Here is a 72,089-nt window from a genome sequence, read left to right as displayed (position 1 = left end):
TTGAGGCTTATTTCATTTCAGATGTGTTGGTTGGAAACCACAGTGAATTGTAATGCTGTGGGGTGCACTTGGTCAGGTATTGACCATCCAAAGAATGACTGAGCAGCAAATAATGGGAAGAATTAAAAAAAAAAAAGGTTGGTGAGTTGACCTTCCTCTCTTTCTCCTCGTCCCCCCATCCCTTTTGAGCAGCGAGGGAAACCCTAGGCAATGGGAGAGGGGGTTGAAATTGACCTAGTGATGCCAAAGGGTTAATAGTTACAGTGAAGTCGCCCAGGGATGAGGACGACATTTGAACAGTAGCTTTTCAAAACATACATCTATCACCTTCCCTTTCTGCCCAACAACAGCCCCCAGCCCCTTGGCAAATACTGAGCCTTTGCTTGTGCAGGAAAATAACAAGCTTACAAAACCAAAGACTCATTTTTAATTGCTTTGGCAGCATGACTGGTTAGTTTAACTAATTGCGGTAACTTTGTAGTAACATCTGGTGTGCTGTTTACATCCTGAGTGAAATGGACTTCCTTCCATTAGGGTCTGAATAAAAGAATACAGCTAACAATCACCAAAGGACACACATGCGTGCACACACACGCAATCTGTCTGGTAAAGCTGAGCCCTTGGTTGTCTACTTCTACTAAAACCATCTTGCAAAATATATCTGTTTACAACAATATTGTTCAGAGCAAATACCTCACATTCATGTAACGTCCAGGTGGCACGCCTGAACACAAGGATGCTCGAAAACGAAAATGCTAGGGTTTCATAGCAAGGGTGGCTCCATATTGCACAGTATAAGGACACTGCACAGACTAAACTCTGCTGAAGGTATCAGACCAGATTCAGATCTTGGAGCAATGCCAATGATGGCCACTGCTCCAGTTTTACACCGGTACCCCGAGAGCAGAATCTGGCCTACTTGCAGCGTTTGTGGTGAATGGCATGTGGCAGCAGGGTCTTCCCGATTCTTCCATTGTAATCAAGACATGAAAGTAATGCTGATGTGCAAGAATGCAGCCATGTTGCTATAGAAACACAGATTCACACTCTGTTGCATGAATGTAGGAGGAGGGGTTGCATTTAATGTCCCTGTTTCTTTCTTTGATTAAGGCAAGGAGGATGGTGGAGATAAAGAGAAAAGAAAAGTCAAACCCTCTATCCCCTCCAATAAATTGGACCAGTGGTTCTCAACCAGGGGTACATGTATCCCTGGGGGTACACAAAGGTCTTCCAGAGGGTAGAATCATAGAATATCAGGGTTGGAAGAGACCTCAGGAGGTCATCTAGTCCAACCCCCTGCTCAAAGCAGGACCAATCCCCAACTAAATCATCCCAGCCAGGGCTTTGTCAAGCCTGACCTTAAAAACTTCTAAGGATGCAGATTCCACCACCTCCCTACGTAACCCATTCCGGTGCTTCACCACCCTCTTAGTGAAATAGTGTTTCCTAATATCCAACCTAGACCTCCCCCACTGCAACTTGGGACCATTACTCCTTGTTCTGTCATCCGCTGCCACTGAGAACAGTCTAGACCCACCCTCTTTGGAACCCACCCTCAGGTAGTTGAAGGCTGCTCTCAAATCCCCCCTCACTCTTCTCTTCTGCAGACTAAACAATCCCAGTTCCCTCAGCATCTCCTTGTAAGTCATGTGCCCCAGCCCTCTAATCATTTTTGTTGCCCTCCGCTGGACTATCTCCAAGTTGTCCACATCCCCTCTGTAGCAGGGGGACCAAAACTGGACGCAGTACTCTAGATGTGGACCTGAATTGCAGCAGAACTTGGGCTTTGACCCACGCCCTTCGCAGGGGCCTAGGACTGGGTCCTCAGTGCTTGCTGACACAGACTGATTTGTGTGTGAACAGAAGGGGGAATTGGGGTCAAGCCTGAGTCAGAGCCCAAACCTTAGTCTGAAATGTAGACATACCCCCAGAGCCCTTTTTGCTCCCACAGAGCACCAGCCTAGCCCCTTTCAAGATTCTGCCTTTCATTACTAAAGTTCAGCACCCTACATCCATTTTGATTTTAGGCACCTAAAAAGGTAGCCTCATATGCAAAGAGCCTGAGCTTGGTTTCCACTGACTTATAGAATCATAGAATCATAGAATATCAGGGTTGGAAGGGACCCCAGAAGGTCATCTAGTCCAACCCCGTGCTCAAAGCAGGACCAATTCCCAGTTAAATCATCCCAGCCAGGGCTTTGTCAAGCCTGACCTTAAAAACCTCTAAGGAAGGAGATTCTACCACCTCCCTAGGTAACGCATTCCAGTGTTTCACCACCCTCTTAGTGAAAAAGTTTTTCCTAATATCCAATCTAAACCTCCCCCACTGCAACTTGAGACCATTACTCCTCGTTCTGTCATCTGCTACCATTGAGAACAGTCTAGAGCCATCCTCTTTGGAACCCCCTTTCAGGTAGTTGAAAGCAGCTATCAAATCCCTCCTCATTCTTCTCTTCTGCAGGCTAAACAATCCCAGCTCCCTCAGCCTCTCCTCATAACTCATGTGTTCCAGTCCCCTAATCATTTTTGTTGCCCTTCGCTGGACTCTCTCCAATTTATCCACATCCTTCTTGAAGTGTGGGGCCCAAAACTGGACACAGTACTCCAGATGAGGCCTCACCAATGTCGAATAGAGGGGAACGATCACGTCCCTCGATCTGCTCGCTATGCCCCTACTTATACATCCCAAAATGCCATTGGCCTTCTTGGCAACAAGGGCACACTGCTGACTCATATCCAGCTTCTCGTCCACTGTCACCCCTAGGTCCTTTTCTGCAGAACTGCTGCCTAGCCATTCGGTCCCTAGTCTGTAGCTGTGCATTGGGTTCTTCCGTCCTAAGTGCAGGACCCTGCACTTATCCTTATTGAACCTCATCAGATTCCTTTTGGCCCAATCTTCCAATTGGTCTAGGTCCTTCTGTATCCTATCCCTCCCCTCCAGCGTATCTACCACTCCTCCCAGTTTAGTATCATCCGCAAATTTGCTGAGAGTGCAATCCACACCATCCTCCAGATCATTTATGAAGATATTGAATAAAACCGGCCCCAGGACCGACCCTTGGGGCACTCCACTTGATACCGGCTGCCAACTAGACATGGAGCCATTGATCACTACCCGTTGAGCCCGACAATTTAGCCAGCTTTCTACCCACCTTATAGTGCATTCATCCAGCCCATACTTCCTTAACTTGCTGACAAGAATACTATGGGAGACCGTGTCAAAAGCTTTGCTAAAGTCAAGAAACAATACATCCACTGCTTTCTCTTCATCCACAGAACCAGTAATCTCATCATAAAAGGCGATTAGATTAGTCAGGCATGACCTTCCCTTGGTGAATCCATGCTGGCTGTTCCTGATCACTTTCCTCTCATGCAAGTGCTTCAGGATTGATTCTTTGAGGACCTGCTCCATGATTTTTCCAGGGACTGAGGTGAGGCTGACTGGCCTGTAGTTCCCAGGATCTTCCTTCTTCCCTTTTTTAAAGATTGGCACTACATTAGCCTTTTTCCAGTCATCCGGGACTTCCCCGGTTCGCCACGAGTTTTCAAAGATAATGGCCAGTGGCTCTGCAATCACAGCCGCCAATTCCTTCAGCACTCTCGGATGCAACTCGTCCGGCCCCATGGACTTGTGCACGTCCAGCTTTTCTAAATAGTCCCTAACCGCCTCTATCTCCACAGAGGGCTGGCCATCTCTTCCGCATTTTGTGATGCCCAGCGCAGCAGTCTGGGAGCTGACCTTGTTAGTGAAAACAGAGGCAAAAAAAGCATTGAGTACATTAGCTTTTTCCACATCCTCTGTCACTAGATTGCCTCCCTCATTCAGTAAGGGGCCCACACATTCCTTGGCTTTCTTCTTGTTGCCAACATACCTGAAGAAACCCTTCTTGTTACTCTTGACATCTCTGGCTAGCTGCAGCTCCAGGTGCGATTTGGCCCTCCTGATAACATTCCTACATGCCCGAGCAATATTTTTATACTCTTCCCTGGTCATATGTCCAACCTTCCACTTCTTGTAAGCTTCTTTTTTATGTTTAAGATCCGCTAGGATTTCACCATTAAGCCAAGTTGGTCGCCTGCCATATTTACTATTCTTTCGACTCATCGGGATGGTTTGTCCCTGTAACCTCAACAGGGATTCCTTGAAATACAGCCAGCTCTCCTGGACTCCTTTCCCCTTCAAGTTAGTCCCCCAGGGGATCCTGGCCATCCGTTCCCTGAGGGAGTCGAAGTCTGCTTTCCTGAAGTCCAGGGTCCGTATCCTGCTGCTTACCTTTGTTCCCTGCGTCAGGATCCTGAACTTCAAAGGGTGTTGCAAGCATTCAGCACAGCACCGCTGGAAATAGGCCTCTGAATTAGGTTCCTATGAAGGTTTCCAGAATGTAACTTGAACCACCCAGATTTGCCCGCGCTGGTCAGCAGATAGACCAGCTTCCATTACAGTCAGACACTGACCCATTAATACTTTACAGCTGTCTGTATCCACAAGCAGCTGGGACCCCGGTGTGCAAGGTGGGATGTACAATGTTCGGTCCTGCCACCTCACAAAACCTTGTTAACTTTTCCTGAGTTGTGGTTTTCCATTGCCCGGTCACCTCTGGCATATCTCTAGTGACTATTCAAAGAAATAGCTAAGCACCAGTATATATCTGGAATGCCTGGACTGTCATCCCACCCGTCAGAACCTGCACAGCAATAGCCCTGTGGCAATGCACTTGGTTACATAAGAGCATGGGTAGGAGGAAAGGGCATGACTTGCACCCAAGTGTATTCATAGAATATCAAGGACCTCAGGAGGTCATCTAGTCCAACCCTCTGCTCAAAGCAGGACCAATCCCCAGTTTTTGCCCTGATCCCTAAATGGCCCCCTCAAGGATTGAACTCACAACCCTGGGTTTAGCAGGCTGATGCTCAAACCACTGAGCTACCCCTCCCTTAACAGTCCTCTACGTTTGACCTTAGCCATGTTATCCCAACGCCCAGCTTAGCAGGAGTACATCCAGAAGCTGGGAGCGTGAGCCGGAGAAGCAAGGAAAGCAGAATTTTCCCAGCATGGTGCAATTAGCGAAACCCCAGTACTCAGCTCTGCCACTTGGTCTGATTCATTGGGGGTTAGATTGGGCCACGTAGGCAGAGCCTGCGCTATATTGTATTACTGTGAATGAATCTGACAAACCTGAAGGTACAAATTTCCACCCTTATCCTCATCCTCATGCATAACACTGTGCACGTGCGTAGTCCCGCTGACGTCAGCGGGAGTCAAGTTAAACATGTGGGTGAGCATTTGCAGGACCAGCTCCTAAACTAAGTCTACCGAGAAATAAATGTGCGGTGAGTCAGACAAGGGAAGCAGATTTGAATAAAATGGAAGATGTGGCTCAGAAAACACATCATCAGATTCTAAAGGCAGAACAAGCTACCCCAGCACCCAATATCATGCTTACCATCCGAGAGTTAGGTAGTTAAAATGTCCAGTCTAATGGTCACGCGAAGAATTTGCTATATATTGGGGCAGGGAGCCTAACTGAAGGCTGCTATTTAGCTCAGAGCCCACTTCCTGACCTGTCTCACAGGATCTCTCTGTGCTTTCTTGATTCTGATTGTGAAACACATGACTCCCAGCCGTGGCTTTGGATAGCAAAGACCCACACTGTACCGAAGGAAATGAAAAGCAGTATCATAGATCTTGTGATGTATCCATTTGACACACTGTTGATCTAATTCTCCTTTTAAAAGGGAAGAGCTAGGATCCAGGGGGGCTCCTGTGATCTTTTTTGTGATATCTTTGTTGTGTAAACAAAAAAAGACTCAGCATTTACCCCGTCGTTCTCCACATCAGCCACCCACCCCCAACCCCCTGGCCTGCTGCCCGCCACCTGGCCCTGTGTACCCGCTCGCCCCCTCCTTCACCCACCCCTGCCCCCAAATCCCAGCCTCTGCTCGTCCTGAGAGCTGGTTATGCAGCCGGTCTTCAACCTCTTCCTGCCGGTGGACACACAGTGACCTAACGCCCGACAGTCACGGTAACAGCTCCCTTCTGAAAGCGGGAGTGATTTGCAGAAGGGCCGAGCACACACACCTGCAGCTGCCATCAATGGGAGCTGCGAATGCTCAGCTCTTCTAAAAAACCCAGGAGCCCCCATTACTGGACATTCTGCAAACGGGTTGGTTTTGGGGGTTTTTTTGGAGGGGGGGTGAGACACTCTGTATGCCTCAGTATCCCATCTTGAAAGTGGGGATACAAGCACTCTGCTGTCTCATGGAAAACATTTCTGAGGTGCTCAGATTCCAGTGGATAAGAACCCTAGAGAAGTCCATGAGGACACAGTTCTGTACTGAGTGCAGAGTTTGGATGCTGTGCAGAAAAATATTATTATATTAATATTGGGCAGAGCGTAGAGGTGCCTATCAGGACTCCCTTTGTGCTAGGAATGGTACAAATCATAACAAAGGTAGCCTCTGCCCCAGGGAGCTCAGATGTAGGAATGAGAGAAGATATAATAGGTGGATAACCAGACAAACAGGGCTGGGTTGAGAGACAAGGAAACAGTGAAGCTGGGTATTATTTTGCATAAATAGCTTCAATGTTCAGCGTATTCCTGGGTGGCCACCAACATAGCCCATGGCAGATGGTAAGAAAGTCTGGAACCGTACACCAAAAGATAAGGAAACAAGAAACACTGGGTAACTTCCTCATCCAGCAGGCACTGTCCATCCTGTGCCCTGAAGGAGGCAGGGCTCCTGTGGAAAAAATAGAATGTGACCATAGAATTACAGACTGCAAATGCATACACACAAGGGGAAAAAATCCTGGTATACCCTAACTTTGGAGTGCTCGCCTTTGCAGCCCCGACGCTCTTTTAATGTAGTTTCTTTTGTATGTAATACACATTGTTCACAGTTCTTTTCATCCTCTAATCCTGGTTCCAACAAAGCCAATGGTCTCCAGTGACGTCAATTTTGTCCTTCAGTGAGCAGTCCGTTTTCTGGGTCTTCAATAAACTGTAGGACAGGAACGATCGTTACTCTTACGGGCAGCACAGCTGCATGCCCTAAGTATTCCCTACAGTGACTGGGAGAGGGAAGTGTTCCTTCCAAGTAGTCTAATAAATTAGGGGTGTGTCATGCGTGGCCTTTGCCCGTCGATGTGAAGAATGTAGGTAGCCTCCATTTACCCATGGTGCATCGGTCACTTCTCCCTCCATTACCAAGAGCAGCACTGGTTTTACTGCACACCTTTCCTCATCTCTCTTCCAGCCCTTTGGCCTTTCCATTAGTTTCACTTTTTTATTTTTAAGGTTTAATTGACAACCATTTAAATTCTCTCTCTGAAAATACCAGCTTGAAGGCATCTCATTTGCAAGGGTGTTCATCCCAGTACACAGAAATGAATATGGAGAGGACAACTGGTGGCCCCGGAGAGAGCACAAGGCTGCAATTCACTTGAGGGACTCTTATGATCCTAACCACCAAGGGCAAGCATGAGCTCTTGATGAGTATTAGCAGAGCCCTGAGGGGGAATTCAGTACTGTGTCTATTTCAAGGCTTTTAGTTATGGTACATAATTTTCACATTCCCTTCTTAACCCTTAGCTGAGGAGAGAACATCTCACTTTTAGAAGTTGAAAAACTATAACAATTTCATTCTCCAGCCTTCACAGAGAAGAGATGGAAGTGCTGTCGATTGACACACCAAACTAAACAGGGTACAGCGCTCAGAAATGGCCTGCCTGGAGCACCCCGGGGCCAGACTAGGTAACCCATCTCTAATCCCTGCACTGCCTTGTGGGTGAAACCCCAGCACAGGCTTACTCACTGGCAACAGCAACAGCTCTTCAGTGATAGTAGGGATGGTACAGTGCAGGGTCAGTTTTCTCCCTGGCATAATTTCTAGAGAAACAAATGAGGAATCCTGGGGTGTGTCTGCACTACGAAATTAGGTCGAATTTATAGAAGTCGATTTTTTAGAAAGCGATTTTATACAGTCAATCGTGTGTGTCCCCACTAAGAGCATTAAGTCGGTGGAGTGCGTCCACAGTACCGAGGCTAGTGTCGACTTTTGGAGCGTTGCACTGTGGGTGGCTATCCCACAGTTCCTGCAGTCTCCGCCGGCCATTGGAATTCTGGGTTAAGCTCCCAATGCCTGATGGGGCAAAAACATTGTCGCAGGTGGTTTTGGGTTCATGTTGTCAGTCACCCCTCCCTCCGTGAAAGCAACGGTAGACAATCATTTCGCGCCTTTTTTCCGTGCGGGCCCCATACTGCTTTCAGCAGATGGTGCAGTGGGTCTGCAAACCGTCGTCATCAAACGACCTCTTCCGCTGCCACTCTGCTCTCCTGCTCTTGTCTAGATAGCGAATTTCTCCATGTTGTCTCTCATGAGCTCCCGCTTCCACTCTGGTCTCCTGCTCTCATGAATCCACCTTGCAGGTCGTCATCCACCCCTTCCACTGCCACTCTGCTCTCCTGCTTGCCTGGTGGTCTCGCAGGGCCACTTCCGCTGCAACTCTGCTCGGCTCCTCTTGTCTCGCCATAACACGCCAAGCGTGCAGCCCGCTCAGCTGTTGTGTCCCGGCAGCAGACAGTGCAGTAGATCTGCAAACCATCGTCACTGAACGACCGCTTCTGCTGCCACTCTGCTCTCCTGCAGACGCCACAGAGCAGACGCCGCGCAAGCATGGAGCCCGCTCAGATCACTGCGGCAGTTAACCCCTCGCACGTTATCCTGCAGTATACGCAGAACCAGAACCTGTAAAAGCAGGCGAGGAGGCGACGGCAGTGCAGTGACGAGACTGATGAGGACATGGACACAGACTTCTCTGAAAGCATGGGCCCCGGCAATTTGGCCATCCTGGTGGCAATGGGGCAGGCTCATGCCGTGGAACGCCGATTCTGGGCCCGGGAAACAAGCACAGATTGGTGGGACCGCATAGTGTTGCAGGTCTGGGATGATTCCCAGTGGCTGCGAAACTTCCACATGCGCAAGGGCACTTTCATGGAACTTTGTGACTTGCTTTCCCCTGCCCTGAAGTGCAAGAATACCAAGATGAGAGGAGCCTTCACAGTTCACAAGCGAGTGGCGATAGCCCTGTGGAAGCTTGCAACGCCAGACAGCTACCGGTCAGTCGGGAATCAGTTTGGAGTGGGCAAATCTACTGTGGGGGCTGCTGTGATCCAAGTAGCCAATGCAATCACTGGAGGAGAGGAGGGAAGGACAAGGCTACACTGCACTTCAAAACTTAGAATCATAGAATCATAGAATATCAGGGTTGGAAGGGACCTCAGGAGGTCATCTAGTCCAACCCCCTTCTCAAAGCAGGACCAATCCCCAATTAAATCATCCCAGCCAGGGCTTTGTCAAGCCTGACCTTAAAAACTTCTAAGGAAGGAGATTCCACCACCTCCCTAGGTAACGCATTCCAGTGTTTCACCACCCTCCTAATGAAAATGTTTTTCCTAATATCCAACCTAAACCTCCCCCACTGCAACTTGAGACCATTACTCCTTGTCCTGTCCTCTTCTACCACTGAGAATAGTCTAGAACCATCCTCTCTGGAACCACCTCTCAGGTAGTTGAAAGCAGCTATCAAATCCCCCCTCATTCTTCTCTTCTGCAGACTAAACAATCCCAGTTCCCTCAGCATCTCCTCATAAGTCATGTGTTCCAGACCCTTAATAATTTTTGTTGCCCTTTGCTGGACTCTTTCCAATTTATCCACATCCTTCTTGTAGTGTGGGGCCCAAAAGTGGACACAGTACTCCAGATGAGGCCTCACCAATGTCGAATAGAGGGGGACGATCACGTCCCTCGATCTGCTGGCAATGCCCCTATTTATACATCCCAAAATGCCATTGGCCTTCTTGGCAACAAGGGCACACTGCTGACTCATATCCAGCTTCTCGTCCACTGTCACCCCTAGGTCCTTTTCCGCAGAACTGCTGCCTAGCCATTCGGTCCCTAGTCTGTAGCTGTGCATTGGGTTCTTCCGTCCTAAGTGCAGGACCCTGCACTTATTGAACCTCATCAGATTTCTTTTGGCCCAATCCTCCAATTTGTCTAGGTCCCTCTGTATCCTATCCCTGCCCTCCAGCGTATCTACCACTTATTGAATGCCAGCCTTCTGTTGCTTGGGCAGTCCGCTGGGGTGGAGTAGTTGGGTGCCTGGAGCCCCCCCTCCGTGTTCTTGGGCGTCTGGGTGAGGAGGCCATGGAACTTGGGGGGAGGGCGGTTGATTACACAGGGGCTGCAGTGGCGGTTTGTGCCTTTCTTGCACCTCAACCATACGCCAGAGCATATGAGTTTGATCCTCCAGTAGCCTCAGCATTGCATCCTGCCTCCTTTCATCATGCTGCTGCCCCCTGTCCTGTTGCTCCAGCCATCTATCCTCTCGCGCGTCCCTCCTGTCCTCGTGTTCATTTTGTGTTTTCCTGGACTCTGCCATTGTCTGCCTCCACACATTCTGCTGGGGCTCTTTCAGTTTGGGTGGACTGCATGAGCTCAGAGAACATTTTATCGCGAGTGCGGTTTTTTTGCCTTCTTATCTGCACTAGCCTCTGGGACAGAGATGCTAGTCGCAGCATTGAAACATTGGCAGCTGTGGGAGGAAAAAAAGGGAGATTAAAATAGAAAAAAAGACCAACTGGCCATTTAAAAGGAGGGGCTGATGTTTTTGGGTTAACGTGCAGCACAAACCCAACTAACCGCCCTCCCCCCACACACACTCAGTTCTCTGGGATGATCGCTTCACCCCTAACAGTGGGGATGATTTCTTTTCAGCCCCAGACAAACAGCCCAGCAGGAACAGTCACCTCTGAGTGTCCCCTGAATAAAATTCCCCTATTTCAACCAGGTGACCATGAATGATATCTCTCTCCTTAACACAGATAGATAACACAGAGAGATAAAGAACAGATGTTGCTTGAATGCCAGCAAACACCGGGACTACTCGCTGCCATGCTTTCTTATGCAATGATTTCAGACTCTGTGCTACTGGCCTGCCATGGTAAAGTCTCCTACCAATAAGGCTTCCCTCCCCAGAATCCTTTTGCAAAGGCTTTGGGATTACCTCCAGGATAGCTTCACTGAGAAGTCCCTGGAGGATTTCCGCTCCATTCCCAGACACGTTAACAGACTTTTCCAGTAGCTGTACTGGCTGCGAATGCATCCCAAGTCTTCAGGGCGAAGTTATCATTAATCACGCTTGCTTTTAAACCGTGTATTGTATTTACAAAGGTACACTCACCAGAGGCGCCTTCTCCACCTTCAAGGTCCGGGAGCCCGGGTTGGGAGGGTACTGTCTCCAGGGTGATAAACAGTTCCTGGCTGTCGGGGAGAACAGTTTCTCCATTTGCCTGGTGTGCGCTATCTTCAGCATCCCCCTCATCATCATCTTCCTCTTCCCCAAAATCCTCATCCCTGTTGTGCGAGATTCCGCCCTTGCAGAAGTCCACGTACAGGGGTGGGGCTGTGGTAGGGGCACCCCCTAGAATGGCATGCAGCTCATCCTAGAAGCGGCATGTCTGGGGCTCTGACCCCGAGTGGGCGTTTGCCTCTTGGGTTTTTTGGTAGGCTTGCCTCAGCTCCTTTAGTTTCACGCGGCACTGCTGTGGGTCCCTGTGATAGCCTCTGTCCTTCATGCCCTTGGAGATTTTTTCAAATATTTTGGCATTTTGTCTTTTGGAACAGAGTTCTGATAGCATGGATTAGTCTCCCCATACAGCGATCAGATCCCGTACCTCTCGTTTGGTCCATGCTGGAGCTCTTTTGCGATTCTGGGACTCCATGGTCACCTCTGCTGATGAGATCTGCATAGTCACCTGTGCTGATCAGCTTGCCAAACTGGCCAGACAGGAAATGAAATTCAAAAGTTCACGGGGCTTTTCCTGTCTACCTGGCCAGTGCATCCGAGTTCAGAGTGTGTCCAGAGCGGTCACAATGGAGCACTGTGGGATAGCTCCCAGAGGCCAATACCATCGAATTGCGTCCACACTAACCCAAATTTGAGCCCGGGATGTCGATTTCAGTATTAATCCCCTCGTCGGGGAGGAGTACAGAAATCGATTTGAAGAGCCAATTAAGTCGACAAAAATGGCTTTGTTGTGTGGACGGGTGCAGGGTTAAATCGATCTAACGCTGCTAAATCCGACCTAAACTCATGGTCTAGACCAGGGCCTGGTGTTTGTGTTGAGGAAATCGATCCTAAGACTCATGTCAGTTAGGTGGATAGCAAAGCCATTATGTACACTAACAACATTCATTCCCTCTCTGTACTTGGAGTGCTGTCTTCTGTGCTTTTGTTAACTGACTTGAACTAGAAAAGAACAGCTCAGCAGTGCAGCTCAACAACTCCAGTGGGAAAGCACTTCCCTGACACCAGGGTCAGCTGTCCGCCACCACCACATTGACAGCAGGGCAAGGTAGGTGTGAAATGCTGCCATTTGTACCCTGGGTACACAGGTGCAAACTCTGGTTAAGTAGATCAGACTAGTAGAGGGAAGTCACCGATTCCGGAGGTTATATGGCGTCCCGGGTGAACATGATTGTGACATGCCCCAGGGTGGCATGTCTGAACTGTGGAATTTCTGTGCCCCCTTTTAACTCTCCTGCCCAGGCTGTCTGCTACACTGCTATGCCAGTGAACAACAAGCCCCTCCAGGCTCTGTTCATTCAGCCGCCAGTGTGCAGAGACACACCCAGGTAAATTGCATGAAGACTCTCCCAAGCCACTCATGAACTGCATACAAGGAGACACCCACAAATTCCCCCAGCCCCAGCCTTGCACCCCAGAAATGTGCGTCTTAATCTGCTCAAGACCTTCTTGATCAATGCAAGCTCATTAATTAATTTGCCACTTCTTCAATGGGTAGTGGACATGCCCCAGCCTCTATAACAGTGGTCCTCAATGTGCAGCCCATGGGCCACTTGTGGCTCAATCAGCACACAGCTTTGGCCCATTTGACATCCTCAGGGCCTTACTAGTTGTCAAGGCTGAATCCCCACTCTGTCACTCTGAGTGCAGAAGTGGGGTCCACAAGGTTTTAAAAAATTAATACTTGCCATTCCAGGCTTGTATTACACTCCCAAGGTTACAGCTTTTCTCTGACTGAGGTTGGGTGAATGCTGCCACCACCCAAATGCCAAAAAAACCCCAACCTTTGAACCCAGGAAGGTGCACTTGGGAATTCCTCCCTGTGGGGTACCCTCAAGTCCTTTCACTCCCCCTCTGGGGAAGAGCTGAGAAAGAAAACAAAGGAAATTAGCTGTGCTACCAGCTAATCAAAGAACATGCACAAAACTCTTAGGACACCAAAAATCCAATCCTGTTCTTAAAAAAATGCAAATGAACTTAGGCTTTTTGCTAGATCTTAAAAGAAACAATTACAAAAATTAAGCATCCTAAATAGCTTTCTTGGGGGTTCAGGTTAAAGGTTACAAGCAATCAAAAGCATCAGAGGTTAGCACAGAGGAGATCCACAAGCCAAAATAAAAAATAAACCTGATTGTGTCTAACTAAACATTCCCTATCCAAATAATTTCTTCTAGGTATGGAAGATGAATTTTCATACCTGGTTCAAGCCTTACACAGCATTGCTGCTCCTTCTCTGCAGCCCAGAGAACAATACACAAAGGGAAAGTTTCTTTCCCAATTTTAAAAAGTTCTACCTTCCCATTGGCTCTTTTGGTCAGGTGCCCACACCTTTTCTTTTACCTGTGGGCTTGTTAACCCTTTACAGGTAAAGCAAGCAGAGAACAGACCAAGAGGGATTTACAGCTAACTAGCTGGCTGGGTGTCCATATAAGGGAGCTACTCCCCTGCCCTTCATGGATCACACTAGTAGTTTTGGATGCGGCCCACAATGGTAAATAGGTTGAGAACCACTGCTCTATTATCTAAGCAGGTCCAACCAAGCACTTTAGACAAACTCACTGGTTTAGCTTAAACATCAAAATAAGCTGAGAAAGATCGATTTTAAGTGGTTAAGTAGTATTGGCTTAGAAGATTAGACAGAATCATAGAATCAGAGTTGGAAGGGACCTCAGGAGGTCATCTAGTCCAACCCCCTGCTCAAAGTAGGACCGATCCCCAACTAAATCATCCCAGCCAGGGCTTTATCAAGCCTGATCTTAAAAACTTCTAGGGAAGGAGATTCCACCACCTCCCTAGGTAACGCATTCCAGTGTTTCACCACCCTCCTAGTGAAAAAGTTTGTCCTAATATCCAACCTAAATTTCCCCCACTGCAACTTGAGACCATTACTACTTGTCCTGTCATCTGCTACCACTGAGAACAGTCTAGAGCCATCCTCTTTGGAACCCCCTTTCAGGTAGTTGAAAGCAGCTATCAAATCCCCCCTCATTCTTCTCTTCTGAAGACTAAACAATCCCAGCTCCCTCAGCCTCTCCTCATAAGTTATGTGTTCCAGTCCCCTAATCACTTTTGTTGCCCTCCGCTGGACATTTTCCAATTTTTCCACATCCTTCTTGTAGTGTGGAGCCCAAAACTGGACACAGTACTCCAGATGAGGCCTCATCAGTGTCGAATAGAGGGGAACGATCACATCCCTCGATCTGCTGGCAATGCCCCTATTTATACAGCCCAAAATGCCATTGGTCTTCTTGGCAAAAAGGGCACACTGTTGACTGATATCCAACTTCTTGTCCACTGTAACCACTAGGTCCTTTTCTGCCGAACTGCTGCCAAGCCATTCAGTCCCTAGTCTGTAGCGGTGCATTGGATTCTTCCATCCTAAGTGCAGGACTCTGCACTTGTCCTTGTTGAACCTCATCAGACTTCTTTTGGCCCAATCCTCCAGTTTGTCTAGGTCCCTCTGTATCCTATCCCTACCCTCCAGTGTATCTACCACTCCTCCCAGTTTAGTGTCATCTGCAAACTTGCTGAGGGTGCAATGCACACCATCCTCCAGATCATTTATGAAGATATTGAACAAAACCGGCCCCAGGACCGACCCCTGGGGCACTCCACTTGATACCGGCTGCCAACTAGACATGGAGCCATTGATCACTACCCGTTGAGCCCGACAATCTAGCCAGCTTTCTATCCACCTTATAGTCCATTCATCCAGCCCATACTTCTTTAACTTGCTGGCAAGAATACTGCGGGAGACCGTGTCAAAAGCTTTGCTAAAGTCAAGGAACAACACGTCCACTGCTTCCCCTTCATCCACAGAGCCAGTTATCTCGTCACAGAAGGCAATTAGATTAGTCAGGCATGACTTGCCCTTGGTGAATCTACGCTGACTGTTCCTGATCACTTTCCTCTCCTCTAAGTGCTTCAGAATTGATTAGTTGAGGACCTGCTCCATGATTTTTCCAGGGACTGAGGTGAGGCTGACTGGCCTGTAGTTCCCAGGATCCTCCTCCTTCCCTTTTTTAAAGATGGGCACTACATTAGCCTTTTTCCAGTCATCTGGGACTTCCCCTGATCGCCAGGAGTTTTCAAAGATAATGGCCAATGGCTCTGCAATCACATCCGCCAACTCCTTTAGCACTCTCGGATGCAACGCATCCAGCCCCATGGACTTGTGCTCGTCCAGCTTTTCTAAATAGTCCCGAACCACTTCTTTCTCCACAAAGAGGGCTGGTCACCTCCTCCTCATGCTGTGCTGCCCAGTGCAGTAGTCTGGGAGCTGACCTTGTTCGTGAAGACAGAGGCAAAAAAAGCATTGAGTACATTAGCTTTTTCCACATCCTCTGTCACGAGGTTGCCTCCCTCATTCAGTAAGGGGCCCACACTTTCCTTGACTTTCTTCTTGTTGCTAACATACCTGAAGAAACCCTTCTTGTTACTCTTAACATCTCTTGCTGTTTGTCACTTTGTCACTTGGTGACAAAAGGAAATAAAATAGCAAAACCACAATCTAAATCCTAAACTTTGCCAGGCTAATTATTTTAAAAGCAAGAGGATTTGTCTCACCCAAAACTTCACAGCAGTGCATGCTAACTTCCAGTTAGGTCCAGCACCTCCCAAAGTCTCAATGGAGATCTCTTTGCGTTCCAGATGATCTTGCTTCCTTGTGTAGAGATGCGGGGCAGAGGCAGGCAAAGGGAGGATGGCACTGTCCCTTGTGTATACTTTTCTCCAGGTGCTGGAAAAATCTTTGCTCTGTCGTGGGGTTAGGCAGCCTCCATAGGATATTGGCCAAACTTACTGACCCTCCGAGCCGCAGACGATAATCTTTGGAAGTTCGAGAGCCGGGCGTGACTGCTGGGGCTTGGGGCCTCGACCTTGCAGCAAGGTGATGGGGCTACAGTCTTCTGCCCTGCAGAGACGGGGGTCTTGGGGCACCTGCCTGGTCTTGGGGCTTCAGTTTATTCTCTATGCCAGTTCAGCCCTTAGCCTCTCTGTTGAGATAGCAGCTGCTATGATGATGTGAGCAGCTGTCCATTAGGAACTGAACTGAGACTCAGCTCACATTCAGCATCACAAACCATCAGGCCATCATGGCTTCCAGTCTCTGCTGCTCTGCCTGGCTGGGACTTAGAGGTGACAGGCTCTGTGCCATCTAACCACAGGCCATACAGCAATCATACAGTATAGCAAAGGGCTGCTCCGACAGAACCCTGACTCCCCTTCCTCCCCCTCGCCCTGGGCACACAGAGAAAATGGAGCGACTGGGGGATCAATCATCGATTTTAGCAATGTAATTGAAATGTTCAGCATGCCCAGGCCGCGATCAGTCAGATGTTCTGATTCCCCTGCTACATTTAATTGGCTTGGAGTGCTGTGAACGGTACTCTTCTTGCAGTTTTATTTCCTAGTTTGGACAAAGCAGCTTCTCAGGAAGCTGCCATGTCTCAAGGGCAGTCGCCTCTGGAACCAGCACAGTGCCTGGGTCCACCAGGGTCCTCGGTGCCCAGGGAGAGGACTCTGGGAGAACCAAATCAGCTGGAGCTGAGACACTGCCATACTGACCCACCACAATCCAGCTCCCTTCTGGTGCTGATGACCCACCAGATCCATGGCGTCCGCGTCTCTTCGGCACCAAACAAGAGCCAAGGGAGCACCTGTATTTACTCTGCGGCTGCTGCTTCCAGGTTCTCCCTGTCCTTGGATACCTCAGGCACGTGGGCTGTTTGAAACCAGGCCTCTGACCGTAGTTTCTTTGGTGCCATCAGGCGTGTCAGTCTGGGGTCTCTGGAAGAGCTGACCGAACAGAAGAGTTCTGCGGCCACGGCTGATTCATAGGGGCATGCCGTGTTCCCGGCAGCAGGCAAGCCTTGAGCCCGCTGTTGGAGCCCTGTGGGCTCAGTGGGAAAGCTGCACAAAGCAGGCCTGGAGCAACTGCTCATCCAGGGAGTGTATTAAAGTGCAGCTGTTCCCTGGGATGGCAGTGACTGGCCTCTGGCTCACCGTCTGCCATTCTTGGGTAGATGAACAAACTAATGTGATAGACGGGGCTGGAAATGTCCGGAACCCTAACAACTCACTCTCCTCTCTTTTATTACTATTGCTAAAGCAATATCTACAATTGCTTCCTTGTAAGGCTGAGACAGCTGAAGACAAAGGGAAGAGGAACCGAAGGATGACAGGTCATTCAGACCCAGAAATCAGAAAGGAAGGGGGTGGCTTTGGGACCTTCCTATCTGACCTCACACCAAACTTCTAACGAGTGCGTGGCCCTGGCACCCACTGATTTCCTTAGGGTTCCTCCTCGCTGTTCCTCGAGACAAGTGGGGGGATTGGTAATAATCATATTCCACAGAGAACCCCGAATTCTGCTCTGTCTGAAGATGTGTTTAGTGTACAGGAGATGGCTACACACAGGGCCAGATTGTCAAGAGATCCCAGCTCCCAGTCGGGCCCCATTGTTCTCAATGGAGACTTCTGAGAGCTGAGCACTTTTGAAAAATCTGGGCCATATCCTTAGGGCCAGATTCGAATCCCTTCACTCCAGCTAGTAGCACTGCCCTCTGTCATGAGTCACACTGAAATCAACAGGAGTCTTTGGAAGTAAGGTACCAAATATGAGAAAGGATGTAGAATCGGGTTCTTAACGATTTAAGTTCTTTTTAAGGGTTTTTAAACTGTGTCTGTTTGGGTATTTCATTGAATCTGTCTGCAGACAGACATCTTAGGGCAACTTTCAAACTTCAGCCCTTTCCATTTTGCTGGCTTCAGACTGCTGTTTGCAGCTTTTTACCAGTGACACTGTTCTAGGTCTAAGGGCTGTGCTGTATTGGCAAATTTACAGGTCTGATTTTTAGCTCCATGTCTTTTGAACATTAACTTGACTCAATTTTACCTTTGAGGCTTCAGCTCTCATAAAGGGAACACCTGTCCAGATGCTCCTCTCTCTCCCAATTTCTTGCGCCTGAGGCTCCAGAGAGGAAGCAGGATCTGAGATCCAAGGCATTTGTGGTTTCACGTCCACTGAAGGCGAAGCTTCCTCCGCACAATATGACGCTTGTATCCAGGAGATGCGCTCATTTGGGGCATGATCCTACTCCCATTGAAGTCAATGGAAAGACTCCCATGGGAACTTTTGTAAATGATTTGATCATGTGCTAAGCAGCTGAATTCCGATAATTTCTCTTTCCTTCTGATGTGGTGTGTCCAGTTTCACTGGTGCTCAATGGAAAACACACTGCATTGCCAGTTTTCCAGGATATCAATTGCCCTTCAGCTTGATATACTTACCTGAACTGGATGTTTATCCCGCATTAAGAAGAGAATTCATTTCTAGCACTGTTGGGCATATACACTGAAATTGCTCTAAAACGGTTTGAAAGGAAACTGAAGAGACTTTTCCCCTGTTTCTAGAGGGCTTAGAAGAAAGTGGGAGGGATAGCTCAGTGGTTTGAGCACTGGCCTGCTAAACCCAGGGTTGTGAGTTCAATCTTTGAGGCGGCCATTTAGGGATTGGGGCAAAAATTGGGGATTGGTCCTGCTTTGAGCAGGGGGTTGGACTAGATGACCTCCTGAGGTCCCTTCCAGCTCTAATATTCTATGATTCTAAAGTGCATTTGGTGGGAGAAAAGTGAATACCGGCACAAGGAGGCAGCAGTGGTATAAGCACTGGAAAGAAAAAGAAAATTCCAATGCGCTGTTCTACCCCTGGTTCCTACCCCTGTCTCCTGGAAGTGTTATTTGGCTGGCAAATAATAATACCCTGTCCTGGTAGCTGTGGTGCCAGGAGTGGTCAGTAAGGAATGGGGCAAACTACTGTGGGCCTGAGCCCACCAAAATGCTGTCCCTTCCTCTACCATAAATCCTTCAGGTCTGTTGACCTGAAGCTCCATGCGTCCCAGCCACCACCTCCTCCCTACACTCCCTTGAGTCATGTTGTGACTTCAACTGAAGAGGTGAAAAATCAACAAAAACCCAGGGGCATCTTCCCTGCCTGAGCCCAGCACCATCACCAGCTGGCCAGCCAGCCAATGTTAGCTGTGTGCCACCATGCCAGGTGCTGCTCACCCGCTAGCTAGCTATGGCATCAGAGCCCAGTCCTGTGGGAGGGCTACAGGGATCCTGCCTTCAGTCTCCCTTGGAAGCCAAATAAAACCAGTCAATCTCCCTCTCAGCCTGTCTCAGCCTGTGGCTTTTCTCTCTCTGGTGCTAGGGCAAAAGATTAATGCTGCCTGGATTCCCTGCGGCCTTCCCCAGTCCCTGGGGAAAATGGGATTCCAAGATACAGACCTCTTCCATTCCTTGTAGCGCTGTGCGAGCCATTGCAGGTGTAACTCCTTGGTCAATATGTGCCCCATCCCTAGAGAATGGGGGTCTCTTGTAGCCCCACCTTGGCTGACACATGAGAGGTTGAACCAGGGATATCCAAAGCAAAAAACATGAACTACTTTGAGCTACAACTACCTGGCTGGAGAGAGCAACAGACTCATACCCTGTGTGGACTGGGCACGGGGGGAGCTGTACCACACTCTGACCCCTGGGTATATGGGCACGGGGGGAGCTGTACTATACTCTGATCCCTGGGGTATATGGGCACAGGGGGAGCTGTACCACACTCTGATCCCTGGGGTATATGGGCACAGTAGGACCTAGCTACAATTTGTCGGGAAAGAGTCAACACAAATTGGGGAAAGGGAAATCATGTCTCACCAATCTATTAGAATTCTTTGAGGGAGTCAACAGGCATGTGGACAAGGGGGATCCAGTGGATATAGTGTACTTGGACTTTCAGAAAGCCTTTGACAAGGTCCCTCACCAAAGGCTCTTAAGTAAAGTAAGCCATCATGGGATAAGAGGGAAGGTCTCTCATGGATCGGTAACTGGCTCTGTGGATGAGGGGAAAGCGGTGGACGTGATATACCTTGACTTTAGCAAAGCTTTTGATACGGTCTCCCACATATTCTTGCCAGCAAGTTACAAAAGTATTGGTTGCATGAATGGACTATAAGATGGACAGAAAGCTGGCTAGATCATTAGGCTCAATGGGTAGTGATCAATGGTTCGATGTCTCGCTGGCAGCCGGTATCAAGCAGAGTGCTCCAGGGGTCGGTTTGGGGGCCGGTTTTGTTCAAAATCTTCATTAATGATCTGGAGGATGGGATGGATTGCACCCTCAGCAACTTTGCGGATGACACTAAGCTGGAGATTGGACCAGATGACTAGATGACCTCCTGAGGTCCCTTCCAACCTTAATCTTCTATGATTCTATGTCTTTACCCTCATATCAATGTCCTCAGGTCTCTCAATGGTCACAAATATAAGGATTCCTCACCCACTGTTGTTATGAGAACTGTAGTAATTAGGTTAAATTGTTACAGAATACCATAAAATAACAGTAATGGGCCTAATGTACCCCCTAGATTGCTGCAAGAAGGGTCTCCTCACCATGGAAGCCAACCCCTCAATAATCTGACTGGGACCTGGTTTCAAATGCTGCACAGCTATGCCCATATTACTTGGGCTCTGGCTAAAGGGCCACTGGAAGTCTTTTTACTACCTGGCAGGACCTGAGTTCCTGATTCCCTGTGTCAGCTGATGACATCCCAGACAGGTAAAGCAGAGTAGGGCTTTCGAACACATCCTGCACATTGAGGTCCCCAGCCATTGTGCCTGGGAAAGCACTGCAGAGCTTGGCCCTAAGCATTTAGGACACTGCCAGCTGCTATGGGGCGTGGCAGGTCAGTAGACAAGGATGTGGCTTTCCCTTCATGTTTTAAAGTCCCTTTAAAGTTGTTATGTTCCGGCTGGGAATTCACTGGAGAGTCTGTGTTACCCCCGTTGCTCGGCAGACACGGATCATTCTGGATAAAGAATTCTCTTGCGATGGAAGCACGTGGTTTGGAGTTTGGCACTGAAGAAGTTACATGCAGTTCCAGCTTTCATAGTTTTTGTGGGCTCCCCATTCCATCCCCTAAACAAACACCTTTTTTGAAAGGTCTTTAAAAGGCTTTTGTGCCCCTCATTCATTGCCTTTTAGACATGCAGGTACCCGGCACAGTTAATGACTAGATAGTCTTATTTGCACTCACAATCAATTAGGAGGGTAAAGTTTTAGGTGCATTTGCGGCCAGAAAATTGCACTAGAAAAAAATTGAGGCCCCTTTTCAAAGAACAGGTCTATACTACACTGATATGGACAAGACACAACATGTATCCCAGACAAAAATCACACTGATGGAGTTAAAGCTGACAGCTCATCTCAGGGACTTAACAGTAAAGAAACATTACAGGGATGTTGGAATTGTTCTCAAGCCAAACATGTTAGTGTTTGTGGCCTCAGCTTAGATTACACTGACCCTGAAAGAGGCATTAGACCTTTTTCATGTTTTTCACTAAGACGGGAGACCACAGTGCATTATGGGAGATGTACTTTAGCCAGGGAGTGGAGCCTGCTCTAGTCAATGCAGACCCTTCTGTCCCTATCTGTCCGTCTCCAGTCCCCTTCTACTTCTCTTCCCCCATACCTCCTCTCTCTCATTGCCTACCCTTGTCCTCCCCCTGCTCCTCCCCTCTCTGCATTCAAGCCAGGCTGTTCTTCCTCCTCCTCCTCCTCTGTGCTGCCTGGACACCAGCCAGAGGAACAGTGAGAGCACAGAAGCTAGTGCCAGAGTGGCCTCCAGAAGCCAATAGGGCCATTTTGTAAGTAAAATGCTGCTCAGACCCTGCAGCCCTGGGCAATCACGATGTCCCTTAGGTTCCTGAGATGTGCTCTCAGCCTTAACTGCACCTCAGTGTGTTTTTTTGTCTGGGATACACATATAAGCATTGGGCCTACTTCCCTTTCCGGTCAAAAATGATGCTAAACTTTCACAGGTCTCTATTGAGCATGTGCAAAGTGAGATTTTCAGAGGTTCATAACTTGGTCAAGTTTGGGCAGATTTTCACAAGGATGGCAAAAGGCACCGCCCTGCCACCAGGTTGACTCCCCGGCCGAATGCCATTGCTTCATAGGTTATAAAGTCAAGGGACCATTCAGATTATCTAGGCTGACCTTCTGCTTTGCACAGCCCATAGGACTTCTCCAGAGACTTGATTTAAAACTTGCTAGTGATGGAGAATCCACCACCACCCTTGGTAAATTGTTCCAGTGGTTAATTAGCCTATTACGTATATTTCTAGTCCAAATCTGTCTAGCTTCAGCTTCCAGCCTTTGGATCTTGTTATACTTTTGCCCCCTATTTGGTTTGCTCTCTCCAGGCTTTTCATAGAATCATAGAATAGAATATCAGGGTTGGAAGGGACCTCAGGAGGTCATCTAGTCCAACCTTCTGCTCAAAGCAGGACCGATCCAATTAAATCATAGGTCTATATGCTCCATTGTGTCTTCCACCTTTTTCTGCCCCTTCTCTTCCCGTCCCTGCCTCCCAAAGACTTTGCAGAATATAGTACAACCCATATATACTGTTCTAAATGCTGACACACCTTTGCTGTGCCCCCTGCCCCCCCCAAAAAGATTTTTCTGAATGATACACTAATATTTTTGCTGAACGTTTTTAAAAAAAACCACCCAGAGACAGACACTCAGCATGGGAAATTTCAGGCTGAATAGTTAAGCTTGGCAAAGTCCTAGGGCCCAGAATCTCAAAGGTATTTAGGCACCTAACTCCCACTGAAGTCAGTTACTGCAAATGAGATTTTATAATGGGAAGTGTTGAGTAATCTTAACCATAGGCATTGCTACCGGTTACACCCATAATAATACGGCAAACCAAACTGTTACCAACCCTGTTAGCGATACACTCTCTAGAGAGGCTGTCTTGTCGGCCTGTCTGTCCTGAGGGTAACATTGACACTGTTTGGAAGCACACTCAAATATTTTCCCGTCCTGGTGGCTACATCCACAGGAATATAGTAGGTTGGTAGTATGAATGCTCCGTAATGTCTCTCCCCGCTTTTCTCTGGGTCTGTTCTTTCTGAAACCAACTGTGTGTTGCAGATGCTCATGGCCAGATCCCCAGCACCTCAAGGTGTGGCCCTCTGATTTGAAAAGCCTATTCTTAACATTAATTTTCATTTAAAGTGTTCTCTAACGTGCCACGTAGTTCCTAAGTATCAAAGAGAGTTCAATATCCTTTGATAGTATTGAAAGGAGACCTCGTTAAGCAGGACTTACAATGAACACATACACGAGACCATTTAAAAAAAATATATGAATGAGTTTTTTCAGTTTATTTTTAACTGTCATCCAACTTGGGCCCTGTTAGTCACCTTGATGTGAGGGAAGGTAGGGCTGTGTGTTCATATGTACATTTCTTGGGCCAGTTTCTGATCTCAGCTATACCACTGTAAATCCAGAGTAACGCCTTTCACTGCCTATGAGTTATTCTGGCTTTGCACTGGAGTGAGAGGAAAATTTCCCCTGCATGTGTTTTCAAAGCACAAATGACATAAGAAGAAAAAGGGGAGTTGTTTACGCTAGAATGTGTATTTTCTGTGATCTGCATCTATCCTCCCATCTCATGACACCACAGCTTGTGAGGCAAGTCAGGCCAACAACATCCCTGTATGTGTAATTGATTCTGCAGTTCACTGAGATGAACATATAATTGCTCTTGTTGTTGCCATCTGTGGGTTAATTACAACTGACCGAGAACATTTCCCCATGTGCACAGAGGAACTTGGGATTCTGTGGTATAGAACGGTCAGTGTCACAAGGGTTTGTTGCTAAGCAGAAATACAGTCAATCACAAGAGAGGAAATATATGGATGCGTGTGCCCTCTCCCTACCTCCCTGGAGTGCAGTGCTCATCAGTAATGAACACAGAGCAATAGAGCAGTGTTGTATTAGAGTGAACCTTCATAAGCAATCTAGGGACTTCAGCTAATACAGGATGTGTTCCATGTAAATCCGCAGCACCGTCTGGCTCGTTGCACTTCTGGATTCCCCACCCATAACTGCAGTGTCACGTTGCAGCAGGCAGGGAGTGACCCACTGGGTTATTTGCCATGGCTAAAGCCCAAAGAAAAATAAATGAGCTACAAACTCAGGGGTTTGATGTCAAAGGCGTTAGCGATCATTAGTGAGTATAACTGCAGCTCCCTTCTGCAGCGGAGGAAGTAGGAGGAGGCCTACAGAGAGATTATAGGCAGGTCAAGGAAATCTTCAATCGATCCATAGTCTGGAGATAGCAAAGATGCGGCAGGTAAAATGCAAACTTGTTTGTATTCATCTGACAATGATTCCAGCAGTGTTCTGAAGAAAGGGGGTTTCTGTTGTGCATGGAGAAGTACAACATCCTGCACCACAGATGGGTTATCTGTCTCCCCAGAGCAGGAACTTAGATTCAAAGCCTCACAGAGGCCCAGAGCAAGCTCTGCAGCAAGCAAGCAGGTTTCTGTGGCACTGGGGTGGGGCAGCTGGGAATTCTGAGGCAGCTTCCCTTTAAAATGGTGGTATCTAAGGAGTTGAACAGAAAGTGAGTATGAGGTGAGGAAGAGCTCTGTGTGGCTTGATCACTTGTCTCCTTCATGAACCGAAGGCAGTCCAATGAAAGATATTACCTCACCCACCTTGCATCACAATCGGGACAATGTTCCCGAGATTGATTTAAATTCCACTTCTTTCACACGGCCCTTGTGCTTTCTGCGTTCAAGTTGCTACAGAATGTTGTACTGAGAATGCACAGCTGCAGTGTTGACGCTGTTGAGATTTGGGGGCAAAGGGAGAAGCTGGCATTTCTGGCAGCTGTCAAGGTGACATCTAGGGGTTTGGGCAGCCAAGAAAGCATAGGAGGGGGTCTGAAGTTGCAGAATAAGCATGTTGGTTGGGCATTTCTGCTAAAAAGACAGGCCCTGAAACAGTTAATAAGATTGTCACATGCACTGTCATTTGTAGGTTTCATAGTTAACAACCCATTGAGAATTCTGGGCAGTTTGCCTGGCTGACAGCCAGCCCTTGCATTGGCCAGGGTGCAGAGGAATGTCTCCCCAATCTGCCTTCTTCTCCGGAATCTCAGCTCTCATATTTCTTCCAGAAGCCAGTTTGTAGCCATATGGCTTATGAGGAAAGCCTTGAAAACCTGACCTAATACAACAATGGCTGCCTGAATCTGAAGATAGCCTGGAACAATAGCTCTGGTGTGGGACCTGCCCATCCATCAAAATGGGTGCTCACTCAGTTGCCTTATGATGACACTTTAAGAGGAAATATTGAAGATCTACACAGTCTGCTGTGAGTAGCTGTTCATTTTCACATCTCTGCGAGAGCACTGCCATGTTGTTTTCTTCAAACAAGGACCCCAGTTGGGCATTTGAGCCCAAATGAAGAGCCTGGCAAAGCCATGGATGTATTTGAGCCCAAACAAGGAGGAGCCATGCCAAGGAGCTAGAGGAGCCTAGCTGGAATGAATGATCATATATTGCACATCTGCACAATCTACCAAATCAGCAACTCCAGTGGGCAGAGCTTATTCTGTGGATGGCTTGGAGGAGTACCCCTAACTCCCAATTCACAGTCTTCTTACAGCTAATTTTTCAGGCTGTCTGCAGACTTGGGAAGATGACAACGTTTCTGTTCACATTCTGATTACATTTCAGAGATGGTGATGACAAATTTTTTGTTGCAGTTAGGGATGTAAAATGTTAACCAGTTAACCGATAAGCATTCGTCTTACCGGTTAACCTGCTTTAATCATTATCCAACCCCAGCGGCCCCGCACCAGTCGGAGCAGCCCCATCCGTGCCGGCCAGAGCAGCCTCAACTCCAGCCCCAGGCACACCAGCCCCTGCCAGAGCAGCCCCAACCCAGCCACGCCGGCCCCTGCCAGAGCAGCCCCAGGCCCAGCCACGCCGGCCCCTGCCAGAGCAGCCCCAGGCCCAGCCACGCCGGCCCCTGTCAGAGCAGCCCCAACCCAGCCATGCTGGCCCCTGCCAGAGCAGCCCCAGGCCCAGCCACGCCGGCCCCTGCCAGAGCAGCCCCAGGCCCAGCCACGCCGGCCCCTGCCAGAGCAGCCCCAGGCCCAGCCACGCCGGCCCCTGCCAGAGCAGCCCCAGGCCCAGCCACGCCGGCCCCTGCCAGAGCAGCCCCAGGCCCAGCCACGCCGGCCCCTGCCAGAGCAGCCCCAGGCCCAGCCACGCCGGCCCCTGCCAGAGCAGCCCCAACCCAGCCACACCAGCCCCTGCCAGAGCAGCCCCAACCCAGCCACGGCGGCCCCTGCCAGAGCAGCCCCAGGCCCAGCCACGCCGGCCCCTGCCAGAGCAGCCCCAACCCAGCCATGCCGGCCCCTGCCAGAGCAGCCCCAGGCCCAGCCACGCCGGCCCCTGCCAGAGCAGCCCCAGGCCCAGCCACGCCGGCCCCTGCCAGAGCAGCCCCAGGCCCAGCCACGCCGGCCCCTGCCAGAGCAGCCCCAACCCAGCCACACCAGCCCCTGCCAGAGCAGCCCCAACCCAGCCACGCCGGCCCCTGCCAGAGCAGCCCCAGGCCCAGCCCCCGCTGCGCTGGCAAGCCCTTTAATTGGTTAACCATTTAAACAAAATATTTTAATAGTTTAAACTGTTAACTTTTTAAATGATATTTATATCCCTAGTTGCAGTGACGAGGGCTAGAAATTTTTTTAGTGAAACCTGAGGATCTGGAGCACAATTCTAAGGCAAGAGGTGGATTCCAAAAAAAAAAAAAAAATCCACAGTGTGGAATTGCAGACGACACGGTTAAATTTAAAAGTCTGATCAATATTGAGCATCTTTGTTAAATGATTATTTATCACAGGCTTCTGGAGGAACTGAGTCTGCTGCAGAGACTACTATATTTTGGAGTAAAATTCACTTAACATGAGGTAGGTTGAACCATAAAATCCCACCTTTCTTTTGCTCCCTGGAATCTTGCTGGACTTTTGGACCTCAACCCCCAGGTAGTGGAGCACAGTCACTAGCGTCCCTGTCACGGCTTGACAAGTCAGGGCAGAGCGGGCTGAAAGATGGAGAAAACGATTTTGTGAAAAATTTTCAGTTTTTCCTCCTCTGGGTTCAAAATGGACCCTTTTTTCCCCAGTTATTTTCTTCAGTGTATAATTGGGGGTGGGTTGTTCTTTTTCTCTTATTTTTCACTGTTCCCATTCCCCTTTGTCCCTTTCCGTCTTTTCTTTCCCCCTCACCTTTGGTGTTTTTTTTAGCAGGGGAATGTTTATTTGTTTCAAATAAACTGTTTTATTTGAATTTATTAAAATGTGGGAATATTTCTACTTGTCTTAGGCTTGTTTTTAGAAAAGTAACTTTTTGAGCCAAAATTAAACCTGACAATGTCCCTTTCATACTGAGGTAACACTGTTTTTCAAAGGAGATGAGCAAAAAAAGATCTGGATTTGAATTGTGCCAGCTTATGTTGCTTTGAAAGTAGTAAAACTAAACCTGAACAAGGCCCTCGTATTCTGGAATACCAGTACCCGCATGCGGAATTATACCGGTATAACTATCGTGGTAGCATGATAATGATAAAGGCGTGGTTAATGGGTGTTTAACCTGTCAAAAGGAAAGAACAGAGAGGAACCATTATTTTTTCTTCACTGGCAGGGTCCGTTCTCGTAAGAACAATGGGTCGGATTTGGGTCAGTCTCTCCTAACAATACTTCCCACACAAGCACTACGTTAGGGAGTGTGTTTGAACTTTTCTCTTTTGCTTCCTGATTAAAAAAAGCAAGTCGTCCTTGTCACAGGGCTCCTTCTGAAAGTAATTTTTTTTATTAATACCTTTATTTAGCAAAAGCAAAATCCTTATGCTGCACTAGCCAAAGGACCTCCCCTGGGCACGTGAAATACATTTCCCCAAAGTGCATCAGAAAGATGGATTGATCGGTTCCGTCAGTGGGATGTTAGTCAGTGCACCGAAAAGGTTTGTTACAGCGGTAAAAGGAACAAACGGAGGGAGGGAGGGATCATCTGTTTTTTTATTGCTAATTTACGCAATGGCTCTACTGCAGCAGTCAATTACTAAAATAAAAATATGTCTGGAGATAAAACCCACTGTCTTGCGGAACCATATATAAAAGAACTGTGTGAAATAAAGAAGGACAGTATTTCACAGGGAGGTGAAATGTTTCCATTTGGACTTCTCCTCATCATTTGGCCCAGCTAATCATTCCTTTCAGAGACAGCAGTTTACACTGGCATATTGAAATAAAGGGATCTTCTTTCAAAGACCTGCAAAGATTTTCTCTAGTGTGGCAAACAGTTATTAGGACACTGGGGACAGGGATAGCACTAGGATCCGTTTCCAATGGCCACAAAAATCAACCCTATCTTTCACCTGCAGCAAACAGAAATATTTGCTGACCTAGGGCTGGCTCCTGTTCCCACTGGAGTCAGTGGCAAAAGTCCCATTGACTTCACAGGGAACAGGACTGGGTTCTAAATTTGCACAGGTATCAGACTCTTGTAAGTGCCCGCCAACTCTTAGCATGGTTGGAATGGAGCAGCCCAATGTTCAATTAAGTTTTTGTGACTGCTGTAACAAGAGTCATAGATAACTATTGCTTTCCATCTATCGATCTATCTATATATCCACCCATTCACATATCTATCCATCCATGACCCAGGAATCTCTCAGTGCCAGCTGGCAAAGGGCACAGAAGAGGTTCATGGGGTTATGGGAATCTCCTTAGTCTGGTATGTGCGTACTAGTTCACCAAAGCATATTGTGTGAGGTCTTAAATAAAAGCCGGCATCATCAACATACTTGCGAAACACACATCTGGATGTTGTGCAAGGAGTTATGTATATACACTGAAAATTATAAGGTCTGTGTCTAGACCAGCAAAGATGAAAACCAGGTTTCCTGTCAGACAAGAAATGTGTATCTAGATGGCTGTTTACATGTCAGTATTAAGTGTTGTATACTTTGCAATGGGTGTGCTATCAGCAGTCTGAACTGAATGCCAATGAAGGATTGTAAAAACTGTAAAGGGAGAAAAGTATCAGGAACAAGCAAACAGCAGAGAGGCGGGGACTGGGGGAGAACTCTGTCTCGAAGTGCACATCAAAGGTTTGCTATATAATATTTGGGAGACAAAGAAGATACCCTGCCGTACTTCACCTAGGAAGTAAACAGACAGCGACTTTATGTCATGAAAGAGGGGTCTCAACCATACTTGGTTGAAAACGCTGGAGAGAACTGTGGGTGAGATAAACTTCTTTAGAAAGGAGGTTAAACTGTGAGTTAGGTTCGTTCTTGAGAAAGCATGCCATGATATTGTTTTACCTGTCACCATGTATTTCCAATAGCTTTTACTCACCATCCCTGGAATCTCTGTTCTTTGATAATAAATTTATTCTTGTTTTCACTATCAATATATCTCAGTGCTGTGATATTGTGCACAGTGCTGGTCCTGAGCTCAATCTTACAAGCCAGTGTGTGCCGTTCCTTTCTGTTCCACTGCAAGGAGCTCTCCAAGGACTCGGAGGTTGGTGAGTCTCCTTTGCTACCCATACTGAGAAAGTGAGGCCTGCGGAGGCCTGGTGGGCAGGGCTTGTGCTGCCAGAGGCTGGTGGTTTTAGGGAACTGATCCACAGCAGGCCCAGACGAGGCTCCCTCACACTCAGGGCAGGTGGTGAGGTGCCTCACAACCCTGGGAGCGTCATAGTATTTACCAGTCTAAAGATCTCCATAGCGTATAGGCATATCTAATCTAATCTAATCTAATCTAATCTAATCTAATCTATCTAGTCCATTTTTGGGCTCTTTGCTGCTACCCCCTCTGTAGTATCTGAACGTGTTCTCTGTAAAATCAATAGCAACAGCAAAGACCCTTGGACTTTGTGGAGTTTCAGCAATCTCTCTCTTTTTGGGGTGAAATTGCTGCATGCCTTTGACTTTTTTTGGTTTGATTAATTTACTTTTTATGGTGAGATGATTTGATTTAGATTTTGTTCATGTTTTCCAGTTGGGATTATGTGGTTAGAAGGCGATTAGAAGGGGTTAGAAGTGTTGTAAGATTGTTTTTCTTGTTGAAAGTCCTTTCACTAGTGGTGTGTGAAAATAAGGGTGTCTGTTGTCCCCAAGTTGTAGGGTCAATAAAGTAGTTGTTGTAATGTGCTGCAAATGGCTTCCTGTGTGCAACTCTCAGCCAGACTCTACTTCGGTGTTTGCTTTGTCGTACTTCGAGTCACAGTCTACAATATAGAAGCACTGACAACTCTCATTAATTTATCGCAAGTAATGTGATTCTGGGCCCTGCTGCAGGCTGCCTCACAATAACACTGAAAGGTGAGCCTTCATGTGATTTTTGGGGAGGAAAATAGGTTTGAGCACACAACATCCTCTAGCCTAGTTAAAGGTGTGCTAAACTGCAAGTCTCTGCACTGTGAGTTCCAGTCGTAGCCTCTTCTTCTGACTGTTGTTAATGTTCCTGTGCCCTTCAGAGCCCTTATTATCAGCTAAGTTTTCATGCTGGGTGAGGCTGCTGATAATTCTCATTCACCTGTTTCGCTGAAACACTACGTCAGAGTTTGCACCTTAGCACCTCTGAGAAAGCTGGGACTAGAACGCCTGCCTCCAGCGTGACAGCGACTGTGACTCTCAGCCACTGTGACACACTTTTGACAGGCACTCCTCATATTAGGGCTTGGCCACACTGGCAAGGCACGTAGAGCGCTCTGACTCCGCGGCTACAGCGCTCCTGGTACTCCACCTCGGCGAGTGGAATAGCGCTCGCTGTGCCCCCGCTGGAGTGCCGAGTCGCCAGTTTGGACGCCCTGGTCCTATAGTGCGCTCTGATCGGCCTCCAGAAGTGTCCCACAATGCCTGTGCTAGCCACTCTGGTCGTCACTTTGAACTCTACTGCCCTGCCCTGAGGTGATCAACCATCAGACCCGCCCTTTAAATTCTCTGGGAATTTTGAAATTCCCCTTCCTGTTTGCTCAGCCAGGCGTGGAGTGCTCTCAGTGAATCTTTCCAGGTGACCATGCCTCCACACGCCAGGCGATCCCCAGTATGGAGCAGTGGCGAGGTGCTGGACCTCACCGGTGTTTGGGAGGAGGAAGCTGTCCAGTCCCAGCTGCGCTCCAGCCATAGGAATTACGATACCTTCGGGCAGATATCAAGGGGCATGATGGAAAGGGGCATGACCGGGACACCCTGCAGTGCAGGGTTAAAGTGAAGGAGCTGCGGAATGCCTACCGCAAAGCCCGCGAGGCAAACAGCCGCTCCAGTGCTGCCCCCATGACCTGCCGTTTCTACAAAGAGCTGGATGTGATACTTGGGGCCAACCCCACCTCCACTCCGAGTATCACCATGGACACTTCAGAGCCCAGTTCAACAAGGCAGGAGGAGGAGAAGCAAAGCGGGAGTGAGGGTGCTGAGGCGGAGGAAGACACCCCGGAATCCCTAGATGCATGCGGCCAGAAGCTGCTCTCAAGCCAGGAGGAAAGTAGCCAGTCACGGCGGCCGGTGCTTGGGGAAGGACAAACACCAGAGGAGGTTCCTGGTAAGCGGCTTTTATTTTGGGAAGAAAGTTATTCAGTGCAGGCTGTTGGGGCGAGGAGGGTTAGGGCTGCATGCATGCCTAGATGCGGAATAGGGCGTTGATGTGCTCCCTCACATCGTGGTAATTGGCCTCAGCAATCTCTCTTCAAAGGTCTCATCCAGAACTTGGGCAATGCGCTTGTGTGGGTTTCTCAGAAGAGCCACTGTGTTCCTTGTCCCAGTAAGGCTAACTTGTCCGCGCCACTGTGCCGTGAGGGGTGGGGGGACCATTGCTGCACACAGGCAAGCTGCATATGGGCCAGGGCAGAATCTGCATTGCAGTAGAAGACTCTCCCTTGCTTCCCAGGTCACCCTCAGCAGTGAGATATCTTCCAGGATGAACTCCTGTAGAAAATGTGGGGACAATGTTCAGTATAGGGGCCCCCTGCCGCTGTTGGCTCTCCCCAAGGCACAGAAACCCAGAGGACAGTACAGCTGTGAAACAATCAGTCACGCTTGACCCTGTGCTTACTCCCCATTTTGGGGCTCCTGTGGGTTATGTGTGCTCGTTTTGGGATGGGCAAATTATGCTATTGTGTAGACTGTGCTTGCCCTTAAGTACAGGGGAATATTGCTCTGTCTGGTGTGAACAATGCTGCCTCTGTTAAGTGTTGCATTTTGCCTTTACAGATGCAACCTTGAGATCTCAACCGTCCATGTTATCACTGGCCGAAAGACTCCAAAGAACCAGAAAGAGGCCACGTAGAAGCAAGGAAGACGTTGCATGAAGTAATGCAGCATTCAAGTAATGAAAATCAAAAAGTGCAGGAGTGCTGGGACAGTGAAAGGAGGATCCGCCAGCAGAATGAGGAGCTCCGGCACAAAAGCGCGGTGCTCCGGCAGCAAAGCACGGATCGACTGATGAGCATAACAGAGCGCCAAGCGGACTAGATCCAGGTGCTCGTAGCCATGTAGGCGGAACACTACCGTGCCTGACCCCCCTCCTGCAGCCCTTGTCCCAAACCCTTTCCCTTGTGGCCCCATGTCACCTCCAACCCACTTTCCCCAACATCTGGGTTCTTACCTCCACCAGCTGCCTCCAACACCTGTAGCTTCACCACCCAGCCCTGCACACTATGACCCTTACCCTCTGCACTCAACTCCCATCACCATGCAGTATAGCCATCCTGAAGTGCAGCACTCATTGCACAGCACTCCAGACAGGAAGGCTGAGTATGACAACAGGACATACACAAATCTGTGATTGTACCGTTCCCCACCCCTCCCCCTTGCCCTTTCTGATTCCCAAGCAGTTTTGTTTCTTTTCAATAAATGGATCTTTTGGCTTTGAAAACATTCTTTATTATTGCATAAAGTAAAAGACACCTTAGCCCAGGAAAGAAACAGGCACTGCAAGTCAGCATAGCAAACACAGATTCCTACTAACATTGGAACCACTGCACTTCACTCCCGTGCAGGGCACCAGACATTACTGGTGGCTTTCAGCCTCAAATTGCTCCCTCAAGGCATCCCTAATCCTTGCAGCCCCACACTGGCCCCCAATAGCCCTGCTCTCTGGCTGTTCAAATTCAGCCTCCAGGTGTTGAACCTCCAAGTTCCATGCCTGAGCGAAGCGTTCACCCTTCCCTTCACGAATGTTATGGAGGGTACAGCACGCAGCTATAACAGTGGGGATGCTGTCATTGGCCAGGTCCAGCTTCCCATACAGAGAGCACCAGCTGGCCTTTAAATGGCCAAAAGCACACTCCACAGTCATTCTGCACCGGCTCAGCCTGTTGTTGAACCACTTCTTGCTGCTGTCAAGGCTTCCTGTGTAGGGTTTCTTGATCCACGGCATTAAAGGGTAAGCGGGGTCTCCAAGGATCACAGTGGGCATTTCGACTTCCCCTATGTTGATCTTCTGGTCTGGGACAAAAGTCCTGGCTTGCAGCTTCCTGAACAGGCCAGCGTTCCGGAAGATGCTTGCGTCATGCACCTTTCCGGGCCAGCCTGCGTTAATGTCAATGAAACACCCATGGTGATCCACGAGCGCCTGGAGAACCATAGAGAAATACCCCTTCCTATTAACATACTCGGAGGCTAGGTGGGCTGGTTCCAGAATTGCAATATGCGTGCCATCTATCGCCCCGCCACAGTTAGGGAAACACATTTGTGCAAAGCCAGCCACAGTGTCATGCACGTTACCCAGAGTCATGGTTCTTCTAAGCAGGATGCGATTAATGGCCATGCAAACTTGCATCAACACGATTCCAACAGTCGACTTCCCCACTCCAAACTGGTTAGTCTGTCTGAAGTTGCCAGCTTCCAGATTGCAATAGCCACCCGCTTCTCCACCATCAGGGCAGCTCCCAATCTCGTGTCCTTGCGCCGCAGGGTTGGGGTGAGCTCATCACACAGTCCCATGAAAGTGGCTTTTCTCATCCGAAAGTTCTGCAGTCACTGCTCGTCATCCCAGACGTGCATGACGATGTGATCCCACCACTCAGTGCTTGTTTCCCGAGCCCAAAAGCAGCATTCCACGGTGGTGAGCATGTCCGTGAATGCCACAAGCAAACTCGTGTCATATACGTTACTCGAGTCGATATCATTGTCGGAGTCCTCACTGTCACTTTGGATCATAAGGAGTAACTCGACTGCCAAACGTGACGTGCTGGCTCGACCCATCAGCATACTCCTCAGCAGTTCGGGCTCTATTCCCGCAGACCGAGCGGGAAGACAGAGCACGCAGTACAAAAAACGTTGCAAGATGATGCCAAATGTGGGCGGAAGCACAGGGATTGCTGGGATGCAAATCGATGCATCACGGGGCATTGGGACAGGACACAGAACGCCCCGCACTCCTCGGCCTCTTCCCACTAGCCACAGCGCCAGAATGGGAAGAGGTGTTCTGTGGGACAGCTGCCCATAATGCACCGCTCCCAATGCCGCTGCAAGTGCTGCAAATGTGGCCATGCCAGTGTGCTTGCAGCTGACAGTGTGAAAAAGACTGCAGCGCTTTCCCTACTGCGCTCTGCAAAGGCTGGGTTAACTCACAGCGCTCCACATCTGCAAGTGTAGCCATGCCCTCAGATAAATGTATCATTCCCAAGGTGAACATTAGCACCTGTAAGGGGCTGGACACCTTGGAGCGTTGCTAATGAGCTACAGAACCTTTCCACAGCAGGTCAGCAGCCTGAATCCTGCCCAGCTCTGCAGGGGTTAAAAGTCTGTTCCCATCTAATGGATGTTTGGTGAACCCTATCGGTGAGATGAGTTTTGTGGGTTTTTCACGCAACGCCCGTATCACAAACCCACCAACACACCGTGCTCTTGGCTGTAGGGTCTTCCACCAATGACTGTCTCTTATTATGCATTTGTATTGTCTGGCACAATTGGGCTGCGAGGCTGTTGGTACTTTAATGAGAGAGCTCCTGCAGTAGGGGATAAAATTGCCTCATTTGTGAGAGGTGGCAACAGCATAATTGTCAGAGGCACATGCTCAGGCTGGTCGGGGGGGATTGAAAAGTCACACAGGAGACCTCAAACCCTATTTCATTTTTTTTAAATCTGATGCTTTTTTGGGTCTGACTCATGATCTTTTTCCCTTCAGGGTGGATGATGCTGGAGAAGGCTGCTGTCGGTTTTCTTTTGGGTCTGTTTCATTCCTCCTGATCACCCGCTCTTGTATGGGAAACACTTTCAGAATGAAGACAGAGTCCCTTCTGGTGCAAATTTTTCTAAACTCTTAGATGGTATCAATCATTCATGGTACAGTCCTGCTGCTGTTTCCCTTTAGTTCCTTCCTGGTTAATTTATGAAACCTTTGTCTGGGAAACAATTGTCTCCATAAACATTTTTGGCCCCAGACTTTGTAGGTCAGAGATTCTTTAGTAGACATAAACAACTCAGAAAACATTCTGGAGGGCTCAAATGCAGACATTTCCTATTAACAATCGAATGAACCACATCTGTAAATGGTAACTAATCAATATATTCATTCTACAAACACCATTAAGGGATGGAAAGCATTGCTCAGGACCTAACCTCAGAAGCACAAAGAGAGGTGAAAGATCTGAGGCTAGAGCTGTAAATACTGGGAGTTAAGTGGACTGTAAATAATTCTGTGGCCTTTACCAAGCAATGACATAGTGATGGTGGGAGAGATCAGCAGTTGGCTAGAGTATATATGTAGTAGCCAAGGTAAGGAGCGTAGCATAGACATATGCCACAAATTGCATGTGCTTAGTAAATAAAAAAAATAAAATAAAAAAAAAAATAAAAAAATAAAAAAAATATAATTAGTGACAGCCTCAGAGTATAGACGTGCCAAACAATGCTGTCCAGGATGAGAGGACCCGATTTCTCAGTTCAGATGGAAAACAAGCCTCTCTAGGCAATTTGTTCCAGTGTTTAACTACCCTGACAGTTAGGAAGTTTTTCCTAATGTCCAACCTAAACCTCCCTTGCTGCAATTTAAGCCCATTGCTTCTTGTCCTATCCTCAGAGGTTAAGAACAAAATTTTTTCTCCCTCCTCCTTATAACAACCTTTTATGTACTTGAAAACTGTTATCATGTCCCCTCAGTGTTTTCCAGACTAAACACACAATTTTTTTTCAATCTTTCCTCATAGGTCATGTTTTCTAGAATTTTAATCATTGTTGTCACTCTACTCTGGACTTTCTCCAGTTTGTCCACATCTTTCCTGGAATGTGGTGCCCAGAACTGGACACAAAACTCCAGTTGAGGCCTAATCAACACAAAGTAGAGTGGAAGAATTGCTTCTTATGTCTTGCTTACAACACTTCTTCTGATACAGCCAACAATGATGTTAGCTCTTTTTGCAACAGTGGTACACGGTTGACTCATATTTAGCTTGTGATCCACTATGACCCCCAGATCCATTTCCAGAGTACTCTTTCCTAGGCAGTCATTTCCCATTTGTATGTGTACAGTTTATTGTTACTTCCTAAGCACTTGCAAGCCCCTTCCAGCTTGGTATCACTCACAAACATTCTCTATGTCATTATCTAAATCATTGATGAAGATATTGAACAGAACCAGACCCAGAACTGATCCCTGTGATACCCCATTTGATATGCCCCTCCAGCTTGACTGTGAATCACTTAGCCGTGGTCTACACTATGAGTCGAATTTAGCAGTGTGATCTCTCACACCAAACTGGCAGGCCCTCAATATAAGAGGCAAACTGCGACCTTGTACCGAAAGCACATGTACTATGTCATGTTAACAGCTTGGTTCACTGTGAAAGAGTCTACCCATTGTTTTCTAAAATATGTCTTTTTAAATACTACTCTCCCTTTTTTTCCTCCTGCAGCTGCAAATCTTTCAACACTCCCCCTATCATCTCTGTCCCAGAGGCTAGCGCAGATAAGAAGGTGAAAAAAACACACTCACGATTAAATGTTCTCTGAGCTCATGCAGTCTTCCCGCACTGAAAGACCTCAGCAGAATGTGTGGAGGCAAACAATGGCAGAGTGCAGGAAAGCAGAAAATGAACGCGAGGACAGGAGGGACGAACAAGATGAGAGGTTGCAGGAGCAAGAGGAGAGGTGGCGGCAGTGTGATGAGAGGAGGCAGGATGCAATGCTGAGGCTACTGGGGGATCAAACTGATATGCTCCGGTGTCTGTTGGAGCTGCAGGAAAGGCAGCAGGAGCACAGACCGCTGCTGCAGCCCCTGTGTAAACCACCTACCCTCCTCCCCAAGTTCCATAGCCTCCTCACCCAGATGCCCAAGAACGCGGAAGGGGGGGGGGGCGGGGCGGGGCTCCAGGCACCCAACCGCTCCACCCCAGAGGACTGCCCAAGCAACAGAAGGCTGGCATTCAATAAGTTTTGAAGTGCAGTGTGGCCTTGTCCTTCCCTTCTCCCCTCATCCACCACCCCACCCGGTGCTTCATAGAATCATAGAATATCAGGGTTGGAAGGGACCTCAGTAGGTCATCTAGTCCAACCCCCTGCTCAAAAGCAGGACCCATCCCCAGTTAAATCATCCCAGCCAGGGCTTTGTCAAGCCTGACCTTAAAAACTTCTAAGGAAGGAGATTCCACCACCTCCCTAGGCAACGCATTCCAGTGTTTCACCACCCTCCTAGTGAAAAAATTTTTCCTAATATCCAACCTAAACCTCCCCCACTGCAACTTGAGACCATTACTCCTTGTCCTGTCCTCTTCCACCACTGAGAATAGCCTAGAACCATCCTCTCTGGAACCACCTCTCAGGTAGTTGAAAGCAGCTATCAAATCCCCCCTCATTCTTCTCTTCCGCAGACTAAACAATCCCAGTTCCCTCAGCCTCTCCTCATAAGTCATGTGTTCCAGACCCCTAATAATTTTTGTTGCCCTTCGCTGGACTCTTTCCAATTTATCCACATCCTTCTTGTAGTGTGGGGCCCAAAACTGGACACAGTACTCCAGATGAGGCCTCACCAATGTCAAATAGAGGGGGACGATCACGTCCCTCGATCTGCTCGCTATGCCCCTACTTATACATCCCAAAATCCCAAAATGCTTCCCTCTTCCCCCTCCCCTCCCGAGCTACTTTGGCAGTTATTCCCCTATTTGTGTGATGAATTAATAAAGAATGCATGATTTTGAAACAACAATGACTTTATTGCCTCTGCAAGCGGTGATCAAAGGGAGGAGGGCAGCTGGCTTTCAGGGAAGTAGAGTGAACCAAGGGGGAGGGTTTTTTATCAAGGAGAAAGAAAACAAAACTGTCACACTGTAGCCTGGCCAGTCATGAAACTGGTTTTCAAAGCTTCTCTGATGTGCACTGCGCCCTGCTGTGCTCTTCTAATTGCCCTGGTGTCTGGCTGCACGTAATCAGCGGCCAGGCGATTTGCCTCAACCTCCCACCCCACCATAAACGTTTCCCCCTTACTCTCACAAGAGATTGTGGAGCACACAGCAACCAGCAATAACAATGGGAATATTGGTTTTGCTTAGGTCTAACTGAGTCAGTAAACTGCACCAGCACGCTTTTAAACGTCCAAATGCACATTCTACCACCATTCTGCACTTGCTCAGCCTATAGCTGAACAGCTCCTGACTACTGTCTAGGGTGCCTGTGTATGGCTTCATGAGCCATGGCATTAAGGGGTAGGCTGGGTCCCCAAGGATAACTATAGGCATTTCGACATCCCCAACAGTTATTTTCTGGTCTGGGAAGTAAGTCCCTTCCTGCAGCTGTTCAAACAGATCGGAGTTCCTGAAGATGCTAGTGTCATGTATCTTTCCCAGCCATCCCATGTTGATGTCGGTGAAATATCCCTTGGGTGATCCACCAGTGCTTGCAGCACCATTGAAAAGTACCCCTTGCGGTTTATGTGCCAAGGTGGTCCTATCCCAAGATAGGGATATCGGTTCTGTCTATCGCCCCACCAGTCAGGAAATCCCATTGCAGCAAAGCCATCCACTATGACCTGCACATTTCCCAGAGTCACTATCCTTGATAGCAGCAGCTCAGTGATTGTGTTGGCTACTTGGATCACAGCAGCCCCCACAGTAGATTTGCCCACTCCAAACTGATTCCCGACTGACCGGTAGCTGTCTGGCATTGCAAGCTTCCACAGGGCTATCGCCACTCGCTTGTGAACTGTGAGGGCTGCTCTCTCTTGGTATTCTTGTGCCTCAGGGCAGGGGAAAGTGAGTCACAAAGTTCCATGAAAGTGCCCTTACACGTGTGGAAGTTTCGCAGCCACTGGGAATCGTCGCAGACCTGCAACACTATGCGGTCCCACCACTCTGTGCTTGTTTCCTGGGCCCAGAATCGGCGTTCCATGGCAGAAGCCTGCCCCATTGCCACCAGGATGTCCAAATTGCCGGGGCCCGTGCTTTGAGAGAAGTCTGTGTCCATGTCCTCATCACTCTCGTCACTGCGCTGCCGTCGCATCCTCTCCTGCTTTTGCAGGTTCTGGTTCTGCACATACTGCAGGATAATGCGCGAGGGGTTTACAATGCTCATAACTGCTGCGGTGATCTGAGTGGGCTCCATGCCTGCCGTGGTATGGCGTCTGCAGGAAAGCAGAGTTGCAGCGAAAGCCGCGGCTGACGATGGATGCCACGAGAATAGATATTTATAGAGAACGACGAGAGGACCTGCGAGGTGGATTCATGAAAGCAGGAGAGCAGAGTGGCAGAGGAAGCGGTGGAGCATGACAGTTAGCACTGTGCACATTTCCTGAGGAAGAACACAAGTAGAATCATAGAATCATAGAATATCAGGGTTGGAAGGGACCCCAGAAGGTCATCTAGTCCAACCCCCTGCTCAAAGCAGGACCAATTCCCAGTTAAATCATCCCAGCCAGGGCTTTGTCAAGCCTGACCTTAAAAACCTCTAAGGAAGGAGATTCTACCACCTCCCTAGGTAACGCATTCCAGTGTTTCACCACCCTCTTAGTGAAAAAGTTTTTCCTAATATCCAATCTAAACCTCCCCCACTGCAAGTACCCGGGAGCTCATGAGAGACAACATGGAGAAATTCGCTATCGAGACAAGAGCAGGAGAGCAGAGTGGCAGTGGAAGTGGTCGTTTGATGACGACAGTTTGCAGACCTATTGCACTGTTTGCTGAAAGCAGTATGGTGCCCACATGGAAAAAAGGCGCGAAACGATTGTCTGCCGTTGCTTTCACGGAGGTAGGGGTGACTGACGACATGAACCCAAAACCACCCGTGACAATGTTTTTGCCCCATCAGGCATTAGGAGCTTAAGCCAGAATTCCAATGGGCGACAGAGACTGCGGGAACTGTGGGATAGCTACCCACAGTGCAACGCTCTGTAAATCAACGCTAGCCACTCCGTTGACTTAATGCGCTTAGTGGGGACATATGTAATTGACTGTATAAATCAATTTCTAAAATCGATAGATTTGTAGTGTAGACATATCCTTATAACTACTCTCTTGGAACAGTTTTCCAACCAGTTCTGCACCCACCTTATAGTAGCTCCATCTAGGTTGTATTTGCCTAGTTTGTGTATGAGAAGGTCATATGAGACAGTATCAGAAGCCATACTAAAGTCATGGTATACCACATCTGCTCCTTCTCCCCTACCCACAAGGCTTGTTTTGACACGATTTGTTCTTGACAAATCCATGCTGACTGTTATCACCTTATGATCTTCTAGATGTTTGCAAATTGATTGCTTGATTATTTGCTCCATTATCTATCTGGGTACTGAAGATAAACTGACTGGCCTGTAATTACTGGGTTGTCCCTATTCCCCTTTTTATAGATGGACACTATATTTGCCCTTTTCCAGTCCCCTGGAATCTCTCCCGTCTTCCATGAGTTTGCAAAGATAATTGTGCATAGCTCAGATATCTCCTCAGTCAGCTCCTTGAGTATTCATCAGGCCCTGCTGACGTGAAGACCTCTATCCTTTCACCGTGAAGGCAATCACTGTGGGTGGAACTGAGAGACTTTAACAGCCTTGCAAGGGAGTCTGAGTGACCGCTGCACCATGATGTACCTGTTATGTGACTGGATAGAGGAGTTCAGTAACTGGCTGCTTTCTTATTAACTAAGTCCACGTAGGGTATGTCTTCACTGCAAAGTTAACCAGGGTGACAAGGCCCAGGCTGGCCTCGCCCAGCTGTGAGCAGCCACACTCGAGTTACTGTCCGCACTGGGGCAGCACTTGGACAGCTGGGGCCAGACCCATGGTTCTTTGTGCTGCAACAAGCTGGGGCACTTTGAGATCCTTTCCCAGAGAACTATGGGATAATTTTTCTGTTACTGTGGAACATGGGTTGAGGGGGATTGTGGGAAGGCATTGGAGGACGATCGGTGGTTCAGCCTGCATCCTCCCTGCAAAGTGGGCACATTTCCAGCCCAAGTACGAGCCTCACTCGGGCTTTAGCATCTATCCTGGGATGAACCAGCTAACCTGGGAGTGAAACACCATGCCACTCAGGTGCGGGGCCAGCCTTGGGGCTGGGTGGCCCAGGCGGTGGCCCAAGATGACCCGCCAAAGAGGGCACCATGTGCAGGGTTTGCCTGAGTCCCAGCTGGGTGCCAGCTGGGCTGACGGAGGCAGACAGGCAGGTGAGCAGCAGCGTCTGGAGAGGGCAGCGGGACCCAAGCTGCAGGGAGGCAGCTGGACGGCCAGCCAGGTGACTCCTCCAGAGCAAGGGTGCCCGTCCGCCTCCTGCTCCTGTTCATTCCCCCAACACCGCTTGGGGCCGGGAGTGTCCTGTCTGCTGTGCAGAGTCGGGGGAGGGGAGGCTGATGTTGGGGTGTTCCCCTCCCCCGACCCGTGTACCTGGTCTCCGCTGAGCTGGGGTGATGTGGGGGGGGGGGATTGGTCTGTGCTGCTGTCTCTCTGAGTCCAGAGCAGGACTCAAACTGCAGGCTCCTGACCTGGAGTGGTTTCTTAAAGAGACAGCGCGCTCTCACACTCCTTCAGGCACACCCCCCCCCACAGTCTCTCTCTCACACACAGAGTCTCTGACACACCCCAATACACACGCTGTCGCTCACACACTCCACCAAGCACCAACACACATTGTCTCTCACAGACACACAATCTCTCACACACTCACTGTCTCGCACCTGTGCACACACACAGTCTATGACACACACAGACACACACTCATGCTCTCTCTCTCTCTCTCTCTCACACACACAGCCCACCCAACACACACACCAGAGCTCCCTGCAGCCAGGTCACTTCCCCACCTGGGTAGGGCTGGGAGACACCCAGAGCTGCTGCTCTCTGCCCAGGTGGGGAAAGGGACCTGGCTGCGGGGAGCCCTGATGTTGCTCCTTGTTCCCCACTCCCAGCCCCCTAGGGGGGAATGGAGGAGCAATGGTCTGGGTGGGGGGAGTGAGTAGCAAAGCCAGATACTCCAGTGCATCCAGGTCAGGTTCCCCATGTGGGCGCAGGAGAGGGATGCAGGGATTAGAGGTGCAGGGGGTGGGGGTTAGGGGTTGGGGCACAGGAGGGGAGTGCAGGTCTTAGGGGCAAAGGGAGGCAGTGGAGCGCAGGGGTTAGGGGTGTAGGGAGGGTAGGGAGCCCATGGGGGCCAGGGGCAGCAAAATACAAGTTTGCCCAGGATGCCATTTTCCCTAAGGCCATCCCTGCTCAGGTGAGAGGGTTTTGTGTGTGGGCAGGAGGGGGGATTAGGGGCAACACTTGGGTAAAAACTCAGGGGAAGTGTGAAGAGAAGACAGAGCCTTACGGGCAAATGAGGATCTAAGGAGGCCATGCAGGCAATCATAGAACCCTCGAACCCCAGGGTCAGACGGTCCTGCCAGGGTCGCTGAGTCTAACCCCCTGCCAAGGCGCAGGGTTTGTTGTGGCTAAAATCACCTCCTATGATGCACTGAACCCACCTTGTGTGGGGGCGAGGGCTGCAGGGAGAGAATTATCCACTTACTTCCTCGCACTTGGCTCACCCGGCACTCAGACTGGGCAGCTGGGGGAGAATCTCCCCCCTGAAGGATGGTAAGTTACGAAGAGCCTTTGGGCCAATGTGATCGCTGTCAAATGTCAAAAGCAGTGATTCGCTGTGTGGGTTTCCCCCAGCAGCAAATGGGTTAAAAACCAACCCGAGGCAATGGAAGGAGAAAGGTACCGTAGGTGGAACTGGAAGCAGCTTTTGAATATGCTCCGCCTTTGGATTTCCACCCTGCAGCACTGACCCCTGCCCATGTCAGGGTCTGAGCTCTGCTCTCCACCCCAAGCAGCCTTACTCTGTGACCAGGGCTAAATGGGAGCCGTTGGGAAAGTTAAATGCCACAGAGAGCATTTTCAAGCACTTACAGTCCGGGCGCGAACTGTGAGTTAAATCCAGCCAAACACAAAACTAGCATTCACAAAATGGGCAAGGATCAGGAAAGCAGAATATTAGATCACTTTCCTGCAAGAGCAGCCCCCCGGGGCAGAAGTGCCATGGAGAATTTGGCTGGGATGGTATGGACCCAAACATAATCCTTGAATGGGATGGGATGAAAGCACGCTGGGTGGAGACTTCCTCAGTCTGGGGGATTCAGCCAATGTAGTAACAACTGAAAAAGGTGCCCCCCAGTTGTTTGGTCCCTTGGCTAGGGCACTGAGCCAGGAGAACTGCATTCTGCTCCTGACTCTCCTGTTGGCTTGCTGTGTGCACGTCCCCCTAGCCACTTCCCTGTCATCACAGGGCCATGGGGGTGCATCTCCCTGTGGCACCCACCAGTTAGTCTCCTGAAGACAGAAATGCTTTCACTGAAGTCATTGGGCTCAACATAGGAGTATTTGGGTGAAGTTTAATGGCCTGTGAGATGCAGGAGGTCAGATTAGATGACCAAACTCTTTGGGGCAAGGGTGGTCTCTTATTCTATGTCTGTACACAGCCCCCCATACAACGCGGCTCTGATCTCAGCTGAGGCTACGAGCTGCTACTGCAATGCAAACACTAAAGAATAATAATGCCAGTTTTGCCAATGTTTGTGATTTTCTCATGATATTTAATGTTTTTAAACCCCCAGCTCCTGGAATCTTCCAATTATTTGAGAGACTCAGTTTTCATTTAATAATATATTTCTGGCCCTCGTGGTTGCAGAGAAAAGCGTGAAAATCTGCCAGAGCAGTGGAAAGGAACCATAATGTAAATGAGAATGAGGCCCTAAGTTTACATGGTGCACTGCTGATGAAGACAGAAAAATTCCCTGTCCCAACACCAAGGCTGTTGCAAGCTTCCAGAATCATCCCATTGATATATTGGACATATCGTTGTCACTTTCTACTTAAGGATTTCAAAGCACATAAAAGCATTCATCAATCAACCCTTAAACTTCCGTCTGAGGTACTGGTAGGTAAATATTATTGTTCCTGCAAGATCACTGCAAGGTAGCGCTATTTTGCATGACCTTCCAAATTATTTTTCTTCGTGTGTGAGCAAATGCACAGTCTTAGGAAGACACGTTGCCTTGCCCTTAGTGGTGGTTAAGCAAGGTTCTGTTACAGGTAGTGGTCTTTGGAAGGGGAACCTTGTGAGGAGCAGCACAATTTGCTCTGAGTGGAGTTAATTCTTGAGGCAGATTTGCTGGGCTATTTGGGCAGAGTGCTGGGAACCAAGCAGCGCTATTGGACTGAGATGCCTGGAAGAAGAGATTCCCTGCATGCTGTTTGATCACCTACATTCTAAGAGTGTTGGTTGTGTGCACGTAAAGCAAGTTACATTCAGAATACGCCCCGAATGTGCATCACTGATGTCTCCTCCTGAGCAGGTCCCAAAGGGGAGTGACGCTGGGGTCAGATCAGGATGCTGGTGCTGGAGGAATGTTAGTATTATTCTATAATGTATTTTTTTACTGTCACACGCATAAATCTCATACAAAGCTGACTAGCACCATACATATCATCTCCACGGACCGAAGGAGAAAGTGAGGCACAGAGAAATGACAGGACTTGCCCACTGGGGTCACAGAGCATGTGTGTGGCAGCTTCTACTGTTGATCTGCAAGAGTCCAGGGGGTAGCTGCAGAGACCAATGGCATCCTCCATTTTGGAAGTGTGGGCCTGCACTGCAGGGAATACCAGGCTCTGGTTACTGCTGTGCGAGAGCGACTGAATGTTTCAATAACCATAACTTATGTGTTAAATGGGCACTCTTGGTGCCTCACTGAGAAGAGCAGCACAGTCAGGAACGGGGCCTGGATGGCCTGACTCCTACACCTGGTACACCAGGCTTCTTCTCACCATCAAGTCCCCCATGTCATGCCCAGATTTATTCTGCCAGGGAGGGCTGCAGGCTGTTCCCTTCAGAGCCTGCAAATGCCGCTCCCACCACAACCAGAAGGGACAATGCAGAGCAATTCAAAGCCCACCCCTTCCTCTCGCCCACTTCCTAAAGACTGTACATGCTCCTGAGATGCCAGCAATCCAGCCTAGGTCTCCTGCATGTGGTACAAGAAGCCCCAGCACTCAGCGACCGGGCAAGACTACCACTAATGTTCTTAACTCAGAAGAAAGCACAAAGACTAGTTACGTGATTACACAAGAGAAGGTTTCCGGATTCTTGAATACAAAATACTTGATTTATCAAGTTGTCTAATTAAGAGATCCTGATATATAATATGTGGTTAAAACAGCTGCCTAATGGCACAGATACATCACTTGGAACAAAACCAGTGAACCAGAACCTGTTCGTCACATACATTCTGGTCTAGCTGAGACATAACGCCAGAGTTTTCCAAGTGCACATGAAAGGTTTTTCTCTTTCTATCTGCACGATGTGAGGATGCTGAAGGCAGAAAAGACATGAAGTTCAGGTTCTGAGACAAACTGACAAAGGCCAGGGATTTCAAAGCCCCGTTAACTCCCTGCCTTTATATACGTTGTCTCTTTTCTCGTCCACAACCCAGTGCAGTAGGGATGGAGTGCCACCCCTGGTTTTAGTTGGCCTGTGTTATAATCCTGATGATATTTAAATCTACTATTGCATGTGCAGTTCTGTCTGTGGCTATTTATCTCTCAGAAGCATTTGCAATTCATTAAAAAGACTCATTGTATGTTTTGTCTCCCTGCTAAATCACACTGCTTTACTTTGGCTTTGGGAAAGAATAAATAACCGTTCAAAGGTAGCCCAGGGATGTTTATGACCCCACTGCCTTTCACATGCAGCAACAACACCAAAATAACCCTCCAAAAGAAGAACTCAGATTCTCCTCGAAGTTAAAACCAAGTATTAGACCCGACTGGAAACTGAGCTGAACCGATTCAATGCAGTGTAAAGCAGTGAGTTCTGATGTCATGAACGTGAAGATGTCCCCAGCCAGGAGTCCCGCAAAATGCAGAGCCTTATGTCATGTCAGAGAGGAGTGTATGACTGGTAGGTACAGGCTCAAACACCTCTGTGTACCATCGTTTTTCCTACTAACAAGATGCTGGTGCAGGTGGAGATGGCATGTATGGCTGTCTCGGAATCTGATTTAACAATCCAAGCTAACTGGAGAGACCTGACAAGCCAATATGGTGTGGCTCAGAGTTAAGGTTGGAAAACATAGCACTGAGTATGAAAATGGTGGAGAATATTTAATTGGCTTTTGAGAAACCACTTCCATGGCCAGCTCCTGATACTGTTCAAGACACGGGGAGTTTTTGCATTGACTTCAGTGGCCTTAGATTAGGGGGCATCCTAAATTAGGCATCATGGTCTAGTGGAGAGGCCGGGAGGCAGGGAGACCTGTGGTCCACTCCCAGCTCTGACCTGCTCTGTGTGACTTTAACCAACTCATTTCTCTCTGTGCCTCTGGTTCTGCTCCTATGACTATTTAGAATGTAAGTTCTTTGGGGTAGGGAATACACGGCATCTGCCATAATCTATGCTGGAGCCCCTACATGCTACTGTAATATAAGCAATACGTGCTCAAACGGAAGTCCTTGCCATGCTCTACGCACAGCTTCTGTACTGAATTCACCATTTCACTTAGGGCATGATTTTTTACCAGTGTATGTCTACCAGTCCAACCCCGAGTGCGGATGCAGTGATATTGGTATATAGCTTGTTCCCCTTTGTCATGGGAAAATAGCTCATAGAAATTTTTTAACCAGATGTAATGATGTCCTCTCAAACCTGAGCCTCCCTGGTGAGCACACCAAGTTTTGGAGAATAGTATTTCGGCAACTTTCAAAGTAAAGAGTAAGAAACAGAAGAGAGAAACCCGCCATTACTCCATTCATTCTCTAGGAGATAGAAAACAAAGTTGGTTTGTACCAGCCCATGCCAGCCATGGTGGGGGTTGGCAGAAGAGGCCACTCGTGTCCTGAGCAGTGCTTAATTTGTGCCAGGGCTTGGCAGGGTAGAGCCCTGGCACCTCTGGGCTTGGCAGTTCATAGCCCGAGCACCTCTGGGCATGCTGTGTCAGTTAGGAAAGTAAAATATTGCTGGAACCCCGGCACCCAATCGCTTGAGCCCCAGCACCTCTTTCATTACAAATTAAACACTGGTCCTGGGTAACAAATTCTTATCTCCTTTCCATGGGAGAGAAATCCAGGCTGTCTCATTTCTGCTCCAGCTTCTCAAGAGAGAGCAAGAAAATGGCATGTGATATGCATAGCAGAGCAGTGCGTCTGTTAAATCTAAGCGCAAATGAAAATAGAAAAAGATGAAAAAAATCAACTGGGCTTTTGTGTAGTTGGAAGCTCATGTGATTGCATGGAATGGCAGGGACATCAACCGAACCTAGCCTGCAGTACCCAGGAAACGGAGCCTTGATTGTGCAGAGAAAGACGCTGTGGCATGCTTTGGTCCCCTAAGCCATAAGGAAGAAGAGAGTGATTGGCTTACTGGCAGAAATCCAATTTTATGAGGATTTCAGTGGATACAAATTGTTTCCTGGATAAAGGCTAATAACAGCTAATAGGAGCCCCCGCAGATGACATGGCAGTGGTTTCCTATTTCTGTTGCCTGTAATCACAACTTCCATCTGTTATTTTCCATCCTCCTAATAAGTATTATGGGCAATTCCATTCACATTTTCACCATCTTATTTCAACAAAGACGTCAATGTTCCTACATTCTACATGGACACACAAAGTGTTGGGTTGTTTTTTTTAAGTTGCTTTGATTCTGGACTAATCTGAAAAGGCGTTTGGCAAGCGTAATTCTATCAAGCTGACTCCTCCACATGGAATCATAGAAATCATGATCAATTTAGCAGTGTTATGAATAATACAGATTTGCTTTTAAAAAGCACTGAAAGGGGAGTTATTTAAAAATTATGAACTGACAAGGCTATGAGTAATAGTGAATCACTCTTTAATATTTTAGGTAACCCACCATGAGGTGAGCTGTGTACTGCTTCAGCTATTACCAGGGCTAAGAAGCCAGCTACAATTTCATTAATGGGAGCTGAGCCATATAAAATTGAATAGAGCAGATTCAAACAATACCAAAGAGCAATAATGGGGTGTGCGTGTGTCTCAGTCTCAAAGCTGCAAGATTGAAAAGAACAGCACTAATCTATGGAAAATACAAGGAGAATTATAGATTGAATTTAAAAGTGCAGCTGTAAGGACTATGGTTACTGTTTTGTTAGCAATAAATGATGGCGCAGGCAGGTAAGAGATCTTCACTGTGCACGCACGGCGACCAGAGTCACATGGAGGGAGGCCTGTGCCTGACTAGTAGCAGCCTGGCCACCCTCCTGCCTTCTTGCACTCCCAACACAGCTTCTATTGCTGAGGCTATGGTGAGCTCCAGACTGGCTCCTACTTCTCCCTGTTCTTTGATGAGATAAAATAAAAGCTTTACTTTCCTGCTCTCTTCCTCCTGCATGGTGATATCGCAACCTGCGTGGATCTTGGAGGGAAGAGCGCAAGTTGCAGGAGGGAAGAATTTGGAGGATGCCCAAATGCAGCACCTCTGAAATAGTTCTCTTCATAAAGAACCACTTTAATTTTACAAGCATGGAGGCCTGTCATGTTATTACCCAGCACATGGTACATGAAATTAAATGGATGACTTCCGTGCACAGGTCCAATTCCTGCCTCCACTGGTTCCACTAGATTACTGTCTGCAAAGCCCAGGTGTCAGGCTGCATGCTGTGGGTCACACTGCTAAATGCTCTGCCTGCAGCTTCTTACAGACAAATCCCTGCTCCCACATTTCATTAGCAATAAGTGATGCAACTGGCAGACAGAGTTGTAGAAAAGAGATCTTTACGGAGCATGCAGAGAGGCAGTGTTGCAGAAGCCATAGGTCATGGCTTTGTTTGTGGGCTATCTTGCATCCAGGTCTGTTATGGAATAAAGGACTCTAAATGGGACTTTTAAACTGGGGGGAAACATAAAATGCCTTCTACAGGATCAAAAAAGCTATAGCTGAAGAGCTCTTATAGAGCTGTTAGCTCATCCCATGAGGTCAGGGGAGTCTCTAAGAAAAGGCTGAAGGTGTGTTAAATCAAAACTGCCCTTGATCTGACATGATACACATCAGTAAACCAGGGAGCTTTCTGGAGATGTTCACTACACTTCCTGCTTCGTTTTCTCCCTTTCAGAGCTTTGTGCTGCGCCTGCAGTGCAATCCAGCCCCAAAAGCCAGCCTGTCCACCCCAGAAGGATCATCTTCCTCTGGCCTCCAGCCCACCGAGCTCTGAGGTTGCTCCTTCGCCCTGCCCCTGGTGTTGGCCCCTGGATGATATTAGTGGTCAGCGTAGGTCAGAGGATCCCTTGGGCTGGTAGAGGGACCAGCTGAGAACTGGGCAAAATTTTGCAGATGAATATTCAGTGAAACTGAAACTAGTTGCAGATTTGCCCCATTAGTTTTGACTTGGAGAAAGTGTGCTAGCATGGAAAAATGACCCCTCCCCGTTTTATAACCGTTAGCCCAGAGGTTAGGACACTGGCCTTGTATGGAGGAGACCCCGGTGTGAAGCCGCACAGCAGGCCAGGGACTTGCACTCAGATTTCCCCTCTCCCGGGAAATTAGCTGAACCACCAGGTTATTCCGGGTTCGGTTGCTCTTGATCCTGCCTATTGAAGGTGTTCTACTTTGTATAAATACTTAAATATATTGGGCCAAAAAGGGAGACTCGGGTCTTGTCTGCACTCGAAATGCTCCAGCAGCATCGTGGCAGGGCTGTAGCTGTTCCCTGCAGCACTGCCGTGTGGACGGGAGTTCTCCCGCCAGCACAGATAATCCAGCTCCCTGATTGATGTAGCTGGGTTGACCTAACTTTTTAGCGTGGACCAGACAAAACTCTATGACGTGGTGCTTAAGGCTGTCACCTAGGCGGTGCGGATTCAGATCCTCTCTCTGCTTGATTCAGAGGAGGAAATTGAATCCATACTGTTAGAATCATAGAATATCAGGGTTGGAAGGGACCTCAGGAGGTCATCTAGTCCAACCCCCTGCTCAAAGCAGGAGCAATCTCCAATTTTTGCCCCAGATCTCTAAGTGGCCCCCTCAAGGATTGAACTCACAACCCTGGGTTTAGCAGGCCAATGCTCAAACCACTGAGCTATCCCTTCCCCCAAGGAGGCTTAGGGGGCTTATTCCTTCACCCACTTACTTCCCTGGTCCTTCTTGCATGAACAGAGAGCAACAATACCCGAAGTCCAAAGGTGCAAACAATTCGATGTTTATTGGGGTGAACTTCCAGCAAGCATGATTCCAGTTTCCTTCCTTAGTGTCCTCCTTCCCAGCTCTGACACCACAGAGCCTTACACCTGTGTCCCTGTTCCCATTCCTGCCCTTAGCCAAACATGATTCCAATTTCCCAACCCCCATTCCCTGTTCCCATTTCCCCCTTTAGCAAAACATGATTCATAGAATCATAGAATCATAGAATATCAGGGTTGGAAGGGACCCCAGAAGGTCATCTAGTCCAACGCCCTGCTCGAAGCAGGACCAATTCCCAGTTAAATCATCCCAGCCAGGGCTTTGTCAAGCCTGACCTTAAAAACCTCTAAGGAAGGAGATTCTACCACCTCCCTAGGTAACGCATCCCAGTGTTTCACCACCCTCTTAGTGAAAAAGTTTTTCCTAATATCCAATCTAAACCTCCCCCACTGCAACTTGAGACCATTACTCCTTGTTCTGTCATCTGCTACCATTGAGAACAGTCTAGAGCCATCCTCTTTGGAACCCCCTTTCAGGTAGTTGAAAGCAGCTATCAAATCCCCCCTCATTCTTCTCTTCTGCAGGCTAAACAATCCCAGCTCCCTCAGCCTCTCCTCATAACTCATGTGTTCCAGTCCCCTAATCATTTTTGTTGCCCACTGCTGGCACACTGCTGACTCATATCCAGCTTCTCGTCCACTGTCACCCCTAGGTCCTTTTCCGCAGAACTGCTGCCTAGCCATTCGGTCCCTAGTCTGTAGCTGTGCATTGGGTTCTTCCGTCCTAAGTGCAGGACCCTCACTTATCCTTATTGAACCTCATCACATTTCTTTTGGCCCAATCCTCCAATTTGTCTAGGTCTTTCTGTATCCTATCCCTCCCCTCCAGCGTATCTACCACTCCTCCCAGTTTAGTATCATCCGCAAATTTGCTGAGAGTGCAATCCACACCGTCCTCCAGATCATTTATGAAGATATTGAACAAAACTGGCCCCAGGACCGACCCTTGGGGTACTCCACTTGATACCAGCTGCCAACTAGATGTGGAGCCATTGATCACTACCCGTTGAGCCCGACAATCTAGCCAGCTTTCTACCCACCTTGTAGTGCATTCATCCAGCCCATACTTCCTTAACTTGCTGACAAGAATACTGTGGGAGACCGTGTCAAAAGCTTTGCTAAAGTCAAGAAACAATACATCCACTGCTTTCCCTTCATCCACAGAACCAGTAATCTCATCATAAAAGGCAATTAGATTAGTCAGGCATGACCTTCCCTTGGTGAATCCATGCTGGCTGTTCCTGATCACTTTCCTCTCATGCAAGTGCTTCAGGATTGATTCTTTGAGGACCTGCTCCATGATTTTTCCAGGGACTGAAGTGAGGCTGACTGGCCTGTAGTTCCCAGGATCCTCCTTCTTCCCTTTTTTAAAGATTGGCACTACATTAGCCTTTTTCCAGTCATCCGGGACTTCCCCAGTTCGCCACGAGTTTTCAAAGATAATGGCCAATGGCTCTGCAATCACAGCCGCCAATTCCTTCAGCACTCTCGGATGCAATTCGTCCGGCCCCATGGACTTGTGCACGTCCAGCTTTTCTAAATAGTCCCTAACCACCTCTATCTCCACAGAGGGCTGGCCATCTCTTCCCCATTTTGTGATGCCCAGCGCAGCAGTCTGGGAGCTGACCTTGTTCGTGAAAACAGAGGCAAAAAAAGCATTGAGTACATTAGCTTTTTCCACATCCTCTGTCACTAGGTTGCCTCCCTCATTCAGTAAGGGGCCCACACATTCCTTGGCTTTCTTCTTGTTGCCAACATACCTGAAGAAACCCTTCTTGTTACTCTTGACATCTCTGGCTAGCTGCAGCTCCAGGTGCGATTTGGCCCTCCTGATTTCATTCCTACATGCCCGAGCAATTCCAATTTCCCCACCCCCATTCCCTGTTCCCATTTCCCCCACACACACCACCCACACACTTCCTGATTGACTGCAGACTATATAGTAAAACTTGAGTTCTGCTTAGCTATCATTTTACTGAAATTTAACTAACCAATCCTAACATATTGGTACATGATAATGTAACCAATTATATCCCACCACCTTAATTAGTTTACACCCAGCAAAATTAATTATACAGCAGACAGGAACAATCACAGAACCAGACAGAGATTATACAGACAAACAATGGGGAAATGGGGACTACGGTGATAGAACAACACTGAAATGAGGATTTCACATCCCAGCTATTGATAAGTGAGTTCTTGCCAGACAGGATGCTATCAAACGACGTTTCCTTTTACATTTTCTAGGCACTTCCCTTTCTCTGGAGGCGATAGGCACTATCAGGACAGGATTGTATTTCTAACAGCCCAATAGCACCTTATTTCAATGTGACTAGTTTGGAATGTGAGGAGGTGACTGGTCGCTTCCCAGCTTATGGCTGCCTCTGCTGCTTAGCCAAAGGCCTTAGCCTAAGAACAGGGCCTCAGACTGTCACAGTAAGAGAAGGACCTTACACCGGTAGACTGATTTTGATTCTTTCTTTTATACCTCTAGAACTAGCCAAGTGCTAAGAATACACCTAAATTCTTAGAGTACAGGCCTTTACAGACAGGCCTGAATATCTATATCCTAACACATACCTCCTCCCTTCCAGGTGAGTGCCCGACTCACCGGGCCATACAGTCACTCTCACTCTCTTTTTTAACAGGGAGGGTAATTAACCACTGGAACCATTTACCAAGGCTGGTGGATTCTCCATCACTGACAATGTTTAAATCTAGATGGGAGGATTTTCTAACAGATCTGCTCTACGAATTATTTCAGGGCAGGTCTCTGTCCTGTGCTATAGACAGGGTCATACTATATGATCCCTTCTGGCCTTGGAATCTATGAATCTATAAAGGGCCAGGAGTGCTCTTGTCCAGGAGTGCAAGAGGTACTGTAGCAAAGGGGTGCCGAGATCAGCCGTGGTGTCACACCCCAGTCTGCAGGGGTGAGATTCCTCCCTTGAAAGCAAGCAGACCTTTGAGTGGGCATAGCTTGTTGTTTCCTGTCTGAGAACTGGGCAACAGCCAGCCAAACATCATTGGTTGGTGCACTCCAAGCAGACTTGCCAGTAATGGCACCCCGTAGAAGGTCTGGTGGAGCTCCATGTGGTAGCACATGCAGCCTGGAGGTTAGTGTATAATTCAAGCAGCCACTAATATGAGTGGCCAAATTCAGCTTCATGTCAACAAGGGCCAGGGCCAGGGCAGATGTATGAAGGGCCAAAGCGTCTGCTCCCCGGAGGCTCCCGACAGTTTTTGTATCAGGGCGGTACAGGAAGAGATCTTCATTTTCAGGTGTTCCAGATGAGGCTGGTATGACAGACATGGCCATTGACTGCAATATCCTGGACAAACCTGACTGAGACATTAAACCTTATTGACTTACGCTTGAGTATGTTAGGAGGTCATTGTGTTACAAATGCAAAGGTTTATGTATTATTGTGGGAGTGTATGTAACGTCTCTAGGAGGGGGATATGACTAATGTAAAACGCTGAAATGTGAGCTTCCAAGGGCTATTTTTAAAAAAATGGGCCAGATAAGGAACTTTTGGGATAAATAAAGTTAAGGGGGTTCCCCTGAAATACCTAGGGAATGCAAATTTCCAACCTCTGGACCCAACCTTTTGAAGCTACCTTGAGGAGAACCCCATTGTATGATTGTTTATCTACTTATGGTCTCTATGACTCAAAGACTCAAACAGTGCAAAGGAGAAAAATCACAGATTCAGGAGGGTGCCTGTTCTGAGCTGACAGCTGTTATGAACTTGTGACCACAGAAAACTCCTTTGATGGGGATTGAAGGACTGTTCTCCCACCACAGCCCTTATTGCAGTCAGGGGGTGATCTCTGGTGAGCTTATTAGCATGTGCATAAGTTTTTGTTGTTTTTAATGTCTTCTCTGTAATGCTTTTGCCTTCAGAATCGATTAGACAGAGCTTGCTTAGATGGAGCTGTGCAGTAATTTAACTATAGCAATCATGCTGTTAACAGCCTCTGAGGAGAAAGCAAAGCAGGCCTGCTTAGGCCATCTGACTGGCCGGGGAATTACAGTGCAGGCAGGAAATGGTGCAGCCTGAAAATACCCCGGGGATGGGGAGAGGAGAGAGAAAGAGGGGGGCGTGTTTCCCCCCAGAAAGGTGCTGGCTGGGAAGCCAGATGCCTGAGTGTGGGAGTCCTCAGCAGACCATGGAAGGGGAATACAGATGCAGCTGCCCTGAATTGTGGCCGCTGGTATGTCAGGCAACAGTCAAGTTTTACTCCCAATTATGTGACACCTTGTTGGAGTAACTGACCTTGTACACAGATAGAGAAGAGTCAGATGGTAATTGATTGCCACTGTCTCCTTTGCTGGAAGTAAGTGGTCAAACTATCCATATCTTGACTGAGATTCCCTTCAATCCTGTGGAAGTGCTTTCCAGAGTCAGCAACACAGATGTCATCAGCATACACATACTCTTCAACCTGAGTTTCAAGAAGGTCATTCGTGTCCATATCGAACAAAAGACAAGCCTGCACTTATCCTTGGGGGGGCCCAACAGATTTTCTCCCTGACTTGCAGGATAAATCTTCAGTTACGAACCATTTGTCGGATGAACCACACCATCAGCAAGGAAAGCTACCTTACTGAGGTCAGAACATGTCGGGATAAAGTGAGACAGGCCAAAAGCCATGCAGAGTTGGACCTTGCAAAGGGAATTAAAACCAATGGTGAAAGGTTCTATAGTCGTATAAATAAGAAGAAAACAAAGAAAGAAGAAGTGGGACCGCTAAACAATGAGGATGGAGTGGAGGTCAAGGATAATCTAGGCATGGCCCAATATCTAAACAGATACTTTGCCTCAGTCTTTAATAAGGCTAATGAGGATATTAGGGATAATGGTAGCATGACAAATGGGAATGAGGATATGGAGGTAGATATTACCACATCTGAGGTAGAAGCCAAACTCGAACAGCTTAATGGGACTAAATCGGGGAGCCCAGATAATCTTCATCCAAGAATATTAAAGGAACTGGCACATGAAATTGCAAGCCCATTAGCAATTTTTTTTAATGAATCTGTAAACTCAGGGGTTGTACCGTATGAGTGGAGAATTGCTAACATATTTCCTATTTTTAAGAAAGGGGAAAAAAGTGATCCGGGTAACTACAGACGTGTTAGTTTGACATCTGTGGTATGCAAGGTCTTGGAAAAAATTTTGAGGGAGAAAGTAGTTAATAACATTGAGGTCAATGGTAAATGGGACAAAATACAACATGGTTTTACAAAAGGTAGATCGTGTCAAACCAACCTGATCTCCTTCTTTGAGAAGGTAACAGATTTTTTAGACAAAGGAAACGCAGTGGATCTAATTTACCTCTAATTTACCTCTAATTTAGCACAAGAACCTTCTCATCAGAATCTGGGCATTGGGAGCGTTCTCCCAGCCTGGCTTTTCACATGGACTCTTCAGGCTCCTTCCTTTGATTCACCTGAGTTAGGACTGTGTATAATTTCTCCTCCTCCATCACTGTAGCACTTTTACAGCTGGGAGAAAATGCAATTTCCTTTCAGTTGTCAAATGTCAAGAGAACTTCCTGAACCATGGAAATGTTCATTGCTTCTTACTGAAACCCCTGCGCAATCTAAAGAAATATGAAGAACAGCTCTGTAATCAGTCTGGGTTATTAAACTACTGTGGAGAGGCACCGCTGTAAGAATAGGGCTGCAAACCACTATGACGCAGTAAAAATGCAGTTCTACGTAGAGCTCACAAAATGCCAGTACTTAGAAGGAAACAATCATTGGTCTTCTTCGAGTGCTTACTCAAGTCCATTCCGTTGCAGGTGTACGTACTCGCCACATGCACCAGTTCCCGGAAGTCTTTCCTTCAGTGGTGTCCCTAGAGGACCGGCTCTGGCACCCTCTGAGTGGCGCGTGTTTGCACTGGTATAAGGGGCGCCCGGCTGCCCCCTCTTTCAGTTCCTTCTTACCACCATTGATGGTACTGGAACATCTCCTTGCCTCAGCAACCTTACTTCTCTCAACTGTGTCTACTTGCCAACTTTTTGTATATGGCTATTAAAAACTTTGATCGTTTTATAGTTCCCTTAGCATTAGAGTTAGTAAAAGTTTGTTAGTCCCAAATGGAACTTAGCTTAGGGACGGGGCATGCTCCAGTCCCTTGTGACTGTTACAAGAAACCCGTGCCAGTCAGTGATCCCCAGAGAAGCTGCCCAAAGTCTTTAGGGGAAACCCACATGAGCGAGCCGTGTCGCATTTGCAAGAGCTTCAGACCGTGCACCGAAAAGGAGTGGGACATTCGTCTCCGAGCACTCCTTATGGGGTTGGCCCTTGCACCGGCCTCAGAGCCGACCAGATCGGATTCTGCTCCGAGCACCGTAGCCTCAGTGCAGAGCATGCTGCCAGCGCTGACCTCAGACCGGCGCCAGTCCCCATCCCCGGTACCGGATAATAAGCGAAGAAAGGCCAGGAGGAGATGAGCGGCGGAGAACCAGCTGAGCAGCGGGGACAGCAGAGCAGCACACAGCAGGAGTTTGCCTGGGACTGGTAAGTATCCGAGTCTGTGTTTGTTTGCTTGCTGAGGAAGTATCCGAGCGTGTGTTTGCTGGGGGGGCAGTGTGAGAGCCTGAGTGAGTGTCTGATTGGCTGCTAGCCTGCAGGGGGCGGGCAGTAGGGTGTCTGTTTGTTTGCGACAGGGAAGCCTGGCTGTTTAAAAATAGCCAGAGCTTCGCGAACCAGCTGAGCAGCGGGGACAGCAGAGCAGCACACAGCAGGAGTTTGCCTGGGAGTTCGCCTGGAGTTCGCCCAGTGAGGCTTACGTCTTGCAAACTGCTCTGAGGAAGCTGATAGTAGGAAGGTGATATGGAAGGGGGGGGGGGGTTCAGCTGTTGTGACCTGCACTGGATGTGCCATGTTTGTCTTTCTTCCACAGGACAGAAGCGACTTTGTCTGTACAAAGTGCAAGCTGGTCTCCATATTGGAAGAGAAGATTGAAGGTCTGGAGCAACAGATAACAACCCTGCGTTGCATACGGGAAACTGAGGATTTCCTGGACGAAACTCAGGATAGGCTTCTAGGGGCACAAAGCTCTACAGATATAGAGCAGGTTGCACAGAGGAGCCAAGAGGCTAGTGAAGAAGCTTGGCAACATGTGACCTCCAGAAGAGGTAAGCGGAATGTCCGGGTTCCAGTAACACAGACACAGGTAACTAACCGCTTTCATGTTCTCTCCACAGGTATCGTTGCGGAGAGTGGACCAGATGATATGTCTGGGGCGAGAAAGCAGAAGGAGACTCCGCTGGTTGGAAGGCATGAGATGCGCTGTCCTGAGGTTGGGGGTTCCACGACCACCACCCCCAAGAGGAGAAGGCGGGTGGTGGTGGTCGGGGACTCTCTCCTCCGGGGGACTGAGTCATCTATCTGCCGCCCTGACCGGGAAAACCGAGAAGTCTGCTGCTTGCCAGGGGCTAAGATTCGTGATGTGACGGAGAGACTGCCGAGACTCATCAAGCCCTCGGATCGCTACCCCTTCCTGCTTCTCCACGTGGGCACCAATGATACTGCCAAGAATGACCTTGAGCGGATCACTGCGGACTATGTGGCTCTAGGAAGAAGAATAAAGGAGTTGGAGGCGCAAGTGGTGTTCTCGTCCATCCTCCCCGTGGAAGGAAAAGGCCTAGGTAGGGAGCGTCGAATCGTGGAAGTCAACGAATGGCTACGCAGATGGTGTCGGAGAGAAGGCTTTGGTTTCTTTGACCATGGGATGGTGTTCCATGAAGGAGGAGTGCTGGGTAGAGACGGGCTCCATCTTACGAAGAGAGGGAAGAGCATCTTTGCCAGCAGGCTGGCTAACCTAGTGAGGAGGGCTTTAAACTAGGTTCACCGGGGGAAGGAGACCAAAGCCCTGAGGTAAGTGGGAAAGCGGGATACCAGGAGGAAGCACAGGCAGGAATGTCTGTGAGGGGAGGGCTCCTGCCTCATACTGGCAATGAGGGGCGATCAACAGGTTATCTCAAGTGCTTATATACAAATGCACAAAGCCTTGGAAACAAGCAGGGAGAACTGGAGGTCCTGGTGATGTCAAGGAACTATGACGTGATCGGAATAACAGAGACTTGGTGGGATAACTCATATGACTGGAGTACTGTCATGGATGGTTATAAACTGTTCAGGAAGGACAGGCAGGGCAGAAAAGGTGGGGGAGTAGCACTGTATGTAAGGGAGCAGTATGACTGCTCAGAGCTCCGGTACGAAACTGCAGAAAAACCTGAGTGTCTCTGGATTAAGTTTAGAAGTGTGTGCAACAAGAGTGATGTAGTGGTGGTAGTCTGCTATAGACCACCGGACCAGGGGGATGAGGTGGATGAGGCTTTCTTCCGGCAGCTCACGGAAGCTACTAGATCGCATGCCCTGATTCTCATGGGTGACTTTAATTTTCCTGATATCTGCTGGGAGAGCAATACAGCGGTGCATAGACAATCCAGGAAGTTTTTGGAAAGCGTAGGGGACAATTTCCTGGCGCAAGTGCTAGAGGAGCCAACTAGGGGGGGTGCTTTTCTTGACCTGCTGCTCACAAACCGGGTAGAATTAGTGGGGGAAGCAAAAGTGGATGGGAATCTGGGAGGCAGTGACCATGAGTTGGTTGAGTTCAGGATCCTGACGCAGGGAACAAAGGTAAGCAGCAGGATACGGACCCTGGACTTCAGGAAAGCAGACTTCGACTCCCTCAGGGAACGGATGGCCAGGATCCCCTGGGGGACTAACTTGAAGGGGAAAGGAGTCCAGGAGAGCTGGCTGTATTTCAAGGAATCCCTGTTGAGGTTACAGGGACAAACCATCCCGATGAGTCGAAAGAATAGTAAATATGGCAGGCGACCAACTTGGCTTAATGGTGAAATCCTAGCGGATCTTAAACATAAAAATGAAGCTTACAAGAAGTGGAAGGTTGGACATATGACCAGGGAAGAGTATAAAAATATTGCTCGGGCATGTAGGAATGTTATCAGGAGGGCCAAATCGCACCTGGAGCTGCAGCTAGCCAGAGATGTCAAGAGTAACAAGAAGGGTTTCTTCAGGTATGTTGGCAACAAGAAGAAAGCCAAGGAATGTGTGGGCCCCTTACTGAATGAGGGAGGCAACCTAGTGACAGAGGATGTGGAAAAAGCTAATGTACTCAATGCTTTTTTTGCCTCTGTTTTCACTAACAAGGTCAGCTCCCAGACTGCTGCGCTGGGCATCACAAAATGCGGAAGAGATGGCCAGCCCTCTGTGGAGATAGAGGCGGTTAGGGACTATTTAGAAAAGCTGGACGTGCACAAGTCCATGGGGCCGGACGAGTTGCATCCGAGAGTGCTGAAGGAATTGGCGGCTGTGATTGCAGAGCCACTGGCCATTATCTTTGAAAACTCGTGGCGAACCGGGGAAGTCCCGGATGACTGGAAAAAGGCTAATGTAGTGCCAATCTTTAAAAAAGGGAAGAAGGAAGATCCTGGGAACTACAGGCCAGTCAGCCTCACCTCAGTCCCTGGAAAAATCATGGAGCAGGTCCTCAAAGAATCAATCCTGAAGCACTTGCATGAGAGGAAAGTGATCAGGAACAGCCAGCATGGATTCACCAAGGGAAGGTCATGCCTGACTAATCTAATCGCCTTTTATGATGAGATTACTGGTTCTGTGGATGAAGGGAAAGCAGTGGATGTATTGTTTCTTGACTTTAGCAAAGCTTTTGACACGGTCTCCCATAGTATTCTTGTCAGCAAGTTAAGGAAGTATGGGCTGGATGAATGCACCATAAGGTGGGTAGAAAGCTGGCTAAATTGTCGGGCTCAACGGGTAGTGATCAATGGCTCCATGTCTAGTTGGCAGCCGGTATCAAGTGGAGTGCCCCAGGGGTCGGTCCTGGGGCCGGTTTTATTCAATATCTTCATAAATGATCTGGAGGATGGTGTGGATTGCACTCTCAGCAAATTTGCGGATGATACTAAACTGGGAGGAGTGGTAGATACGCTGGAGGGGAGGGATAGGATACAGAAGGACCTAGACCAATTGGAAGATTGGGCCAAAAGGAATCTGATGAGGTTCAATAAGGATAAGTGCAGGGTCCTGCACTTAGGACGGAAGAACCCAATGCACAGCTACAGACTAGGGACCGAATGGCTAGGCAGCAGTTCTGCAGAAAAGGACCTAGGGGTGACAGTGGACGAGAAGCTGGATATGAGTCAGCAGTGTGCCCTTGTTGCCAAGAAGGCCAATGGCATTTTGGGATGTATAAGTAGGGGCATAGCAAGCCGATCGAGGGACGTGATCGTTCCCCTCTATTCGACATTGGTGAGGCCTCATCTGGAGTACTGTGTCCAGTTTTGGGCCCCACACTTCAAGAAGGATGTGGATAAATTGGAGAGAGTCCAGCGAAGGGCAACAAAAATGATTAGGGGACTGGAACACATGAGTTATGAGGAGAGGCTGAGGGAACTGGGATTGTTTAGCCTGCAGAAGAGAAGAATGAGGGGGGATTTGATAGCTGCTTTCAACTACCTGAAAGGGGGTTCCAAAGAGGATGGCTCTAGACTGTTCTCAATGGTAGCAGATGACAGAACGAGGAGTAATGGTCTCAAGTTGCAGTGGGGGAGGTTTAGATTGGATATTAGGAAAAACTTTTTCACTAAGAGGGTGGTGAAACACTGGAATGCGTTACCTAGGGAGGTGGTAGAATCTCCTTCTTTAGAGGTTTTTAAGGTCAGGCTTGACAAAGCCCTGGCTGGGATGATTTAACTGGGAATTGGTCCTGCTTTGAGCAGGGGGTTGGACTAGATGACCTTCTGGGGTCCCTTCCAACCCTGATATTCTATGATTCTATGATCCTGTAAAGGGAAGAAGAGGTCCGGAAGAGAGCAAAGACCCGCATGGGGCAGCTCTTCCCCTCCAGACGGCGGCCAGGCTCTGACTCCCACTGAGCAGCCGAGCCCACTCCAAGACCCATCCGCCACCCTGGGAAGCGGCAAAGGCACTCAGCATCTGGCAGTGCCATCCACACAGCAGGCCTTTCAGACTGCTAAGGACATACTGTCCCTTCCTGTGCGGCCCAGGCCGGCCGCTGACGTGTCCCGTTCAAGGGGTATGCCTGCCTTGGGACCCTTACAGTGATCTCCATCAGTGCAGCACCGCTCCTCGCCACAGCGGGTGCCCTGTTAGCACTCGTCTAAGCAGCACCACCAGCCCCTAGACGCGGGTCGGCTTACCCGCCAGAGTTCCTGGCATCGGTCCCCGGAGTCTAGGCACCGTTCCTCAGGCTCTAGGCGTCTATCGGCAGTGGTCTGGCGCAGACCACCAGGGGTGCGAACTAGTCCCCAAGGCCCCGGTGCCGGGAGCGCCCGAGCTGCTCTCCCATCTCACGGCACCGTTCCGAGGGTGCAGACACCAGTCCCCAGAGCCCTGTCGCCAGACCGCCAGTACAGTTCACGCGCATTGACGGTCTCTGACACGTCGGTCTTCTTACTCCTGCTCCCAATCTACGGAGCGGCACTGCTCTCTAAGCGTAAGGTGTTGATTGCTGGGGTACCATCGCTGATCTGCCGAACACCGCTGCTGGTCTCCGGAATCATGGCACCAAGAGCCATCACCCTCATACAGGTCCTCAGTGGAGGTCTGCGGCCAGAGGTGACAGGATCAGGGTAGACAGGCTGCCTTGGCACCATCCTGGTCCCCCAGACAAGTCTCCCCCTCCTTGGGCTCAGATAGCGAGGAAGAGATCCTGCTCGCAGGTTAGGGCCACCCATCGTGGGAATCGGCATTCCCTGCTGGGCCAACAGAAGCAGCATGGCCCCAGGGCAAGTGGCCTGCCCCTTGGCAACTATGGATCTATGACTCCATCAGCTTCCCTGACATCTCCTGCCCACTTGGCAGTCAGTGGCTCAGGAGTAACAATATTCAAAAAAGCTCCCACGCATAAATTCAAAGCCCCCTCCAACTCTGAAGTGCCCCACTTCCCAGGTCTTGCTCCTTTCACCACCTGCAACAAGAGTTCACCCTACCCCACGTTGACTTTCTCTTACCCTCCACTCCACACCCCACAAGCCTCTGTCAACTCTCCTCTCCACCAACCCCATGATGCCCTGCCTCTCTGCTCACTGCCTACATCTGTGGATGTCTGGCAGAAGAGGTCCCGGATACCTGGTATCCCCCAGGCAGCAGCTGGCTGCCTCCTTGCATGTGTTTCTATTGGAACCAGCTGGAAATGGATGAGAGCAATTCATAGGAGGAACCAGATGGTCTTTCTGCTGCCATGCAACGGTGAGAGCTCTCTGCAGTGAGCATGGAGACTTGGTAGCTTTGTCTTATGTCCCCTGTAATTGGCTTTCCCTGCTGTGACATGGCAGTTACACTGGCTTCAAGCACCTACCGAAGCAGCCGAAGTGTCATCATGTCTTTCCCACTTACACAGCCTGTGCACCCACTATCTGACCAGGTTATACCTCCACTGTGACTCCCATTCACATCGCTGTGGAACTGGGCCCTGAGCCTCCGTCTGGGAGATGCACCTAGTTCCTGAGCAGTACTGCAGTACAACTCCCCCAGAGTCCCTGGAAAGGGCAAACGTTGCAGCCTGGGAGACCAGAATTAGTTCCAGCTCTGAGTTTTGCCCTGTGTTGTGAGCTCTGAATAAAATCCAGAAAATAAAATGCTTAACACCCCCCCTCCCCCCGCCAAAACCAAACCAAACCCAGCCTTTTGCTTTGCATCTATGGCATGATTCAGAGAGTCTCAGCATGCACTCGCAGGTAAATGGGGTTATTTTAGCCCCATTCTGTTCAAATACATTTGATCATTCAAGTCTCTTTCTTTGGGCCATTTCCATTTTCATTGTGTGTATCTAAGCTCCTGCTTTCACCTGCTGTTTCCTTGCACCAAATGATACTTGTGTTCTTTTCTCATTGGTTTCCTTGCTGCTCATCTGTCTGGTTTGCTTTTGTTGTTGTCATCCCTATTTGCTTGCCTCTTTGGCCTTTGTTTCCCATTTCCTCTTGCATAACATCCCTCCCTTCGCAGCTGAGCTCAACAAATCACGAAAGCTGTGCTCCCTGCTTTCCCACTTTCACAAATCCATAACGTTTAAGGCCAAAAGGGACCATTCTATCATGTAGTCTGACCTCCTGTACAAGATAGGCTGGAGAATTTCACCCTATTACCCCTGTAATAAGCCTAAGACATTGTGTTTGACTAAAGCATATCTTCCCGAAAAAGCATCCAGTCTTGATATAAAGACTTCAAACAATGGAAAATCCAGCACTTCCCTTGATTGTCCCAGTGGCTGACCACTGTCACTGTTTAAAATGTCTGCCTTCTTTCTAATTTGAACTTGCCTGGCTTCATTTCTAGTAATTGATTTGCATGTATTTCTCTGTTAGGTTAAAAAACCCTTTAGTGCATGGTATTTTATCTCCATTAAAGTACTTAGACAGTATAATCAAGTCACCTCTTGGCCTTTTTGATATACTAAACTGATTGAGTGATATATATGAGATTTTAGCGATATAAGTAAGAAGCCCTCTATATTATACTGACCTCTTCCTGGGTTAGCTAATCTATAAAGATGAAAACAATGAGGACAAAAGCCAGTTTAAAAAAGAAAACAAAACAATTTTTTTCAAATGTTTTGAATATTTTTTGGGGAAATATTGAAATGGAATAAAACAAATTTCTTAAAAGTACAGTAACTCCTCACTTAAAGTCGTCCCGGTTAACGTTGTTTCATTGCTGATCAATTAGAGAACATGCTCGTTTAAAGTTGTGCAATGCTCCCTTATAACGTCATTTGGCAGCCACCTACTTTGTCCACTGCTTGCAGGAAGAGCAGCCCATTGGAGCCAGCTGGTGGGGGCTTGGAACCAGGGTGGACCGGCAGCCCCCTATCGGCTCCCCGCTTCCCTAAGTTCCCTGTGTGGCAGCCGTCCAGCAGGCTATCAATTGCCGGCAGTTCAGGTGTCCCTCCCCCCACTGCCATGTGCTGCTCCTGCCCTCTGCCTTGGAGCTGTTCCCTGGAGCCTCCTGCTTGCTGTGCGGGGGGGCATGTGTGGGGGCGGGAAGAAGGGGGCTAATGTCAGGGTGTCCCCCTCCCCCCTGCTCCTGCCCCTTGCTTACCCCATCTCCATAGAGCAGGATGGTGGGGGGACATGACAGGGCACAGGACAGAGGGAGCTTGCTGGGAGCAGCTGCTGTCTCAATTTACTGATCTACTTAAAAAGGCAATGTACTTAGAATGTGGTCAACGTACTTAAAGGGGCAATGCACATCTCTCTCTCTCTCTCACACACACACGGTGTGTGTCTCTGTCTGCCATGCTCTCTCCCCTCCCTCCATTTGTGCTGCCTTGTAGCGTGTGAGGCTATATTAACAACAATGTGTTAACCCTTGAGGGCTCAGCCGAGTGCTAGTTCATCATTTAGCAGAAAGGCATTCCCTGGGAAATACCCCACCCTCTGACTTCACCACCTCAACCAAGCTTCACAATCATCATTGCTGTGTACAGTATTAAATTGTTTGTTTAAAACTTATACTCTCTCTCTCTCTCTCTGTGTGTATACACACACACACACACATAGAGAGAGAGAGAGAGAGAGATTATATATATATATGTATATATATATAGTCTTTTGTCTGGTGAAAAAATTTCCCTGGAATCTAACCCCTCCTATTTAAATTAATTCTTATGGGGAAATCGGATTTGCTTAACATAATTTCACTTAAAGTCATGTTTTTCAGGACCAGAACTACAACTTTAAGCAAGGAGTTCCTGTAGTGCTTTCTTGCACTTTTTCAAAAATATTCTTTCACAGTTTTCCAGCTGAGAAAAATAAAATGTGATCAAGTTCCTCACCCATCCCATTTTCTTATACCTTTAAATCCCCCCTCCCCCCCCCCGCACACACCTTTTTTGTAGTGTGGTAAATAAAAAGGAGAGCATTTCCCCCCAACTTTCTCAAGTTTTTTAACTTTCCAATTGAAAAAAGGGGAAAGTCAAACAAAACCAAAAACAGAGGGGCGGGAGGGAAATACTAAATATCCAACTGAAACTTTGGGGGGCTTTGAAAACTAAAATGAAACAAAATGCAAAATGTTCACTTTATTTTGTTTCAAAATTTCCAGTTGACAGATTTTTAAAAAAGACATTTTCCCAGGAAAAAATAATTTCAACTAAACCCCATTTTTCAGTAGGATAAATTTTTCATTTGAAAAACTTTGACTGGCTCTAGCTGAGGGATGGTGAGAAATGGGAGTGGTGGGGAGTTGTCAATGAAGCAGGATAAAGGGCTGCAACATTATGCCGCTTTTAGCTCTTCCTAATTCAGCAGCTGGCCCTAAAACAGAGTAATTAGTGCAAGGCACCAAGCTATTTCATGTCTGTGTCTTTAACCCACAGGAATAGAAAATGTGCCATAGGTGAACATAGCAATGGTCAGTCTAGCCTGAATCCAAGAGTCGGATATCTTCTCTTCATTGGAGGCTTTAGAGGAAAGCATTAAACTACTCTCTTGCCCTGAACTCCAACACACCTATACCACATGTGACATTTCTTTCTGATCCAGGACAGTGATCTGCCATACTAGAGGGAGTCAACAGTCAAGAAGCTGCTGTCAGGGTTCCCTCCCCACTCTGAACTCTAGGGTACAGATGTGGGGACCCACATGAAAGACCCTTTAAGCTTATTTCTACCAGCTTAGGTTAAAAACTTCCCCAAGGCACACATTCTTCCTTGTCCTTGGACGGTATTGTGGCCACCATCGAGTAAGTTAGACAAAGATTCAGGAAAAGGACCACTTGGAGTTCCTGTTTCCCCAAAATATCCCCCCAAGTCCCTTCACCCCTTTTTCTGGGGAGGCTTGAGAATAATATATCAACCAAATAGGTAAAGAAGGTGAGCACAGACCAGACCTTTGGGTTTTTAGGACACTAAAAACCAATCAGGTTCTTAAAAACCTTAAATAAACCTTATAAATAAAAATGTAAAAACCTTAAATAAACCTTATAAATAAAAATGTAAAAGAAGCACCTCTGTAAAATCAAGATGAAGGTAATTTTACAGGGTAATAAGATTTAAAACACAGAGGATTCCCCTCTAGACAAAACTTTAAAGTTACAAAACACAGGAATAAACCTCCCTCTTAGCATAGGGAAAATTCACAAGCTAAAACAAAAGATAATTTAACACATTTCCTTGCTATTCCTTACAATTTGTAATCTTAGATGCTTATTTCAGGTAGGGTTTTAGGAGATGTGTTTTTCGTGCCCTGGTCTCTCTCTGTCCTGGAGAGAACAACAAAGAGAGCACAAACAAAACCTCCCCCCACAGATTTGAAAGGATCTTCTTCCCTTATTGGTCCTTTTGGTCAGGTGCAACCAGGTTATCATAGAATCATAGAATCATAGAATATCAGGGTTGGAAGGGACCCCAGAAGGTCATCTAGTCCACCCCCCTGCTCAAAGCAGGACCAATTCCCAGTTAAATCATCCCAGCCAGGGCTTTGTCAAGCCTGACCTTAAAAACCTCTAAGGAAGGAGATTCTACCACCTCCCTAGGTAACGCATTCCAGTGTTTCACCACCCTCTTAGTGAAAAAGTTTTTCCTAATATCCAATCTAAACCTCCCCCACTGCAACTTGAGACCATTACTCCTCGTTCTGTCATCTGCTACCATTGAGAACAGTCTAGAGCCATCCTCTTTGGAACCCCCTTTCAGGTAGTTGAAAGCAGCTATCAAATCCCCCCTCATTCTTCTCTTCTGCAGGCTAAACAATCCCAGCTCCCTCAGCCTCTCCTCACAAGTCATGTGTTCCAGTCCCCTAATCATTTTTGTTGCCCTTCGCTGGACTCTCTCCAATTTATCCACATCCTTCTTGAAGTGTGGGGCCCAAAACTGGACACAGTACTCCAGATGAGGCCTCACCAATGTCGAATAGAGGGGAACGATCACGTCCTTCGATCTGCTCGCTATGCCCCTACTTATACATCCCAAAATGCCATTGGCCTTCTTGGCAACAAGGGCACACTGCTGACTCATATCCAGCTTCTCGTCCACTGTCACCCCTAGGTCCTTTTCCGCAGAACTGCTGCCTAGCCATTCGGTCCCTAGTCTGTAGCTGTGCATTGGGTTCTTCCGTCCTAAGTGCAGGACCCTGCACTTATCCTTATTGAACCTCATCAGATTTCTTTTGGCCCAATCCTCCAATTTGTCTAGGTCTTTCTGTATCCTATCCCTCCCCTCCAGCGTATCTACCACTCCTCCCAGTTTAGTATCATCCGCAAATTTGCTGAGAGTGCAATCCACACCATCCTCCAGATCATTTATGAAGATATTGAACAAAATCGGCCCCAGGACCGACCCTTGGGGTACTCCACTTGATACCGGCTGCCAACTAGATATGGAGCCATTGATCACTACCCGTTGAGCCCGACAATCTAGCCAGCTTTCTACCCACCTTGTAGTGCATTCATCCAGCCCATACTTCCTTAACTTGCTGACAAGAATACTGTGGGAGACCGTGTCAAAAGCTTTGCTAAAGTCAAGAAACAACACATCCACTGCTTTCCCTTCATCCACAGAACCAGTAATCTCATCATAAAAGGCGATTAGATTAGTCAGGCTTGACCTTCCCTTGGTGAATCCATGCTGGCTGTTCCTGATCACTTTCCTCTCATGCAAGTGCTTCAGGATTGATTCTTTGAGGACCTGCTCCATGATTTTTCCAGGGACTGAAGTGAGGCTGACTGGCCTATAGTTCCCAGGATCCTCCTTCTTCCCTTTTTTAAAGATTGGCACTACATTAGCCTTTTTTCCAGTCATCCGGGACTTCCCCGGTTCGCCACGAGTTTTCAAAGATAATGGCCAATGGCTCTGCAATCACAGCCGCCAATTCCTTCAGCACTCTCGGATGCAACTCGTCCGGCCCCATGGACTTGTCTGAGCTTCTTAACCCCTTACAGGTAAAGGAGGGATTTTATGCTACCCTTAGCTGTATGTTTACGACAGCTGCCTAGAATAACTTGCATTACATGTCTACTTTAATCTCATGTAGGCAAACTCAGAGGTCAGCAAGACTATGCTTGGAGGAGACAGGGTGCTGTCACAAGTTGAGGTGCAAGTCCATGGTGACTGGGTCGTGGGACATAAAGGCCGTGAGCCACCTGGCTTTAGACTTCCTTTGAGGCAAACAGACAAAAATGGGAAAACATTGTTCCTATTTCTACATGCATTGTACCACACAGTTTCTGTCTGCAAGCGTCCTGTGTATTTGTCAGTGTTTTAGAGCAGATGATTCACCAGCCCTTCTTTATAATTTTTTATCTTGCATCAGCTAACAAGTCAGAGTTAGTATAATGCACCATTATCATTTTCAGAACCTAAATTACAATGACATTGTGAATAATACCAGGAAAAGGGCGTTATTTGTATTGAAATGAAGGGTCAGCAGGTAACATCCTAAAGCTCCAGAACAAGAGATTAAAAAAAATAAATCAGATGCTATAACAACCAAATGCAAAATATAATAACCTTGTCTGTGTCACTTTGAATGAGCATGAAGGTCCACAGTGTATATTCTGGGCTGAGAGTAAGCACTGCTGCTTGCCTTACAACATTTACAACATCAAAGCTCTCATTTCTCTAGCTGCCTGACTTCCTGTCGCCACAAATTTGTGGTGCATTACACTGTTCCTCGGGATCACAGCATTTAACTCTGTGAGCACATTGGCAGAGCAGGGTCCAGCAGCCAGCTCCAGGACATCAATTGTTTTGGGGTCCTTGCTTTCTAAGTGAATTCAGTACTGGTCAGTGCTGTGGAGATGGATCTGTATTTAGCTAATTCCTTGCTGAGATCAGACTAAATTTCTTAAAGATATCAAAATAGAGCTGTAAAGATAAGAAACATTGTTATTTGTAGCTAGAGTAGGATAGAATTTCTGATGGAGAAAATTTGATACTTTTTAGAAAAATGGAAATATCCATGCACTTAGTGAAATAATGAATAGCCTTAAATAACATATCTGCTAAACCATACTGGTTCTACAGAGCATTCAGTTTTGCTCCAGACAGTATTAGAGGTCACATCCCTCACTCACCAACAATACAGTTTATTCAGATAAGAGATAATCAACAGAAATTATTTAGACAAGTCAGACCTACTCTCTAACCCGTATTTTAAAAAGAAAATACACTTTGAATGAAGAGAATGTGTGTGAATCTTGTGACCCTGAATATGTGTGAATAAGAGAGGCAAGGTGGGGGAGGTAGACTCTTTTATTGGACCAACTTCTATTGGTGAGAGGGACAAGCTTTTGACCTACACAGAGCTCTTTTTCAGGTCTGAAGAATAACTAAGGCATGTTGTAAGGGACTGTGGAAGACTTTGTTACGGCCTAGCTAGGGAACTTCCGCTTTCTCGAGGCCGCCCGGTCACTGTAGGACATGGAGAACCAACTCTAACCGGTTTTAGGCCGGTTTTGTCTGCCTTGCATGGCCCTTTGCCAGGTAGCGGAAAGCCCCTTAGGAAAGTACCTAATTACATATTCATGAGCTGTTTCTGTGTACTGCTTATTATGGCTCACTGGTTGCCCCTTGGTTGGACTCCGTCCCAGGCAAAGCTCTGGTGTGCTGGGTTCTCTGCCTCCGTGACAGCAACGCTTGGAGTCCCCGTTGCGGGTGTGTCACTAACCTTCAATAAAGCCAATAACTCGCTGCTTAGCTGCGTGTGGGCCTTGTTTTTCAGAGTACCTCTGCCGGCCTGCGGTGCTTCGAACACCTTGGCACAGAACACATGTGAATAAGGCATTGCAAATAAATGAGGCATGTGAAATGAAGCCCCATCTTTCTATTTTGTTAGCAATTATTCAAATCTTACTGCTTAGTCAGATGCTTCTCTCTATTCCAAGTAGCATCCTGCTTTGTAAGACAATAGATTTTGAATTGTTGGACTTAATTATTGTGTTATCAGTTGGGATTCCTCTTCGAGTTCAGTTTGCTCAACATGAAGATGAAGATGATGACAATAAGCTCTCACTTTTGCCTAAGACACTAATGTAGTATGTGACACACATGAAAGGATTCGTTTATAAAACCCGGAAGTATTCAATAATTGCTGGGTTACAGAGTCCTGGCCGAAAAGTACATTCAGTCAATGTGAGAGTTTGGGTGATGAAATGCATATTTTGTTTCACTGGTTGAGTATGTTGTCACTCAGTGTCCTGCTAACTGAATTGTATGGGTGAAATTTTAAAATTAGCTGTAAGTGTCCTTCACCATTTTCCTCATGTAGTTGGATTACACCTCTTCATAAAACCGGGTGTCAACTTTCTAAGCTGGTTCTGGACTTTTACATACTCTAGGGCTGTGATGGGTTGGACTCCATGGGATATCACCTGGTGCTGAGACGCCACTGAGTCAACCTATTCTGCCAGCTGGGCCCCCTTTTACCTGGTCTTGCTGGGCTAGGCTCCCTGTTAGGATATAGATACACAGGCCTGCTTGTAAAGGCCTGTACTCTAAGAATTTAGGTGTATTTTTATCACTTAGCTAGTTATCGAGGCACAAAACAAAGAATCAAAATCACTGTCTGCCGGTGTATGGGCCTTCTCTCTCTAGGATAGTCTGAGGCCTTGTTCTTAGGCTAAGGCCTTTGGCTAAGCAACAGAGGCAGCCGTAAGCTGGGAAGTGAGCGGTCACATCCTCACGTTCCAAACTAGTCCCATTGAAATAAGGTGCTATTGGGCTGTTAGGAAGACGATCCTGTCCTGATAGTGCCTATCGCCTCCAGGGAAAGTAACAGATCTTAAGGCAAGAAAACACTTATCAATGGTTGTGAAACCCTCATGTCTGTATTGTTTTATCTTTATTGCCCCCACTTTTCTATTGTTAATCTGTCTGGTTCTCTAATGGTTTCTGTCTGCTGTATAATTAATTTTGCTAGGTGTAAGTTAATTAAGGTAGTGGGATATAATTGGTTAGAGAATTATTTTACAGTATGTTAGTATTAGATAGATTTCAGTAAAATGATTGGTTAAGATATAGCTGAGAATATTACTATATAAACTAGGGTCAAACAGGAAGTGGAAGGGGGAATTGTAATCATGCTTGCTAAGTGTGGGGAATGGGAACAGGGAC

This window comes from Lepidochelys kempii, chromosome 4, assembly GCF_965140265.1.
Source record: "Lepidochelys kempii isolate rLepKem1 chromosome 4, rLepKem1.hap2, whole genome shotgun sequence".
NCBI lineage: Eukaryota > Metazoa > Chordata > Testudines > Cheloniidae > Lepidochelys > Lepidochelys kempii.
The sequence above is the reverse complement of the archived record's forward strand: the minus strand, read 5'-3'. Positions refer to the sequence as shown.